The 72,089-nt window shown below is 34.7% G+C and overlaps 1 protein-coding gene across 1 annotated transcript; it reads right to left on the reverse strand.

Annotated features, from left to right (window-relative positions):
- Window positions 1–24,422: 24,422 nt before the first annotated feature.
- Window positions 24,423–55,245, reverse strand: LOC134854409 (troponin C-like). Its single transcript, XM_063870646.1, has 5 exons — window positions 54,984–55,245; window positions 54,255–54,318; window positions 32,365–32,512; window positions 25,549–25,640; window positions 24,423–24,796 (listed from the first exon to the last, which is right to left on the reverse strand). Exons 1-5 carry the CDS (start codon window positions 55,089–55,091, stop codon window positions 24,576–24,578), a joined length of 633 nt encoding a protein of 210 aa, XP_063726716.1. The 5' UTR covers window positions 55,092–55,245; the 3' UTR covers window positions 24,423–24,575.
- Between the last annotated feature and the right edge of the window lie 16,844 nt (window positions 55,246–72,089).

Below are 72,089 nucleotides of genomic sequence, written 5' to 3' on the forward strand. Positions count from 1 at the left end.
TTTAATAAATGATTTCTAGATTCAGAAACTACTGATAACAACTCTAACTTGTTTTCACACATTTCAAACCTTCCTTTGACCCGGTTGGAAGAAATTATAAGAAAGCTTAAATTAACAAGCGCAGCTCATTAATGCCACAAAAGCAACCGCATATATTAGAAATTCACACGGTACCCAAACGAGATTAAACCCAGATTAAAACTGGATATGTGATTATTTTTGAAACCCACTTTCAAGTTTTATTAAAATCACTGGAAACACGAAAAACTCAAAAGAAAACCCTAAACACAACAATCTATTTTCGGTTAAAGGACACAACCAAAAAAAAACAAAAATAGAAAAACACCTGATAAAACAGATCAAAACATTGAAAACGAAAAGAGACTCTGCTCAAAGAGACCGTAAAATTACACTCCCTCAACTGGCCTCGTCCACCAGTAAGGCGACTTGAGCTTGCTCTATAGCCGGCGTAACCCACGCTTGTGACATGCGCTCCTATTTTTGACCGGAGTTTTTCTAGAATGAGCGAATCTTAAGAATAGCCAAAACTAAGTACAAACGTTTTTGCAAAAAAAACAAATAAATATCATAACTAACACTGATCTCACTAACAAGAATTAGATATAAATATGCAATGTAAAAAAATTTTTTAGAGCAAAAACAAACATTCATCAAAGGGAGATGAAAACTCGACGACATTCCGACTATGGAATGGCAAGTCTGTTGGTTTGTTGCCGTAGTCACAACCCTCACAGGAATTATATCATGGACCAAACATAGTAACAATGATACCCAAGGAAGAAGAACAATGGTCAACACGATGTTGACTTCACATACGCATCCTAGTCAATTGTCGCTTCACACAAAAGAAGTCAAATTCCATCTTGCACGTAGTCTCGCTCTAGCTTAACGAAATCAACACATCACAAATCTAAAATCTTGACATGATCACTCAAGACGATCTAGGACATACGAGGCCTACTTCTGGAAAACGAACAAATCTCCCCCTTCTCTCTAGGAAGACAATTACTCCGAAACACGAACAACTGTCTCTTCCTCTTCTCTCACGCAGTCACTGCTTCAAAAGAAAACTACTCAAAGATTAAAAAAAATCTCTACATCCATCCTTCACTACAATAAACATTAAAATTGAAAACTCTCAAAACCCTGGATGGGTGGAACTAGTTTAAAACTAGGAATTATATCCAATTATTGATTAAAAAAATCTCTTAAATAATTCTAACTAACCAATCTAACAAACAAGGATCCATAACTAACACTTACAAATATTTGTAACACTGAAACTGTTCATAGTTTCAGCAACAGAACAAAATAATTATAACTTAGAAGTTGTTCTCCTTCGAGATAGTTCCTGATATCTAACTCGCAAATACCAGTTTACACTAGATCTATTGAGACAATGAGTTATAACAGTAAGATTAAGATTGGTATTAGACTAAGAAAATGCACGAAGCTATCCGGCCGAAAAGAACGAACAGACGGTGTACCTTATCTGAAATTACTCTATGAGTGAGCCACCCCGGACTTAAAAGTAAAGATTATAAATGAAGTTTACCTTTAATACCTTTTTTTCAGAAAAAATAAGCAGTCGAAATTAAGCAAATTCAAGCAAAAATAATGTCAGTTTGAATCAGTAATGCTGCAAATGCAATGCTCGAATTTCCTAGCTTGTTTTAGTAAATAATAATCTATTCTAATCTATAAAAATTTTATTAAATTGATTATAAATTTCATATTTTCATACAGAAAAACGAAAAATTATAATAGATTAGCAGAATTAAAATTTTCAGATAATCGGTTAAAATGTTCGAAGATAACGACAGCTTATAATATTTTTCATTCAAGAATAATGGATGTTTTAGTTATTTAATATACACGGAAACTGTGCTCGAAAACCAATTTTGAAAGGCCAGTTTGTAAAAACTTGAACTAAAAGTGACAAAAAAGCTTTTAAGAAAATGGTTTGAAAGCATAATCGTTTTCTAAAGTTGCAACTCAAATCGGACAAAAGTAATTGCTTTTAAAAAGGTCAGTTTTAAAAATATTGGCAAGAAAATAGCGAATTCGACCGAAAAACTACAAAAATTTTTGACAGAAATTCTATTTTGAGAATCACACAATGCTTAAAAACTGTATCAAATTACCTTTTGAAAACTTACTGGAAATTTCATTTATATTCTCTTGACTAAAAACTTCACGGATAATAAATCCAAGTTAAAATAGCTGATTCAATTGGCGAGAGAAAAAATATGGATTGTAAATTCGGATGTTATCATGGCTTTTAATCCTCTTTGCAAAAGGATCTTAAGGATAAGTAGAAAAACCGTCCCCGTTTTATAATAATGAAGTGCATAAAATTTTGAGAGTATAGATATAAAAAAGCACTTGAAATAAGTAGATTTGAACAAAAGGGTTAAAAGTGGGGAAAATACAGAATTTTAATTTCATAAAAAGGGCAAAGCGTTATATAAATTTTCAGGCGACACATCTTGCAAAACTCAAGCTGGAAGATTTTTATCTGGTTTTAACTAAAATCAATTAAAGACTGCAGCTTTTTTAACGGTATTTCTAATTAGGGGCGGATATAAAAATTTCTCGAGGGAGGGGGGGAGTGTGGACGGATTTTCGAAAAAAAAATTGAAAAATTTGTCGACCTTTTATTAGGTCGACCTTTTACTTACGACCAAATTGATTTCCGGGTTCTTTGAGACTCAAAAAAAAAACAGACCAAAAAAGGCGGTTTTAGGCACTCATATTATTTTTTGACGCCAAAAGACTCAAAAAAATTAAGGGTCCGTCAGCCAAAAATGGATACCTCAAAGTAGTACGACGAGAGGACCCTTTGGGTCGGCAGGGGGTCGAATCCCTGAAGAGGAGGGGAGCGTTCCCCCGCAAGCTCCATATATCCGCCCCTTTCTCTAATAAATTCAATTTCAAAAAATTTTCTGTTTTTTCAAAAGAACTGTTAGAGTTCAAAAAGTTCTTAATAAATAAACACGACATCACAAACACAACGCGATTCAAATAACGTGATTTTTTCAAAAATTTGTCTGTGGCGCACAAAGTTGTGTCAAATTTGGATTGTTATCGCGTTTTTGAGAGCTCGCAAAATCAATTTGGTTGAACTACAAAATTTTTGAAATTTTTTCTTAAAAAGTGTTCTTTGAGAAAATCCTAGATCCACCCCTGGAATAGGTCTTGTTCCACCGCTTGTTCAAGATAATATTCGTATGTATCCAATTAGAACTGAAATAAAGTTACGTTCATAATTTTTATGCTAACTATGATGTTTCCGACCCTGTCACAAGGTCAGAGCTTTTTTCCAGCCAACTTATGCAACCTCATTGAAAACTCGTAAAAATCAGATGAAGTATCATTTCATTTCCTATTATTTGAGATTGAGATTCAAAATAAAATGCTTAAAGTTATTTCAGTGTCGACTGATCTTTTTTTTCTGACTGAGTTAGACAAAACTTGATAAGAAGCAGGCCTCACAAGTTTATTTTTGTACTATTTCAACATGATTTTAACTGCAGTCATCACTCATTTTTGCAATTTTCATCGAGTTCAATTGAGAAAACAAAAGCGTATTTTATTCTAATGTAATTTTTTTAATTTTTTTTTACGATCCATTTCTATGCTTATGTACTCATTGTTCTGACTTTCGATACGAAGGTAACGGAATATTTTTGCTCGGGGTTAGTTTTTTTTCTTCAGACAGAATTCGACTTTTTAACTAGCCATTTTTGACGGACACTTTTTATATCATTCGAAAGGTATTGTTGTCCTAAGCTCAAATTTGAAAAGATATTTTACCTGTGATCAATTTTCGTAAAGTTATGGGGGTTTGAAGATTGCCATTTTGGCCAATTTGGGACAATTAACGCGCGATATATTTCGCGCTATTAACGCGTGAGCGGAGAGTTAATCCGTCTTAAAGTCGTTCTAATTTTGTTGAAAGAAGCTTATTTGCTATAATTGAAGTTACTAGGAGCAAAATCCATCACTCTGTGCCCTATATGCCGTGTGGGGAGAGGATTTTCACAAAAAACCTCAAACTTTAAAAAAAATCATATTATTTATTTACATTTAATTTTTTAATGTTACTACTGCTCCATAAAACCTTAAAAGGCAGTCGGAACATTCAGGGCTTTGCCCTGATACGAGTAGTCTTGTTATTTTTTGGTCTTGTCGTCCTAAGTATAACCAGTGACAGAAGTTGGAACAAATAGAAACAACTTTCAAATTGATCCGACAACTTCAAGCTAATTTTGCATACAATTTTGAAGTTCTAGGTGAATTTGAGCATTTCAGTTTGTCTGAACAATTTTGTTTTGCATGCGAAAATTTTCTGAAGATGATCAACCTTCTTGTTTTTCCGACTTTCGATACGAAAGTAACGGAATATTTATGCTCGGGGTGGGTTTTTTTCTTCAGACAATTTTCGAGTTTTTAACTAGCCATTTCTGACGGAATTTTTTTAATCATTCGAAAGGTATTGTTGTCCTGAGCTCAAATTTGAAAAGATATTTCACCCGTGATCATGTTTCGTAGAGTTACGGGGGTTTAAAGATTGCTATTTTGGCCAATTCGGGACAATTAACGCGCGATATATTTCGCGCTATTAACGCGTAAGCGGAGAGTTAATCCGTCGTAGAAATCATTCCAAATCGGTTGAAAGAAGCTGATTTGCCATAATTGATTCATTACAAGGAGCGAAATCTATCCTTTTGTACTTTATATGGCGTGTGGGGGAATTATTTTCATGAAAAAATTCAAATTTTTGAAATTTTTTTTTCATTTCGTTTCATTTCATTTAATGTTTTAATGTTATTACTGCTCCATAAACCTTAAAAGGCAGTCGGAACATTCAGGGCTTCGCCCTGATACGAGCAGTTTTGTTATATATAATTTGTCTATTCCAATTTTTTGCTCTATACCAGTCGATTCGTTTAGTCTGAGAGATTTTCTAGAGATTCTGAGAGATTCAGTTGTCTGAGAGATTCTGAGAGATTCGTATAGTCTGAGAGATTCAGTTGTGGCTCAAGTAAACATTACGAGGCCAAACTGTGCTTTTTGGGAAATGTAAGCGGATTGCACAATAAGGACGCTCCCTTTGTTCTTTTTTTGTTCTTTCATTTTCTTTGATCGTTCCGATTAAACATGTTTAAAGACTTGTTTCTGGAATCCAGGAACATACAGACACAAAATTGTGTGCCTATCCAGTGCACAGTTTGGCTTCGTAATGAACGTTCAAGGTTATCTCTAATGACCTTGGAGGCAAATGAAGCCAGTCAGATTGCAACGCATAGCTTTACTTGTAGAAACTAGCTCCAGGCGGATTTTTTTTTTGGTTCCAAAATAGTATTCTAATGTACATAAAATTATTGACAGTGCTGGTTTGAATAATCCCAACAAAATCATTTCGAAAAAAATTCGAATCTTAAAACGCGCGTTATTCTCATTATTATTTAAGTTGAGACGGAAAGTGACGCGAGCGTAAAATGCTTAGAACTCGTTTTTTTTAGTTCGCTTAAAATTTTTAAACCCTTGGTTCTCGAACTTTTTAATGGGTTTTTAAGCTTTTTTCTTAGAGTGTGAAATAGGAAACAAGGTGAATCGGTTCATGCTAAATTTTAGACAATCTCTTTTTTTGCGGGGATTACTTTTCAGTTCAGACGGTCGTAACTCGTCTTGCCCATGGGTGGTTGATATGGGATCAAATGATTCGAATATTAGTGAGTCATCCCACAAAATTCACAAAACTCAGTTACAATTAGAAGCAAATAAACGATTAGACACTTCTTTAGTTCCTTCTATTTGTTAAGATGTTATATAGCCTTGATCAAAAATGGAGGTAAAATAATCGTCTCCGAATAGTTGTTAATAATGTTTGATTTAATTAAGAATGATTAGTTATAAGAATCGAGGATGAAATTAGAGGATGAGTTTATATATTTAGTATATCATTTTAGTGATTGAGGCCTAGATCATCTCGTAGAAAAAAGTTAAAAGGGAATTCTGATTATAATTTTTAGAAAATATGTCAATTATAATTGATCAAAAACCTCTTTAGACCAAATTTTGATAATTACCATCATGGATAGAGTCCAACAATCTTAATAAAACCCTGTATAATCAATTTCTTAAGCCTGTACCTGCCTGGTTGCGGGCATGTTTTCGAAAATTACCAAAACAGTCCCTCAGATAGCTCGAAGAACAAGTTTCTCGTCAAGAAACAAAAAAAAAGATTTTTAAATAATACAAAATTGGCATCCTTCAAGCTTTTCTTGATGTATAGTGTAAAAATTGTCTGAAAAATTCCAAGTTCAAGGTTTTTTTCCACTTTTCGAGTGACTGGAACAAAAACAAACTATCATGTTTCAGAAAAATTCTTATCCGTTGTCCTTCCCGCATTGTAGTTCCATGAATAAAATCGATTATAATTGAGTTTCCTCGTCAGTGTCCACGAAAGTGAAAACAAATCGATTAAAATCAATTAAAAATGGATCATAATATTACTGTTTTTCGAGGCAACAAAATCCTTTTTTCATCCATTATAATCAATTTATTTTCACTTTTGTGGACACTGACAAGGAAACTCAATTATAGTCGATTTTTTCCACTTTACTGAGATTCGAATTTCAACGTGCATAAAGTCTTTTTTACGTTTTAAATTAAACTTGGTTACGTTGGTTACGTTGGTTCCCGCACTGACAAAAATGGATTTCGATCGATTTTAGCATGAAAAAAATATGCAGAAAAGATTGAAATCGATTTAAGTTGTAAAAAATTAAATTAATCAAAACAAAAAATTCAAATCGGTTTGGATCGATTTTAAATCGATTTAAATCGATTTATTTTCAACGCTAAAAAAAATCGATTCAAGTCGATTTTAAATTGATTTGAATGGATCTTAAATCTGACCTAAAAATAAATCGATCCAAATCGATTTTAAATCGATTTAAATCGATTTTTTTTACTTCTTTTTTTTTTCGTCAAATTTTCGAATGGCGGAAAAAAAATGAAAAGTTTTGTTACGTGTCGTTACATATGCCAAAATTGACTAAAACGCCAAATAAAAGTAATAATAACTAAACAAAGGTGTTAAATAACCGAAATTTTCCCTTTTTATCTTGTTTTTTTTTGTGAAGTCTGTGAATTCTATTTTGTTGACTACGTTTACAGTGAGTCCCTCAGTTAATTTAATAGCATTTCATAAACTAAACAAATCTACAAATGACACACTGGGTAGTAGGAGCGGGCGAATCTTTTTTTATTCTTTGTGAAGTTTTAATTATTCTGAACATATTCATAGCTTACATCGTCAAATCACACAAACAATTACTATAATGGCTTGTAAACGTTCTAGATATAAGAAAAAATTGCATTGACAATAAAAAAACGTAGCTTGAACAGAAAACTGCAAAAGTGATTGATGCAGAAAAAATTTAGTCGCAAAATTATCTGTAAAATATTTATTGAAAAAATCATTTTCAGGAAATCATGGGCTCAATTTCTATGATTTCATTGCATAATTTTGAGCTCAAAATCTGGTTTATTTTGGACAATTTTCTTGATTTGTTACATATGTTAATGCACAAAATTTGATTTACAATGATGATTTTCTATGATTTCATTGCATATTTTTGAGCTCAAAATCTGGTTTATTTTGACAGTTTCTTGATTTGTTACATATGTTAATGCACAAAATCTGATTTACAATGATGATTTTCTATAATTTCATTGCATAATTTTGAGCTCAAAATCTGGTTTATTTTGACAATTTTCTTGATTTTTTACATATATTAGGCACAAAATCTGATTTATATCAACTTTTTTTATTTATTTCTTGAATTCTGAAATATCTGGCACGTGTGTTTTTATTTAAAAAATCAAGAATAAAGTTTTTCAATTAGTTTTCTAAATTGCATGTTTTTTTGCCTTGTTAGCAAAAAAATCGATTTTAGTGTGTCGTAAAATCCATCGAAATCGATTTATATCGATTTTTTAGACACTTTAATCGATTTCAAATTTTCAAAAAGATCGATTTAAATCGATTTAAAATGTATTTAAGTGAGATTCTGATGGATTTAAGTGAGTCGGAAAATCCATCGAAATCGATTTAAATCGATTTTTTAGACACTTAAATCGATTTAAAATTTTCAAAAAGATCGATTTAAATCGATTTAAAATCCATTTAAGTTCGTAAAATGTACATGGTTAATCGATTTAAATCGATTTAAAATCGATTTAAAATCAATTTAAATCGACCGGAAACCATTTCTGTCAGTGGGGGTTACTTGTTCTTCAATTGAATTTTTTCTTCCTAACTTTGATATTTTGTTCCTTTTTTATTTTACTCAACATTAACCCCCCTAGCGTTTGCCCATTAACAACAACCTTCTTGACTTTTCATGCAAGAAAGTTGTTTTTATTTAAAAAAAATTCTTATAACCAGTTTCAAAATTCTCCGCTCTAGCAAAACAAAAGTAACGGGAACTCGTCAGACAAAAACTTGATTTGCTTTATGAGTTTGCCAGTGAACCGCCTTAATTTGCATTGATTTTTCATTGTCCAAAAAAGTTTTTTGAATTGCCGTACAACTAAAAGATTTATGAAAAAAATTTATGGAAAACCACTATCTGAAAATTTTTACATGCATAAATTTGAAAAAAAACTCTAAAGCTGAATTTCATCTGTTTTTACGGCATGGCAACTCTTTTAGAGTGTTTTTTTTTGCGATTTTTTGAGTTCGGGGAAGTTTTTCTTAAAGGAAAGTTGTCAGATAGATTGTAAGTCTTTTTCGAACCTCGCTATTTACACGAAAATTATCCGATAATTTAAACCGTTTGTTAGTCTCGGCCAGATAGATTCATTCATTCAACTGCTTAGTCTAACAACGATCTAAAAGTTACTTTTTACTTTTTTTGTATTATAAAAAAAGTGTTTTTAATAGAAATATATATTAGGGCGGGCTTAAGATTTTTTAAGACTTGACTGACCAAATTAAGTTCCCGAGCGGTTCCAGAACACTATAAAGACCCTTTTTGGACTGAAAATTTTTGCGCCACAAACAGATTTAAAAAAAAAAAACCGGTCAAAATGCCGTTTTTGAGCCTTTTTCTGAAACTTTAGTTTGAAAAATTGCGTTTTTTGGTGCGCTCTCTCCTCAAATTTGGTATATATCTATTGGTGCCGAAAAATTTATGTCGGCAGGCGGTCGAATTCCTTTAAAAAAGGGTGGGGTTGCGTCTGCCCCCACACTCCTAAATCAGTCTCTGTATCTACAAATATATCTTTAGACCTCTAATGATTATATATATTGGCGTAATTACGAAGACTTCAAGGGAAGAATGCGTGCCAGACAAATATGGTTTTTGGTCGAACTCTGTAAAAATCAAATGATGGCATTTTGTGTATCTTTCCTATCAAGTTTACTCGCAGTGCCACTTCCTCAGGGATTCGACCCCCTTCCGACCCAAAGGGTCCCCCCTTTGGACTTTTTCAAGAAATCGATTTTGGGCCGACCGACCCTAAAGTTTTTCAACACGCTTTTTTGGACTGTTTTTTCAAAATTTTGCCTACGGCGCAGAAAATTTGGCCAAAACAGGGTCTTTTTAGTGCTTTGGAGAGCTCAAAGTTTCACTTTGCTCAACTTAAAAAAAATGTCGACAAAATTTTCAAAAGTTTTTTGAAAATCCCCCCCCTCGAGAAAATCCTAGATCCGCCCCTGATCCACCTTTAACAAGATTTTAAAATTCTGATCTGCTCAGACTTGCTCAAAAGTTAGTTATCAGATCTGCTGCAGGCATGAATCAGCTCTGCACAGGGTTCTTTTAGACATGCTACAGATCTGATGCAGACTTGGAAAAGATGTGATTTAACGGTGATCAGATCTGATTTTCAATAATATGTTTGGTACGGTTAAACCCTGTTTAGGGAGAGCTAAAAAAATGAATTCGGTCGATCTAAAAAAGTCGACAAAATTTTCGAAAAATTACTGAAAATCCGCCCCCCCCCCCCCCCTCGAGAGAATCCTAGATCCGCCCCTGAATATAAGAAATTTTTTTAACGGATTTTTGGCATCCTAATTGACCAATTACCAAAATTAGGTCTAAAGAGATTTTATGAGCGATTATAATTGCCATGTTTTCCAAAATTATAATCGGAATTCATCTTTAAATTTTTTTTGATCTAAAGATGATCTTGGCTTCTCTTGGAGTTAAATGACTAATTTGCCACAAAAAAAATAGGTTTATCTATTAGAAACCATCTTATCATCTTTTCCCCAAATTTTCAATTTGGATTTAAGTTGTTTAATTCTGAGTATCATGTTTTTGATTGGCTTTATTCTTCACCTGGGAACATTGTCAACATCCACCCAGTAAATCACTTTGTGTGTGTGTGTGGGGGGGGGGGGGGCAAACTGGAAGTTTAGAAGTGCAAGTTTGGAAATATTACCTCAAGTAAAACGACAACTGGCTGCTGAAATAGACAATGCACAATAGTGGAATAACAAAAACAACTTCATGCAGGGGCGCATTTTCGAGAAAGTTTTGTACCCTTTTTTAGGTCGAACAATATGATTTTCCTCCTTCCAAATCAAGAAGTTCTTCCAAATCATTAAAAAGAACCTTATCTGGCAATATTTTTGAAAAACAGCAGCATTTTTGAAACCAGGCCAAGAAGGCGTTTTAAGGCACGTTTTAGGGTCAGTAAGCCAAAAATGGAGGTCTTAGTCAGGGGGTCGAATCCCTGAGAAACAATAGCGTCCGCCCACACCCTAAATCCGCTCCTGACCTTATATATCAATAACAAAATGTCAACTAAAAACATCAGTATTCACTCTACAAAGAATTTAAAGACGAGGCTTGCATTTTTGATTTTGGTTCTTTTTTGTTTAATTTTAATAACCTAAGAAACAGTACCTGTAATGGCTTTTCTTTTGATTCTAAGGCTGAGTAATTTCACAAGGTATTTTAATGTTGAAAAGTAGTCTCAGGGGGATTAATTTGCTTACGCAAAGACAGGATAAATTATGTAGTTCAAAAGACTTTTTAAAAGGACCAACGGGAAAATTATAGGTTTCAGAGGGATGAAATTTCCAGGACAGATGAAACTGCGGTACTATTTACAAAAAAAGATCACACGGCATCAAAAATGAGCAGAATGGATAATTAGTGAACTTTTATGCTGAAAAAGTTGTATGATGCATCGAGGCGTCTGAAAAAATCAAGAAAAACGAAAAAAAAAAGGAAACAAAAATGTTCAAGCGCCATTTTGAAAATTTGAAAAAATAATCTTTCTTATGCCTCCCGACACTTAATGAATTGCTTTTTCTAATTTCTAGTAAAAACTAAATCAACGTTGCATGATGAACAAATAAACTATTCTGAATACATATTTATTCTTCTTTGTTATACATCTTAATCTCACGCATTTAATTTTCTGCCAAAATTTAATCTTAATCTCACTGCCAAAATTTTCTGTCGACACGTGGGGGGGGGGGGGGGGTTGAGAAGAGAAAGAGCGCAATCAAGTTAACGAAACCCCAGTTAATTTTGTTTCTAAGGATCGGGGCGAAAAAAAAGCTAATTCTTATTATATTCTAACAGCCAAGCAAAGCTCGTTCCGCTTGCAAAAAATTTGAAACTAGATCTAAAATTGGGCATTTTCATCCATCTGCAGAAGTTAGGGTCGTCTTTAAATTGCATTGGTTATTTATCGTTTTTCTTAAAAACATGACCGTTCTTAAAAACATTTTTATATTCATATATGAAGATTGAAGTTGTCTCGAAAATGGAATTATTAGTATTTTAAGGCTTTTAATAAACCAATCATGAATATACTGCCCTTCATCTAAGACCGTTTTTGACGCTAAACCTTTTTTTGTTTAAGGACAGCGCAAGCCAAAAAAGTTTGCAGCATGGAAAATCTCGCCCTAAATAAACATTTCAAATTTCGGGAAATTATTTGGTCGGTCTAAAAAAAAGGTTGAATACGTGTTCTTGCTGGGAAATCACATTCATAGGGGAGCGGTGGTGAAGTGGTTACGTCTCCGCCTCTCAATCGAAAGGTCGGATGTTCGAGGCCCACCATGATCCGTGCTCGTTGCTTGCGGGTGAAGCAACATTACCCAGCCCAGAAAAATAACCAAAAAAAAATAATAATTGCATGTAGTTCTTAAACAGGGGCACAACAGCGGTTCGCCGTGATGAGCTGTACAGCTCTTGTATTGGTCCTTTCCCCCGTGGATAAATGATCTTAATTCTTAATTTATACATCTCAAAAAATCAATTTTTCATTAAAAGGATTTAAAAATCAAAAGCCTGATTGGTACTCAGGATTTCTGTAATAATTTTTTTTCCAGCAAAATTAAACTTCCAACATGGCTTGGTGTCTGAGGCAGAATAGTTATCATCATATATATACATACATACTTAGATGACGGGACCATAAACACATGCAAGAAGACATCGTAAATCTTGCGGAGGAGTTCCGCAGTTGCACTAGATATGGCGAGAATTCCAAGTACATAATTCCAAAAAATTCTACTAAGCATCACGCAGCCGGGCCAAGAATTCCAATTAAATTAAGCGTGAGCGATAGAAGATAATAAAGGACAAAAAATACTCTTTTCGAAATTTCTCTCGGTGAGGTTAGAAATCAACCATCGGTAGGGCTACGGTTAAGTTTTTAACAACTTGCATCGAAACGAATGAATTTTCAGATTTAACAAGAACCTTTCAAAACTCGGAGCTAAGGGGCAAAACCTGAGAAACTTTTTTTTACTGAATACATTATTGAGAAAAAAACTGTCCTGTGCGGATCAGTCAAATGAACATTCCAAAGCACAAGAAGAAAATTGTTTTTTTTTCTTATATTCAAAGAGAAAATAAATACATAAAGCTCAGTCTCAAGGCTATAATTAGGAACCTAAGATAGAATAAACAGAAAAAATTACAAGTGTCCTAATTCGGAGCACGCTTTGGAAGGTTACAGAAAAAAGGAATTCAAAATTATCAGAGATAATTTTTAAGCTCTGGTCATTTAGACAAATCACATCAGACCGTCGCTGATCGTAACTCAACTGGAACAAAAAATTGATAAGTCTTGCGAGGACTTAAAAATTGTGCAAAAAGGAATGTCGAGCAGAGAGACTAGCCAGATGTTCAAACAACCACTGCCAACAGCAAGAGAGAAAAAGATGACTAATTAACTGGAAAATTTACTCGAGGCAAAAGTGAAATTGAACAAGAAGCGACGAGATGCAGTCAAAACAAAATCAGGCGGACAATAATTTAACAGGACCGAAAACCCTGAAGGTAAGAAAGGATCCACTATATTCATGAAGGAAATGTTTAAATGAGGACAGAGAAAACGACTCCAACAAAACAACAAAAAATCTTGATAAGGAGAGACGAGGGCAGAAAAGCTGAAAGCCCCTCGAGCAACCCTGCTGAAAGAAAAACTGGCGTCGGATACAGATTCGGCAAAAGAACGACTGGGCGCAATTTATCGTGAAAACTATATTGCAGAGGCAAAAACAAACTTGACAACGGGAGCGATCCAAGAATCAAGTAAAAGCTCACCGCAGAGCCGAGAAAAAAACTACAATAGATGAACAAACCTAGCAAATTAGAAGAGCGCGACTCAGATGGCAATCATCTACTGCGCGAGTAGGAAAAAGAGCAAGATAACACCTGCATAAGAAATGAGAAAAGAAAAAGCAATCAGCGCAAGAAGCAAGAATTGATAAAACTGCACAAGCAGCAAAATGACAAAAGGGAGACAACAAGGACAAGAGCTTGCTGAAATGCCAACGCAATCAGAAGGGCAAACAAATACAGCGCTATTGAAAGCAGTCGCTAAGACAAAAACTTTAAAAGTGGTCGATATGTCAACTAATTGCTTTCCAGCACTAGGATCCGAGAGAATGAGAGGAGTTGGTGGACCAAGTCCTGACAAGGGGTCCAGAAAGGGGCGCCTGAAGTTACCAGGAATAACCATTCTTGTGAAAAAGAGAGAAAACTGATACCCCCATCAGGGTGCTCAAAAGGATCGAGCCAGGAAGACAGGGGCGTGAGACAGAGCTCAAGACAAACAAAAAAAGCCAGAACGCTTTCGGGACCCAATAAAACACTTAGAGATGAAAATAACAGCTGACGAAGAATCTCTAGGAGGCCTAGCGAAGGTTGCATTGGCAGCTTATCGAGAGAACTTAGCAAACTTCAAAAACAGGACCGACAGACCACTGGAGACGCAATAAGGACTACTGGAGCGACATCCCTTCCGACAAAAAATTGGATACTTATCATTAGGCCCTGAACTGCCATGAAAACCAAGTTGCCGAGTTCAGCTGGAGGGGTTAAAAATGAGGGTAAAAACTTTTATTGTTATTAAAGAAAAAAAAATTTTGTTAAAGATATTTTAAAAAAAAATTCTACTAAGAATAAATGAATTATTTTTGAGCAACGTCGTTTCACAGCTAGTAGAGTTCCTTAGATTTTCGAAATATGACATGGGGGAAGGGGGGGGGGGGGGGGGTAATCAATGGCAAAAAAGACCGAGTGGTAGTGAATGCCATAGTTAGTGTTCGTAGCTCTGCTTGATTTGATGTTTGTCTGTTCTTGGCTGAAGGACGCTGAGTGCTGCGTCTTGAGTTTGAAATCATAATTGACAAACGTTATGTATGTTACAGTGTTGAGAACCACAGCAAAAACTTGTTTCCGCGAGGAAAATCGCTGATTCCGTAGGGAGATTGCAGACAAAATTTTCAAATTAAGGTGAATGCGAAAAATTTTTAAACAAGAAACATTGTTCCGAATTTCGAAGAAAGTAACGGAGTTCTTCTGCTCCTTTTTTTTTCTCCAAATAAGTTTAACTTTTTAACTAGCCCTTTTGAACGAGTTTTTTCATATCATCTCAGATCAATATTAAAACGATACTTTACCTCTGATCTTTTTTAGCAAAGTTATAGGGGTTTGAAAATGGCCGCCAAAATATACTAATTTTGGTGCGCGGGGGGAGCGCGCACCAAAAAAAAGTTTTTTTTTGTCAAAGTTTTCCAAAAAGCGCGTAAAAAGCGTAAAAATGCCTTTTTTGGCCCGTGAGGTGCAGAAAATTAGATATAAAGTGGGCTTTATAGTGATTTGCGAGAGCTCAGAAAATAATTTTGATCGACCTAAAAAAAAAGGTCGACAAAATTTTCAGCATGTTTTGAAAATCCGCCCTTCCCCTCAAGAAAATCCTAGATCCGGCCCTCCCTGCTCAGAAGGGGTCTTGCAAGCAGGTGACGAAGTTTAAGCTTAGCGAGCTATGAGTCTCTCCAAAATTCAAATCCATCGCCCGCTTGCAAGGATATCTCTGACCAAAAAACCACTCGTTTTTTGTGAATTTTGGGTCGACAAGAAATACCTATTATACAATTTCATACTAACAAAAAAAATGCTTACTATACTTTTTTGTACTCTTTCATAGACTACAAAAATAGTACGAAAATATATTGAAAAGCAATTCTTCCATACTATGAAATTTTATAATAAGTATTTTTTGCCACATTTTGGAATTAAATAACAAGTTTTTACCATACTTTTATTCACAATGTTTTTATGAAAAAAGCACAAACTATTTTTAGTACAATGAAATTGAATGATAGGTATTTTTTCCTTATTTTGAAAAAACAAAAAATTTTGTTTTAAAATTTTGTGTTTCATCCGAGGATTTTCAGTCATAAAAAAGCCAAGAGTGTCACTGGCAGTTGCCACGCAGAAAAACTGCATTTGCTGATATCAGACATGTATAAAAAATGATAACATTTTCACACAGAATTATAGACCAAAAACGTCACTTTTTGTAAATGGCTAAAAACTTTTATTTCGAATGTTTCGGTGGTTGAGAAAAGAAGCTTATTCGTTTTATAAAACTTATTATTTATTTAAGCAAATGAACATAAAAAACAATAATTGTGTATAAAAAACACTGGCTAGTCATTTTTGGATTTTTTGGGTGAAAAACTCGACCTGGACTATGTTATAGACACATTAAATCAAATTTTGCATGCAATTTTTTTTCGTTTTATATGGATTCGAGCAGTGAAGCAAGTTCGCAAGCAGATAATCGCTTTACCACTTTTTACCTCAAAATTGTGATTTTTATATGGAAAAATGGATATCATAAAATTTTCGTATACGAAATGGAATGATAATCATTAATTGTTCAAAAAAAAAAGATTTTTTTGATGCCAAAGCAACCAAAACTGCCTCCAATTTGTTCTGCTTGAGTTTGAAATCAATTTAAGACAATTTTCGAAAAAAAAATTGAATGAAAAAAAATTGTTCATAAGATTTTCTTCTATGAAAATCAATGATGAGTATTTTTTCCACAGACTCCGTATATGAAATTGTATGAAAAGCATTTTTCTTGAATGGACGTCAACCCGGGGGGACGGCGCAGTTGAAATTCTGTGATTGCAAAGCTAAAGAGTGTTAGGTGCGACGCGATATTCTCTTTTCTAATGAAAAGTATGGTGTTATACAGAGGGTGTTTTTCAGGTAGTCGTTAGTTTCAGGTTAAATTTTGAAAATTGGAGTTTTAAAGATAAAATTGAAAATTTTCTATATTTCAGTTTGGGTTTTCAGTCCTCATTTTTGATTTTGTAATTTAATAAGACTATGTTTCGTCATTTCTCAAACCTGACAGTTAAGTAACAAAAGTATTCTGAGTGCTTTCTAAGCGCCAAGATGAAATTTGTTAATGGTCTACTTTTCAGAGCCTTAAACATTTTGCTGAGCCGTGTTTTTGTGGATACCTTTAGTGCAACATAAAAATTTTTTCCAAAAAAAACCGGGTTTTCCAAATGATGCAAAGAAATAGATAAGCAACCAGAATCGGTTTCTCTTCTCGCTCTTTTTTCCTTTCATAGCTTAGTACATTTAAAAATTCCAGAAAAGTCGGGTCTTGGTTTTTTAATACGATAAGGTCAAACAGAAAAAAAAACCATAAATGTTTTTCTGCTATTTTTTCTCCACATATTTTAGTACTTTTAGAAAATCGGAGGGAGAGAAAAAAGAGAAAGAGACAGAGCAAGAGACAGGGAGAGGGAGAGAGAGAGAGAGAAGGAGAAAAGAAGAAGAGAGAGAGAGGGCGAGAAAAAAGAGAAAAAAAAGAGAAATGAGAGAGAGAGAGAGAGGAAGAGAGAAAGAAGAGAACTGAGTTTAAGTCGGGGATGGCTTTCCCATAGAAAAGTTTCGGATAAGGTACAATGTCTGTTCGACACGCTATCTGATTAATTGCCTGATAGGTTCTTGCAATTTCTTAGTAAAATATCAATCCTAATCTTACTTTTATATCATCTAGTCTGAATACATCTAGTGTGTACTGGTGTTGTTGCGAGGTTTACAATCAAGAAGTAGGAAGAGCAACTGAATGCTAAGTTAAATTTATTCTTCTCTGGCTTAACCTATAAATAGTTTCAGCCTTACAATTTTTTGTAAGTTTTAGTCATGGATCATGATTGGTTAGTTCTAAGTAATTTACAGCAACAAATTATCAAGATTATACTTGGATATGATAAATACTTGTCTTGAACTGGTTACTAGTTACTATCCGTGGTTTAGAGAATCCTAATTTTTTTTCAATTTTTCTTGTGAAGGAAGCATGGAGAAATTTCTTTATTTCTTCTTCGAGTAGATCCTCAAGAGGAGTGACGAAAGAAAAGAAACATTTGCGTGTATTGTACGTGAGTAGGCTAATCGTGTCAAGATTGTAGATTGATATAGTGACGAATCGATTTCGTTAAAAAGAGGGAGATAAGGTTCGACTTCTCTGAGTGGAGCGTCAAGTGACTGGAATTCGTATTTCTGAGTTCAATATCGAGTTGACCATTGTTCGTTTCCAATGGGTACCTTTGCTGCAATACTGGCTCCTTACTTTATATCCAGTGAGAGTTGTGACTGCGGTGTTTCAGTTTTACTTATGATCTTTGTTAACTGTTTTCGCAAAAGTGGTTTTCTTACTTCGGTTATTATAAAATATTGCTCACCCTAAAGCTACTCTTGTCAAAAATTTACGGTCGGGTTCTTAGCACATGTACTCCGAGCGACGTTGTTCTGGTGGGAGAGGGCAGAGGAGTGTGTACTTTTATCTTCTCTTTGGGCAGAGTCTCATTTTGTGTTTACACTTTTTGTTTTTTTATCAGGTATTTTCTCTTTTGTCTTTTGGTTGTGTCCCTTTTCATAAACGTATTGTATCATGTGGTCCTAAAATACTTTAATTCAGGGTTCCTTAGAATAATTTATCCCGTTTTATTGTGGATTTAATCTGGTTTGAGTACCGTGAAATTTTTCTATAGATGCTGTTGCTTTTGTGCTATTAGTAAACTGCGTTGGTTAGTTTAAGCCTACCTTTAATTCAATTCATCGGGGATAAGCGAAAGTTCCAAAACGCGTGAAAAAAAGATAGAGTTGTTATCAGTGAGATGTCAAACTAGACATTCAATTCTAAAACAAATTTTACAGTAGCGAGTTTTTTTGAGTTGTGTGAAAAGAGTGCGTGAAGGTGGGAGATTAAACCATTGAATCAAAAATTACAAAATTGAGCACACATAAAAAGGTTAGCTTATTTCTTTTATTGCTCCTTCTTTTCAATGTAATATTTCCTAATATCAATTACAGTACTATTATTAACACATTGCTACTTATCAATTTTATTGCACCTTTAGAAGTTTCAGCAAATGGTTAGAACTTTCGTGAATTAAAGGTTGCTTAAAGTTTTTTTGCTTGGTTTTGTTTTATTCTTTCAGAGAAATTACTGGTAAAATCCAAAAAGAAACGGTGAAACACACGCATACAAATGGTGATTAATATAATGATTATTCATAAGTAAGATGTAAAGATTCATATTTACTGATGGTCGGGTTCCAAAAAAAATCCACTGGGGAACTTAGTCTTTATTGTGGGTGAATGTATTAAAAGCTTAGCTGGCATTCGTATTACGCTTTTAGTGCGTAAAAGTGGCCGAACAATTTCAAGTGCGCGAATGAAGTTAACTTCTTCAGACGTGGCGGAATTAGATTATATAAATTGTGATTGAACCTAAATTTGTGGATGTTTTCTAAAAGGGGATTTTCATCTGATTGGATATATTCATGCGGGATAATAAAGGAGAAGGAGTCTTCAAATGGGAAATTATTAGTGAAGGGTTATAAGATATACAATTTTCTAACGTGATTATAGTTGCGGAGGATGCTGTGATGGTTAGTTGTTTTTATGCAGTGAGGTTAAGAAAGTGATTTAATATGGTGATGTGTATGTGAAAGTACGGTGATGTGTACGATTTGACAAAAAAATAGTGATGATGGGGATTTCGAGATGATTAACTGCAAGCGAAATGGTATTGAATGAATCTATAAAAGATATGAGTGTGTTTGAGTAAAGTTTCAAGCATGTTTTCGTGAGAACAATTAATATCACGATCTTTAGGGTCAAGGAAAATAAAAATTAGTTGAAAGTGGTCAAACTTATTAAAATACGATTCATAAGCCTTTGTGTTTCGAAATGCATGGTCGATAACATGATCAAATTTTTTGTTATTGCTGTCGAGGTCGAAGATTTGGATAGCTTTGATGAAAAGATTTTAGGTTAGTTGGGAATTCACTGCGGGGTCAGTATCATACGGCGAGTCTTCCTTGTATAGGATGACTGTGTGATCATAGTGCGTTATTGAGAATTGATTTGGCTTTCGTGCAATGAAGCGGTTAAGTGTTTGTGATAAAGCAAAGTTAGTGAACTGATTTAAGTGTAGTGCAGTGGTGAGTTGATTTATTGATGATGGCGTCGCAAAGTTTGTCATCGACGGCTGTTTTCTTTGAATTAATTTTGAGTGGGTTAAAAAATTTATAGATTGAGATCCAAGAAAGGGTGAGGAGAAAAGGAAATTTATTGAAGAATTGGGCTCGTTGGGCTTGGTTTTCTTCGTTTTTACACGTGTACTGAGGTTTTCAACTAAAAATGATGATGTATTAGTGTAACGGGGTTGATTACTTTGAAGGGATCGGGATGATTTTGGGCGATTGATTAAGCAGAGTGTTGTTGGGGTGTTTTTCGCTCCATAGGGAATCGTTGTACTTCAGTGGTCGCACCAGATGAGCTTAAGTCCGGGTTGGCTTTCTCATAGAGTATTTTGGGATAAAGTACAACATCTGTTTGTCACAATCTTATTTTCGGCCGGATAGGTTCGTGCAACTTCTTAGTCTAATATCAATGCTAATCCTACTGTTATATCTCCTAGTCTCAATAGATCTATAGTAAACTGGTTTTATTGCGATGTTTACAATCAACTAGTAGAAGAGCAACTGTTTGCTAAGTTAACTAAGTCTTTTCTGGCTAAAACTATAAATAATTTCAGCCTTACAATTTATTGTGAGTCTTAGTCATGGATTATAATTGGTTAGTTCTGATATTTTACAGAGATAGTTTATCAAGAATACAATTGGATATAATATATCCTTGTTTTGAACTGGTTTCCAGTACACCAAACCTTTCGTGTATTCAATGCTTTAATTGTGCTTTTTCTACGAAAGAAGGTTCTTTGTTTTCTGCAATGCTCTCAGCTTCGATTGAGCGACATCATCCTATTGTGAATTATTTTCATCCTCGTCTGCACGATACGAATCTCGGCAATGGAAAATTTAATGCTATTCTCGCTTAATTGCCCTCACTAACGATTCTGCGATAACTTGTAATATTGAGACACTGTCAAAATCAGATCAAGTTTGCCCAACTTTAATTAGTATCGTTTATAAACTTGCTTTATTTTTTGTAAACTCTTGATTCTTCAATTCTGCAACTCGAAACCAAAAACAGCAAAATTTTCAAACCTAAGAAAGATATCGTGTTATTGGAGAACGAAAACTAACACAAGCTACGCGACGACAATAACGGTAACGATTGTAATTTTGTCTTATTCTGCGACGACAGTAACCGACACAAATTTGCAACCGCGAATCAAAATGGCATTTTGAGTATACTTTAAGACTAATTTAAAAGTCGTCTCATCTCATCGTTTTCTAGGTGTCCCACTCTTTAACCCTACGATATTTAACCCCGTAACATGATAACCCCCAAAAATTTAACCCCCTTTTAATGACGATAATTTATAAGTACAGGAGAAGTCCAATTAAGCTTACTAATTGAGGCCTGAAAAGATAGTCTTAATTCACTTGCCTCTAGCATCTCAAAAGTAATTGCATTTCGATTAGTTAGAGAAATAATCCCTCACTCACGCGCTTAAAAAAGAGATAACCTACATGGTGCTAATTGAAGGCAACAAAAGACGTTTGTGAGTTTTATAAAAAATCATACTGCCTATTTCTTTAACCATTGTTATACCACTCTATCAGATCAGATATAATGTTTGAAGCGTCATTCCATTTTAGTTTATCTTCGAAAGACAAACAAATGCTAGTGGTATCAGGCCACGAGTATTACCTTAAACGAAAAAACAAGACAAAAACAAATTGGAACTGCTCAAAGTACCAAACCCATAAATGCCGCGCAACAGCAATTACGGATGGAGAAAACTTTATTGAAACGAGGGGTCAACATAATCACGATATTTCCACGGGCAAACCTGATGCTCGACTAGTTTTGAAAAACGTCAAGGAGCTAATCGATAGTAACACCCTAACCATCGCAGTCGCAACCGCCATTCAGCCAATTACAGACAACATTGCCACTCAACTAGCCCTACCATCCAAAGAAAATTTAGTTCGCACCGCACAACGAGCGCGCAAGCAACGAGAAGAAGTCTTACAAGTCTCCCCAGCAACCAGAAGTTTCGAAATACAAGAACTTTTCAAAAATTTTATAAGATTTGACAGTGGGCAAAATGATCACGAGAGGATTATTTTATTCGGCGACCCTGAAATGCTACGTGTGCTTGAAACATCCAACTTTTGGTTGGCTGATGGAACTTTTAAAGTCACCCCGAAAATGTTTTATCAACTTTACTCCATTAACGTTAGTCTTTCAGGAATAGCTCCTGCTTGCATATATGCGTTCCTGCCAAATAAAACAGAAAAAACTTACCACCGTTTCTTAGAAGCCCTAAAAATACTAGTCCCTGATAGTAGACCTGAAAAAATTTTACTGGATTTTGAGCAGGCCGCTATTCAAGCGTTTCAGAAAATTTTTCCCGATTTTGCTGTAGAGGGCTGGCATTATGGCATACAGTCATGCTTCAGTGGATCGCATCCCAGTATATGGAAAACGATTGCAAATTTGCAAAAAGACGCTTCCGTCCAAAAACTTAATTTCTATAACGCCTCGAGTGGGCACCAATTTACAAAAAAGAACAAATACCGGGTGCTCAACGAAAAAGTGCAGAATATTATGCATGTTTACGAAGAAAAAACTGATTTGCATTTCTTTCGCGCTATGGCGAACTTGAGTTAAATATTTGCTATTTAATCTATATTGACAAGCAATAAAATTTTTTCTATTTTTAATTATTTTCCTTGATTTTTCTAAATTGAGCTAGAGTCGATTTGAAACCGGCAAAAGAATAAATACATACAAGGTGTTGACTTTTCTTTTCCCTCCGCCCAACCCTGTAAGGTTAACCCATTTATTGTACCCTTGATATACCCGTTATCATATTTACCCGAAATTCAACTTTTTTGGGAAAATTGGAAAAATTTTTGTACGCCAGGGATTAGATCCTTTGATCTCTAGATTTTGAGACTAACGCTTTAACCACTATACCATGAGGCCTTTGGTTGTCATCCGAGTTTTTCTTCTAACTTTGGCTCTTTGATCTTTAATTGAGCCCATGTTTGAGTTTTCAAAGTGTAGATCAATTCTGTCGGCGCCAAAAGATCAAGGTCAAGAAATTCAAATGGTTTTGGACTGTTTTGTATATGCACCAATTTGAATCATGTCGGTCGGATTCGTTTTCAAGTTCATATCAAAATCTAGACTATCGGCAAGGTCATTTCTCTTCAAATCTAAAACGAATTTAGCAGCGTGCATGTTAACTCATTTTGGTTCGCAAAATTTTTCGCAATTAAAGCTTTGATGTTTACCGACGATATGGTTACGAATTCTTTTCAAGTAACTTTCACTTTGATTCTAACAATTGGTTTTAAAAAGTGGTTAAATTGTAGTGGGGTTATCTGATTTTGGGGTTATATGAGAGGGGGTTAAGAAAAAGGGGGTTACAAAACACGGGGTGATAAGCTTGGGAACCGTTTTCTAGACCTCTTAGTTCCGCTAAAAAACATATAAATTTTTATTTTCGAATTAAGTACCGCCCCATGCCTGTTTTAGTTAATACACAATTACTTAATAAATAAAACATAGCCAGCACACAGTTGGAAAAGAGTCAATTAAAACATGAAAACAGAAAAATGATTTAGTTTTTGAAAACATGCCAGCTTTCAAAATTTCATGAAAATTGACTTGAAATTTTTTGATTTTCAAGAAGGTTTTCTTAGTGAAAACTTTTTGATAAATTGAACTAAATTTTAGAAAATTGGATCAGTGGATTAAATTATCATTCCGCTTGGAAATCTGAAAATCAAATTTAATTTTCGAAATTTGAAGTCGATCACCTTTTTGATCACCATTGCGCTTTTCCTGTCCAATAGTTTTGATTACTTTTCTTTCAACAAAAAATGAACAGAACTTTAAAAGGAATATGAAATCAAACGGCAAAAAATCTAAAATTGGCATTCATAAATTTTAAGGTTTTTCCCTGAATAAAAACATATAAGAGAATGATCAAGACCTTTATAAGAGTCTTCATTAAAAATTTTCTTGCTTATTTAATTTTTCATAAGCTTGAATTGAATATAAAACCAGATATTTGGAACAGACAACTAAGTTTTTCAAAAACTGTGAATATATTTCCGCTTTTATGCTATGATAAGCGACATTAAGGAAGTTTAATTTATTCTGAAAAATAACCTTTCGAAAATTTTGTAATCAATTTGAATTAAATTCAACATTTTTCGTTTTATATTTCAACAAATTAAATGTCGCGGAGTTTAAAAATATCATCTCAAAGGTATTGTTGTATTGAGCTCAATCAAATTTAAAAAGCTGTGACAATTGTTTCCTTATTGTTTTCTTTGTTTCCTTATAAAATTGAAGCTTGCCCTCTCGTCTATTAAATACTTGGCAATGTCCTTAAAATATAACTTTGTATTTTGCACAACGTGTGGAGGGATGCTTTTCAAAACCAAATTTAACAAAAAAAAATCATTTCAAAATTTTTTTCTAATTTTTTTGAACACTTTTTTTATAGATCTTGAATTGCAGTCCGAACATTCAAGGCTTTGTGCTGATACGAGCAGTCATGTAGCCTTTCTGTTTGAGTCTGCTGTCTACTTAATGAAAAAAATGGGTTGAAACGTTCCAATACCTAACTCGAGACATCTTGAAATTCAAACGCAGCAGTTGAAATTAAACTTAAGGAATAATTAAATGCAAAGTGCTATTGTGGCAATTTTGTATTTGAGTCAAAGTCACGATGAGCTCCCGATAATGTTGCTAATCTTCGGGTGCAGGTGGGGGTGGTGGAGTTCCAGACATAGGGGGTGCTTCTTCCGTCACCTCAATTGGATCCTCTTCGTGTACAAATGCCCCCGGCCTCCGTTCTTCGTCTCCCTCCTCGTCCTCCGGGACTGGGGGTGGGGGAGGGGGTGGTTGTTTGCGGTAGATGTCTTCCTGGTTGCAAATCAACTGAATGAACTCGGACATTTCGATTGTGCCTGAAAACCATTTCGACACGTCGACCATCACCTCAGATCTTCTCATTAGTATCATCAGGAGTTTATTATGTTTATCTTTATTTTTTTTTTGGTTTCATCAAAACTCCCAGGTCCAGTTATCTTGAAAATCTTGTCAAGATCTTGAAGATTCTCGAACATTTGTCGAAGATAGCATAGAAACTTTAAACTACTTCCGGCTTTTTTCTAGGTACCTGTGCGTCCTTACTACATGAAAATATCCTCAGAAAAAAGTACGATGGCTCCGAAAGATCAACAGAAAAATTTTGGTGCAACAGAGTTTTTGGTGCAATCTTGAACCGATAAAGAGGATCGTCACTTATTAGTTTACGTAGATTACATAGTAGCGATAACATGTTAGTTTCGAAAAAAGTTTTATATCAAAAATGTTTCTTGCTTCCCTAAAAGCTCATGGTAAAAAAAAACAAGAACAACCGAAATACTAATTCGAACTATCGAATCCATACGCGAGTTTTGAAAATATCAGTTAAGAATGCTATATAATAAATCTGAGAAAGTTGCAATTAAGAAAATTAGTGCAAATATTTGAGTCTTCTCTGTTATACAGCCCAAAACTGAGATTTTTGTTATTTTAAAAATTGAATCACAATACTCAAATATGTTTGGTTGATATAAATCCCGCAAAATAAAGTCAGGATTTTTGTGATTAAAACAGGCACAATTAACAATTTTGATATCTTGAGCCGTATAAGGGAAAAGACGCGTCGGCTCACCCGAGTTGTCGTTGTCGATTGCCTGAAGATCTGCTAAGAAGTCCTCCTTTTCCGCTTCACTCAGGGGCTCGCCGAGTGACTGAACAATCTCACTGCAAATCACAGAAATAAACTGTTCAGCTTTTTATTATGAGAACCTGTCGTGAGCTTCGTTGAAAGCTTTTCTGTAATACTTTTTGCCTCAACCTCGAACCACTGAACTTTAAACTTAAGTTAATTCAAAACTGCTCTCCCATAAGAAAGTTGGACAAAGTTTGAATTTTTCAGTGAAACAGAGATAAAGCAACAGTGTTTAACTCGCAAGCATCCCGCACGAGCCCAATTGCTCATCAAGGCAAGATCCAGAAAAACTAAAAAAAACTTCAAAAACTTATAAAAGAGCGTAATAATACTTCGTGCATAATGGAACAATCAATGAGTAAACTGTTTTTTATGTGATATCAGTTTGTAATAATTTACTTTTTGTTCGACAATAACAAATATATTGAACTTTTTATCATATGACTGAAACAAATGAGCTCTGCCATCCAATTTTGTTATAAAGCAAACCAGTTCGAATTTATGGTTTTTGAGATTTCGTAATAAGTTTTGGAAATTAATAAATTTTTGTTAGAAGTACCCACAGGTAAGTCTTCAACCATTGACTCGAAATCTATCAAAATAATTGCCTCTGAGAAAAAAAAACTGCTTATAAGCTATGTTCATGTACAATTGACATCGCTTGTTCAACTTTTTATTTTGGAATTTTTGGTTTATCATCCCTTTTTACATTGCAGCAATTCTTCACGGCCGCAACTCTTCCCGGGAGCAACCATTGTCAATAGGAAATTAGCGATAAAAAAGTTAAAAAACAGCGGTCGCCATCGATGAATTATCGATGTTCATTGCCACAATAGCAAAATTTATTGATAAATAATTGCTAATTTGGCTAATTTTCAGTAATCAAACAGCGATAAAACCTGTAAATAGAGCAAAAATAGTGACCTACCGGGATTCGATCTTTCAACTAACAGTTTTAAAGATAAATATATTACCTCTGCGATATCATAACTTTATTATCACCAAGTTAAGGGGCTTATCAATTAAGACTGTCATTTGAAAGCTACTAGATTGAGTTGAAATTTCTTTTGTTTTGAGTTGAAAGCTACTAGATTGAGTTGAAGTTTTAGCGATGATTTTCAACGGAATCATTACTGAATTAGCCCTGTCATATCGCAAGTTAGCTATGCAAAAAACTCTGAACTGTTCACGAATCAGCGCTGGAAGATCGCGATCACTGGTATAATACAGAAAACGCGACAGTTAACGGTGGAACTTCAACCCGGGTTTGCATTACAGTTTTTGGCATAAATGCTAATAATCATGATATATAATGGAATTGGCATAAGCCTAATAAAAATTAGGAGTGAACTCAAAAAAAAATTTTCCCCCGCTTGATAATTTGAGACAACCAAACGCGGTTACTTTTTGCATATCAAAATCAACTCGTAGTTGCATACTCCAATTGATATCTATTGGAACCACAAAGCTCTTTACACACTTTATCCAGTGCTTTATTTTTGTTATCGAAAAATAGTGCTCGTAGAGTAAAAATAAAGTTTTTGTTTTGGATAATCACAAGAACAAGCAAGACGAGAAATCTCAACAATTATTTTTCTCTTAGTTTTTTAGAACCTATCACTAGATCGGTTCAAAAGTTGCTATGGCTTGATCGCATTACCTTTACTAAAAACTTCAGGGACAACCAGACTGAGAGGGGGTCAGCTTTTTTCTTTTTTCCTTTCGACTCGTTGACAAAAACGCCATTCTAATTTTTTTTTTCTACAAAATTGCTCGTATATGGCCAAAGCCTTGAATTTTGTAACAGCTTTTTCATGTCTCTAGAGTAGTTTCACATTAAAAAAAAACGATCAACATTTTAAAAAAATTAAGAAATTTTGAAAAATTTTTTTGACTGCATTTAAATAATTTTTGGCAGCCCGGTCGGCTCAAAACGAGTAAGCTTTGTATTTTATCATAATATCAGAGAAATGAATCAAATTGCTATTAAACTACCTTATTAGAAAAAACGTATATTTTCGGAACTATTGATACAATTTTTGAAACAACAAAATTTGAATTCGGTGCAACTCCTGAAGGGCAAAATTCTAAGAAAAATCTAAAAATCATGATCTCAAGATTTTATTAGCATACTCCGTCCCTCACGACGAAAGAACGGAAGTGAGTTTCACGGCCGTGTTGGTTCGTTTGTTTTTAAGGTTTTACAGCAAATCGAGAGCACTCATCTTTGCGTATTTACAAAAACAGCGCGAAGACACTATATATGCTTTCAATTTTGCTCTGGCGTAATGCTTCTTATGGTTGAAACCTTCAATGAGCGAAGTAAAACTATTTGCAGGTTGATCAAAAATGAATTTAAATCCGAGTAAAAACAATCAGCTGCTTTTAAAAGTTGAACTACGCAGCAAAGAAAAAACAAATCTGCTCTTATCAGGGCAAAGCCCTGAATGTTCCGACTGCCTTTTAAGGTGTATGGAGCAGTAATAACATTAAAAAATTAAATGTAATAAAACAAAACGAAAACTTCTTTTCTCTAAAATTTGAAATTGTCTATGAAAATAATCCCCCCGCACGCCATATAAAATACAAAAGGATAAATTTCGCTCCTTGTCACAAATAATTATGGCAAATAAGCTTCTTTCAACCAATTTGGAAAGATTTCTAAGACGGATTAAATCTCCGCTTACGCGTTAATAGCGCGAAATATATCGCGTGTTAATTGTCCCAAATTGGCCAAAATGGCAATCTTTAAACCTCGATCTCGTTACGAAAAATGATCACAGGTGAAATATCTTTTCAAATTTAAGCTCAGGACAACAATACTTTTCGAATAATATAAAAAATTCCACCGAAAATGGCTAGTTAAAAAGTCAAATTTTGTCTGTAGAAAAAAAAAACCCACCCCGAGCACAAATATTCCGTTACTTTCCTATCGAAAGTCGGAACAATAACGAACCAAAATTCAGAGTTAGAAAAGGCTCTATCGTGTCGCTTTTTAAGGTGAAATGATTAAGTTGCAAAGGTTTTTTATTTTCAGTCGGGACTATATTTGTCTGCAAAAAACAAGGAAGTTGGTCTTAACAAAAGTTTGTGGACCACCTATCTCTGAATTTGCTTAATCATAGTATCCCTATAGTGGTCCAATCGAAGATATCTTTTCTACTAGTCCTGAGAGTCGAAAAGAAACAAAAAAAAACACGTCAAGGCATGTATAAAAAAATTCCCAAAAGTTTTGTTCATTTTGAAATTATTCAATGGTACTATGATGCTGCTTTCAAATGAGATTCAATAGGCCGCCATTCAAAAAACTAATCGGTCTAATTAGGAAGGACTGCAGCAACTCAATATATTTTAATTGCTAATTATCAAAAGTTTATTAGCCATTTTTTTGCGAAAAAGGAGAAAGTTCATTTTGACATAATTAATTTTTACTCTAATGCTGTTTTCAAATGCGATCCAATGAGCTGCCATTCACAAAGCTGATAGGTCTAATTAGGGGGGACTGCTGTAACAATATATCTTAATTGCTAATTATCAAACGTTCTGTAGCCGTTTTTGCCAAAAGGTAGACAGGTCAGTTTTACATTATTCAATAGTATTATAAAGATAGTTTCAAATGCGATTCAATAAGCTGCTATCCAGAAAATTAATCGGTCTAATTAAGAGGGGGTCAAATAAAGACATATATCTAAATTGCCACATAAGGAATTTTGCGTCATCAGTTCAATTATGGTAACAACACAAAAGGAACGCCAGAATCTTCAAGCTATCAAATTTTTAATTGCGTTTTTTTAGTTTTTTAATTGGAAACAGTAGCAGATTTGGGAGCTCCTCTGTCATATGACCCCTTGGCCAACCAAAGGGTCCCTTTTGGAACATTTCTACATAACCCGTTTCTGTCTAACCAAATCTAGGTGTGATGAGCAGGAACCGACTTCATTTTTTAAAGTTCTTTTTTGTCAATTTATGTTTTGCTTTAATTTATTGGCAATTTTTTTGTTAGCAAATGCAATTTTAGATGACCAAAGGTTCTGTGGAAAAAGGTGACTTGAGTTACCGAGCTGTTTGTTTATCAAGGCGAAGCCCTGAATGTTTCAACAGAACTTTGAAACTTTAAGTTCAATATCAAAAACTTTTGGCTGCAAAAATGACTAAGTTATCAAAAAATAGAATGCTTTTGTTCCGACTATCGATACCGAAGTAACGGAATATTTGTGCTCGGGGTGGGTTTTTTTCCAGACAAATTTCGACTTTTTAACTAGCCATTTTTGATGGAATTTTTTTATATCATTCGAAAGCTATTGTTGTCCTGAGCTTAAATTTGAAAAGATATTTCACCTGTGATCATTTTTCGTAAAGTTATGAGGGTTTATAGGTTGTCATTTTGGCCATTTTGACCAATTTGGGACAATTAACGCGCGATATATTGCTCCCTTTAACGCGTAAGCGGAGATTTAATCCGTTCTAGAAATCGTTCCAAGTTGGTTCAAATAAGCTTATTTGCCATAATTGATTGTTACTAGCAGCGAAATCTATTCTTTTGTGCTTTATATGGCGTGTAGGGGAATGATTTTTATTTTAAAAAAGTTCAATTTTCAGAAAAAAAACTCATTTTGTTTTATTACATTCATTTTTAATGTTATTACTGCTCCATAAACCTTAAAAGACTGTCGGAACATTCAGGGTTTCGCCCTGATACGAGCAGTCTTGTTTTTATTTCAATATATATCACCATACGCTAATATAAACTACAACTGAATGTATTCATCTTTTGTCTCAATTCGATTGGGATCGCATTAATCCGCCGCTTACGCGTGGTGAAAGAAAGCAATATATCGAGCGTATTTTATCCTAAACTGTTCAAATTAGCCTTTTTCGAACCCCAAAGTTCTAAAATATATATCTTTTATCTTTTATATCATTTTATCATTATTTATATATATAATATATATATATATATATATATATATATATATATATATATATATATATATTATATATCTGAGAAAAGATTAACTTTGCAAATTTAATCAATTTTTTCTATGAATTAAAACAAAGTCATCAAAATTTCAATTTTTTTTTCATTTAATTGTCCTATAGTAGCCTTGGTTTCATTCAATGAAACAAACCGGCCAGTTGAAAGCATTTTAATTGTATGGTGTGAATTATCTGGATTCACTTTTCTGGATTCCGAGCCAATTTCAGCATCTCAAGGTCATTTGAGACGCTGATATATGTTTCGTGCTATTAACGCCTAGACAAAGATTTAATCCTTCTTAAAATCAAGAATTGAGGCGTGCTTTTTGTTCTATTCAAAATTTTGCTATGAGCAAAACATCGCGCTTTGCACTTTACATAGCGTACGATGGATGGATTTTTAGAAAAAACTCAAAAATTTTTTTTTTAAAATGAACACTAGACTAAATTTCTGAAAAAGAACTTATTTTTGCACTCTATTTTTGCTCCCAAAAAAGCTGACAGATTAAACCGTGAGTATCATAATAAAGCCCATTTGGTCTCTATTTGCATTGCAAAAATTTTTTAAAGATTTTTCTTGTTTCTCTCATCACTTTTTCAACTAAACTTACTAGAGTGGATGATTTAAAAAAAATGTTTGTGTTTCAATGTATTTCTCGGTACCTAGTAAATGTTCTAATTCAGATCTGAAATAATCTTTAGGAATAGGTTAGTTTAGATCTGCAGTTTTGTTTTTCTTGGTTTATTCAGATCTGAAATACTATTTTCAATATTGAATTTCAGATCTGAAATGGTTTGTAAAATGTTTAAAAAAACGCTTGGATACTTTAGGAATAGGTTAGTTTAGATCTGAAAATTTGTTTTTCTTGGTTAATTCAGATCTGAAAAAATCTATTTCAGATCTAATTTCAGATCTGAAATTTAGTTTTCCTTAGTTATTTCAGACCTAGAAAAATCAATGATTCTCAAACAATTTTGCTATTTTTGATACTTGAGTATTTGATAGCTTCTGCTAGCTAAAAAGCAAAGCCTCAAGCATGAGATAAACATTGGAAGCGCATAAGTAGCGCATGAAAACCAAAAAATTGATAGGTCTACCAACAAGTTTTGAAAACATTTTAACACAGTTGAACACCGTTAGTTAATCTAAACATAATTTTATATTGCAGAAACATCAAAAAAACTCAATGGTTTGCTCAGAATGCATAAATAATAGTTCATTAAAAGGTTTCTCAGATCCAAACTTCAGATCTGAAATTTTCAAATTCTAATCAAGATCTGAAATAAAAAATTTCAGATCTGAGAACCAATTTATCTGAGAAAAAAAGAACTTCAGATCTTGTACAGATATTTCCTTGAGTACGGGTTGTTTCCAAAAAATATGTTACTTCAAAGATAAAGCGTAAACACTTGTTTTATTCCACTTACATCACATTATTCGTTACGTGAAATAAAAAATAAAAAAAAGTATTTACACCATATTTTTGAACTTATAACTGTTGAAAAAGGGGACGCGTAGCGACATGAATGCGTGCACTTAGCATGCGCAATAAAACTAATTGCTCCCTTTGATGCTAAACGCATGCCTTGAGTTTCAGTTGCAAATGGGAGAAAACAAACTCAATTCTACTTGTGCTAACAGCCGCAAGCTAAGCGGCACGCATGCTAGTAAACTGGTCTCCCAATTCCCCCTCCCCCCCCCCCCCCCAAAAAAAAATAAAAGTCGCAACATTCTGCCCAAAGTTCCATAGATTGAAATACATAAAGACAAAGACTGACAGCATGCGGTCAATAGGAATGCGTTGAGTGCCTTCCTCGTCGAAGAACTGGAAGCTCTCCTCCAATTGTTGATAGGGATCCGGGTGTCCTTGCTCCAGGAAGTAGTGCATCAGCTGCACGAACTCATCCTCGCCCAGTGTACCAGACTCTGAAAATATTTGAACTCGTCAATTTAAATCAACTTATACTTTTTCAGTGGCAAACCAAAAATTTTTTTGACGCTACTATATTTTGTAAGCCATTTGTCACTTCCTAATGTGTTTTTTTTTTCAAAAGTCTGTTCGAGCATTTTGATGAGACCTTGATTATAACAATTGTGTTTATTAAGCCGTGCTCGGCCATTAAATCGGAGGCTTCAACTTTATGCTTTGTCAGCAAAATTGATATCAGAAACAAGGATAGTCGGAGGCAAGTAGCACAGAATGTTCCGAACATATTCATAAAAACTAAAAATAAAACTAAGTTTCCAGGTTCATTATTAAGTTATATTTACATTAAAAGTACACATTAAAAATTGTGCCATTTTTGTACGTGGTGTGATGATATGATGATAAAACTCGACAAGCGCGAAAAAAGTTCGTAAATAAGACATAATCGACAACACTCGATGGAAAAAAACGCAAAAAAAATTGAACAACAATATTTCCTGCGAGCGAAGTGAGTGCTTTTCAAAAAAAATTTTTGTTTGGAAAAATCAAGATTTTGTAGCCTAAGTGATCAATTAAACAAGTTATTGTCACTTTATTTAGTCGAAATTACAGAAAAAAGAAATTTCGAACCGGTTATTCTCAATACTACCGGAAAATTTTGAAACCGGTTTTTTAAGTTTGTTTTTAATGTCGCTGGAATCAAAACTGAAAGGGTTTTTAATATGATATATCACTCAATCCAGCCAGTCCGATGATTTTTTGTGGTACCTGATTTTGCGTGGAAAACCAAAAAAATAAAAACTCAAACACACCCGAAAACAAAGTTATTCCCTATTTTCAATGAGTTGGAAAACCTTGACAACCATGAATATAGCTGACAGACATTTAGAAAATAATTAATGAACAAAAATGTAAACTTTCGAATTTCAAAATAAAAATTAAATGGCCTTAAAGTTTTTTTGAAATTTTCACAGAAATTAATGATAAGGTTATATTTTTTAAATTAACCTAATCTGAGAAAACTGGATGATAAAGTAAAAATTTTTTCCGTTGGTAAATCTGAAAATTAAATTCAAGTTTCAATAATAGAAGTCGATAGCGTTTTCGTGACCTCCACAATTTTGCTGTTCGATAGGAGGTTGCCTTTCTTTTCACAAAAGAAATGAACTTAATTTAAAAGGAAGCAATTACCAAACATTGAAAAATCAAATTTGAGCTTGAGCAAAATTCAAGATTTTTTTTTAAATAAAAAGAAAAAAAATGATTAAGACCAAAATAAGGGTCTGAACTACTCATTGACTCTTAAAATTGACTCATTGACTCATTGACGCTCAATGAACAGTTTGGCTGACTTTGATTGAACTTAAAAGCTTTAGTTTTAAAGCAATACTCAAACACTAAAGAACCGTATTTTTTGCAGTGTTAGATCTCATGTTCGATAAGAAGATCCGGTAAATTGTGAGTTTTTTTTGTAGTAGATAAGCAACAGCTATCTATTCCATCAAGAAAATTTGTGTGCAACTCGAGACACGCAGTGTCGAGATGTGAACAAACTTCAAGATGCAATGTAATATTTGGTATGAAACACAGGTGAAAAATTTGAACAAAACTCACATTTGAAGTTTTTATTCTACCACGTGATTTTTACTTTCTGGTTTTATTTTTTTGTTTGATTGTTCTAGGAATGGCGGTAGCTGTTATGACGAAAATTATTTTGGCAGTTTAAGACAATGCTACACGCAGTTCCCCAATTGTGTTTCTGAAAAAAGTACACTACTTAAAATGGAACAGTTCTTTTTAAATGTATTAATGCTAATTTGTCTTCTTAATGTCGTGTCTTAATGTCTTGTCGCCCTATTTGTCTAGCGTCATTCGCTTATCAAATCAGCTAACTTCTGTGTAACGGGCAAATCAAAATCTTGTGAGCATTATTACTAAAACAGAATTAGTGACTATGTCAATGAGCAGAATGGTTCAAGAGCAGCAACGGTCTAAAAGCAGAAAAAACAGACAGTTATTGAATTACATGTGCTTATTGATAAAAATAAGTCTTGGAATAGCCAATGTTACCAATGAAATGATTATATTATCCATAAAGTTTTTAACAAAAAAGTAACAAAATCATGCAATTTATGTCTCTTCATTAATTTCTTCACTGCTTTACTTCATTAATTGACTGTTCTCACACCTGTTTTACTGATTAGCTAACAAAAATTTATAATTTTCTGTTTCTGCTTTTTTTCAGTTTTTTTGCTTACCGTTTCTGGTCTTAAACCATTTTGTTTATTACTCTTCCCCCTCAAATTGTATTGGGCCGTACAACGATGGAAAAAATAGCCTTTGTTAATATTTTTTTGTAGAAAGAAACTGTCCGTAAAGTGCTTCGGTCAAATCATTGCAACCCAGGCCAAGAAATCATAGAGGAAGACACGGGGCTTTACTAACTAGTATAATCGCCAATTTCTTCATCAAAAGTTAGTTGACTTGTTTAAAATTGGTCTGTCGTTAAACAGCCAAATATAAATCAAGCTGGTGCCGTGAAGGTCACCTGAATACTGGAACCTGATCTAAACTACATTTTATGATTGGATAAATTAGATATTTTACCAATGTAAAGTATTTAATATTAACCAATCATGATCCATCTAACTAACAACCCACTTATTTGTAAGTGCTGAAGTTACTTGTAATTTCAGCACCAGAGAGATTTGAATTTAACTTAGAAATTAGTTGGACTCTCCCGAGCACTTCAGCAGCCGCAATAAACCAGTATACCCTAGATCTATTGAGCCTAGCAGAGACTAGTTAAACAACCTGAGACTAGATAGTATAAGAGTAAGATTAGGATCGGTATTAGACTAAGAAGTTGCACGAATCTATCCGGCCGAAAATAAGATAGCGTGACGAGCAGACGGTGTACCCTATCCGAAATTACTCTATGAGTTATACACTCCAGTCCTAACTCATCTGGTGCGACCATAAGTCTCGAACAAGACCTTAATAGCTTAGAATTAACCAAAATAGATTAGAAATTAGACAAAAACATCTACAAAATGTTATACGACAATAATTTAATCGAAATGTCTCTACGACTCAATAGATCAGAGCCAATATTCCGAACCATAACAGAACTACCCGGAATTGGAAGAAGACCTCGAACCAGAGACGACATACGACAAAGTAGAAACTTACCATATAGCTATATGATAGTTAGGCAAAAACCAGAACAAACTTTTATATTTAGAATACTACTGGCAATGAATTTAGATTTTCATTTGCAAACATAAAACCTTGAAGTTAATCTTCAAAATCATTTCAGGCGCTAAACAAAATTATTAATATACAATAACGATTGATAAAAAGATCTAAGATCGTTTTCCTAAAACTCTGCAGTAATATACAAAACATGTTTGAAAAATATTTATTGAAAAATAAAAAATAAAAATTAGTAGCATGACAATAAATGGTTAGTAATCATAAATCATCCTGTTGTTCCAGCTCCATCACCTAAAACATAACAGCAATCATAAACCCACTAATATCATCAAAACACTAAATCTTTCCTTTACACACATTTAAAATTTTATTAAAACTTAAATTCACTTAATTTTAAAACCAGATCATCAAGGCTTATCCTTGGATCTTAAATCATTTTCTACTTAATTAAATTTCAAATTTGATCATCAAGGCTTATCCTTGGATCAAACAGAACAACTTTGTTCTCCCCCACCCACTTAATTAGTGTCTAACGACCTCAAACGTCGATTCACTACCCAACCCTTTCTAAAGACCTAAGACTAATAGAAATTTTTAAACAAAACTAATCATTCAAATTAGGATAAACAGTGAAGAACTTCGGTTATTCATCCTTCACTTGACCCCCCCCTCTTAACAGACCCAGGATAAATCTTAGACTTAGTAAGTTTAAAATAGTATCTAACGAACTACTCGCGTTCTAATTATACCTGAACCTTGTGGATCGATTTACTATTCTCCAACCCTTGAACACAATCACTACCCCTAAGTAAGATTAAGTAAGTTAACACCTTAACTTATACTAGCCACGAGAAAGTAAAAAATCATTCTTCGGAATCGATATACTTTTCTCTCCAACCCTGAACAAATAGACCCAGGTTAAGCTAACCAAAAAATCGTAAGAACTAACAGTTTAGGAAAATAGAAACCATTTAACAACCTTTTGCATCCGTCATCCTAAACCTTATGTCATTTAAAAACCTAGGAAATAAACAAACAATCGTTTTACACAATTGTGAAATAGATAACAAAAAATACGACCTTGTAATCACACCTCATACACAAACAGTTGGATACATTCGAACAAAACGACAAACACTAAAAAGAAAAATAATAACGAAACAAAGACAAATAACACGAAAAAGATTTTCAAAAAATCGAAACGCATTTTCAGAATCAGAAACCAACAGTTTAGACGAACTTTACAAACTAAAAGAATCAATAGATAAAAATTGCCCACTTCACGATCAATTATATTTTTCTGACTCAGAAACAACTTCAAATTCATCAAAAAGAGGAAAAAGAAGAATAAAAAAACAGTATAAACACAAACCAGTACATTTATACAATTGGAATCAACCAATTCGACACATTAATAATTACATATTAACAGTCATCGAACGAAAAAATGAGCTCAACGCACACCCCAGGTGACGAAACCCCAGATGATGATGAAATCTTTCCTTTTATAGTAGATGCAACCACTGATAGAGGACAGCATATATTTTGCAAAAATTTACTATTAAATTTATTTGAACCCGGAATCAGTCCATGTAAAACAGAGTTCCCAGATGTAAAAATCAAAAGACAAATCATAGACCACTACTTAAAAGATATATGCAACATAACACAACAGTATGGAATCTACTCCATAGAATTCACCTCACCAAACCATAATAATAGAAAATATACAATCCAAACAGACGATCTTGATTTAGAATTTTCAAAAGTTTTTTCAGAATATATAAAAAGCATCCAATATCATAACTCACAAAGAGCAAACTCCATATTCACCAATGAAGTTTTCGCAATAATATATAGTTATATATCGATATTAGAAAACTAAATCCAGATACCAAATGTCTCACCGACAGAAACATCTAAACATATAAGAGTACGACATGAAATCACACTACTCTCTAGTTATTTAAACATCATTAAAGAAAATTTCACGAAAGACGACGTTTCACAACATACAAAACACGATCTACAAAAAATTTTGGCATGGTTCATAATAGATTATTTCACACACGATATTGATTTAATTGCACAAGCAAGAAAAAATTTTAGACCCCAAAACTCGAACGATGATACCGCTATCACAGAACAATCAGATTATGTTTGGGACCCCGAATGGTCTCATCCCGCATTTATAAGCTTCCCACAATCAATCTCAAGTCAAGCAATAAGTACGATATCTTACATAAGAGATTATGTAAGAGTAATACCATTCACCATTGATGCAACACCATTAAACTATAATACATTTTTGCCCGATACACAAAATAATAGTTTAAACTCTACAGTCATACACAATGAAAACCTCAATGGAACTAGGAATCTTACTCAACAAGATATCCAGACACCATCACACTTCATAAATGAAGAAATTGTACACACAACAACTACACAACAAAGTATTTCACCAATACGCCCAAATTTAACAACACCAAGAAATACAAATCCTTCACAAACACAGGTAACCTTACAATCAACCGTTAAACCTTCGGTTGCCCCTAAATATTCACATATGGATTACCAAACATACAGACCCATGACATTACCATCAAAAACACGCAAAACATTCACTAGAAACAACTTTACAGACCATAATTATAATTATACACATCCATCAAAAACATATAATCAACCACAAAGAAATTTTAACCAATATACAAGATCTCGAAATTGGGATAACCCAATGACCCAACCTAATTCAATAAATTTCCAAACAAATCCTCCACAGGATCACAGTGAAAATTACCCATTTTTTCAACAAAATAAAAATAAAAAACAGACATCTTATCAAATGGATTATTTATCCTCAGATGATGATTTCTTACAACCAGATATATTTGCACCAAATACTCAAGAATATCGTAGACAAGGAATACAGAAAACACGTACAAATCATAGAAATTTTTCTCCACAACCAATAGATGCACAACATCAACAACCAATTCAACAACAAAATCTAATTAATACACAATCTTTTCAACCAATTCAACAACAAAATCCAATGACTGCACACTCGTATCAACCATCACAAATGCAAAATGAAATACCACTCCCATATTATCTCCAACAACATGAAATAACAAGAAACCAACTTTCAAATTTTTCTCAAATGCCAAATGCAGCAGAATCATTACAAATGACAATGAATCCATACCTTATGGGTGGATCATCAATAACATCAAACAAACCTTTAATGGTTTTCACAGGAACAGACCCTGAATACTCTGTAGAAGATTATTTAAATGCAGTAACAGCAAACCTGATTTTAAATATTGGACCTGAACCAATTAATACGCCACTACATCAAAACTGGATACATCGACGCACAGCGTTAATACAAACAACCTTAGATGGCGCAGCCCAAAAATGGTTTTCAGTACTACCTCTAGAAATAAAATCAAACTGGAAAAGGTTTACACAGGAATTTTCAAAAATGTTTGACTCCGAAAGAAACAAACAACAACAAAGAGTTTTATGTAATGAAATTCGCAGATTACCAAACGAAACCATCAAGCAAATAGCAGTACGAATCGAAACACTAGTTCGAAAAGCATATTCATTAAATACACACGACTATAAAAACACAAAGATGACAGAAATCTTAATGATGACCTTAACACCACAATTAAGGAAAATAGCAATAAAAAAGAGAGCATCCCATCCTTCTTCAATTCGAGAACCCGATTTAGATTTTCGAAAACTAGTAGACAAATTAGAACAAGCAGAAATCACGATGAAACTAGAAGAAAGGGAAAATCTGAAATTACAATACGTTAACAGAATTGAAACGACTCCCACTAATATTAATAATATACAGGAATCAGAGACAGACCTCGTTGAAAAAATCACTGAAATACTCAATATTTACGAAAAGAACCCAAACTTTAAAGGCAAACCATCTTTCAAAAAATGGTGTAATTATTGCCGACGATACGGACATAGTATTTCCGAATGTAGACAAAAACAGCAAGACAATCAAAATAAACCTCAAAAATATAAAGAACCAAATAAATCATTCCATCAATACATGAAAAAAGATCAAAACCTACCGAACAAAACAGTCTACAGCAACAACAGTTCAGGAAAACCACTCCCGAACAATACAAATTATACAAGAAATCAATCACCATATAACTCAAGTTATAGAGGAAGATCACCAGAACGAAGAAACACGCATAATTCATCACAAAATCACTACAATAGACCAAATAGTCGAAATAACTACTCCAGATCACATTCAAATACACAACGATTTGTTTCTAGATCTAATTCCCAATCAAGAAATAACTACTATCCAAGCAACCAATCACGAAATTCATCATACAATAGGAATAGAAACTACTCCTATAATCGAAATAGAAGTTATTCAAACAACCGAAACCAGAATTACCCGAACAATCAATCAAGGAATAACTCATATAATAGATCGAACTATAACAGACCAAACAATAATTACCAAAACAGATCGCGAAATAATTCACAAAATCGACACTCAAGTTATAATAATCGTTATAGAAATTATTCCCAATCACCACACCGGAATAATAATAACTATAATAATTCTAATAATCGCCACAGAAGTACTACACCTAAACATCAAAGACATATTAATCAAGTACAATCTAATCCAGAAACAACATCAGACCCTCCAGGTATTGATGACACAGTAACTGATACGTTACAACTCAATCAAATAAACTGTACATCATCAGATTCAGAAAGCGATACAGAAAACACTCTTTCTATCAATATGATAAAAGTCGAAAATGACTATGAATCTGTCATATATGAACAACCTTTTTCATCACACATATATGAAAATCAATCAGAATTTCTTCAAAATTATTACACTACACCCATAAATTCCACACCAACGACGCAAGAAACAAATGAGATTAACACTACAAATCAAACCAATAAAAATATCAAAACAAAATGCTTGAATACAAACCACATTTATCAAAATATACAAAAAGAACAACCCAAGGAAAAAATTTGGACAATACCATTTCTCTTAGAAAGCCCAAGAAATAAAGAATTTCAACCACCAGACCTTGAAATAGATTTTTTAATTGATTCAGGAGCAGAATCAAACATAATAAACATCCCCACATGGAATGAAATAAAAACTTTACACCCAAAGCTAACACCTCTTGAAACCTCCAGTAAGTTAGCAACAGCACAAGGATCAACATTGATAAACTACGGAAAAATCCAATTATTTCTCCTCCCCACCAGAACAATGGAGCAAAGCAAAATTTTAAATAAGCCATTTAAACAAATATTCCATATCACTGATATTAAATATAATATCATTGGAATACCATTTATTTCGAAGTATATACCAACAATTAACATCCTAAATAGTAAAATATTAATCAAAGATAAATATACAAAAACAAAAGAAACATCCTTAACATTTTTTCAAAGATTAAATAAACAACCACCATTCTTTTCAAAATTCTACCCGATATTTAACCAACAAAGAAAACACCTAAAACCACTATCAGGAAATATCTATAATTTTTCAATCAAACAAGTTCACCAATATGATAAAGAACAAAACAAACAAAAATTTTATATGTCAGATTTTGAATTCAAACCTATTCACAAATTTTTCAAAATCACAATCTCATCCATAAAATATTTGAAAAATTCGAATTCAGATATCATTTCCTTACATGTCTATAACAACACACCTTACCAAGTAACATTACCTTTAGGACTTTTAGGATATTGTGAAACCAACGCTACAATATCACCAATACACGAAAAAGCCTATCGCGTAAATAATATACTCCAATTACTAGATATTTGCCAATCTACAATTCTTAATGAAGAATTATCTATAAATAATATAATAAGTAACGAAAACAGAAATACGGATTATTTCACAAAAACTCCATATTTCAAACCTACATTCAACATAAGTAACTACACAGAGGACCAACAGAAATTTTTAACAATGTTTAATTTCCAACATTCACAAATAACACAAGACGAATTCGAAAAGTTAGCCAAACAGCTAATTAAATATTCATCAGTCTATGCAACATCAAAATTCGATGTTGGAAAAATCAGTTCATCACTACATCTCCCGTTAAAACCAGACGCAGTTTTCAAAAAACAGAGAGCAAGTAAAGTACCAATTCACTTACATGATAAAGTGAACAGATTACTCGATATTTTAGAACAATACAACATTATATCACCAGTTAATAAAGAAGAACAACCAAAAGGGAACACATTTATCAACCCCGTTATCATTCTAGCTAAAGGAGAATCATTAAAAATCGTTCTCGATGCTAGATACCTCAATTCACTTATAGATGAATCAAAATGTAATTGGCCCATTGAACCAATACAAGTTATTTTAACAAAAATAAACGGCAAATACTTTACAACCGCCGATATGAATAGTGCATACAATCAAATGCCACTAGATGAACAATCACGACGTTTAACACAATTTGTTATCGGAAACCAACAATATGAATTCAACCGCTTATTCTATGGAATATCCATAGGACCAGCAGCATTTTCAGCTTTTATGAGCAAAATTTTTAGACCACTAATACTCAAGAAAAACGCAATCACCTATTTAGACGATGTTTTTATGCAATCACAAACAAAAGACGAGATGTTCAATGTTTTAGAAAAATATCACCAAATACTTCAGAACGAAAATCTGAAGGCCGCCCCCGATAAATCACACTTCTTTTTGACAAGAGTTAAATTCTTAGGACATAATATAGAAAGAAAAACAATCACTCCATTGAAATCACGCATTGACGCTATTCAAAAACTTCAACCACCAACAAATAAAAAGAAAATCCAAGAATTTCTTGGAATGTTAAACTTTTTAAGTAAATATGTTTATAAAATGCAATTATATCTACGACCATTTTATAACATCCTTAGACAACAAAATAATTTTGAATGGAACACAGAACATCAAACACGATTTGAAGAAATAAAGAAACTTTTAACTGAACAAATTTCAAACACAATTCCAGATTCAAATCAACCATTTTATGCAATGTGCGATGCTTCGAACTTTGGCATCGGTGCAGCACTATTACAATCACATAATGGTACAAATAAAATGAACCTCATATCAGCAAATTCTCGATTATTCACTCAAGCAGAGCTACGACTCTCAACTCTAATGAGAGAATGTACAGCCATAATATATACACTGACAGAATATGAATTTCTGATACTTGGATCAAAACATCCAACAGTTCTATTCACAGACCATAAACCAATCATCTTTCTCTTTACACAAAAATCTAACCCAAACCACCGAGTTTACAGATTTCAACTAATTCTAATGAAATTTCCAAACTTACATATAGTTTGGACTGCAGGAAAAAATCTTGCATTACCAGACACCTTAAGTCGAAATACACCACCTGAATTACTTACACGAAAAACAACAGTTGAAATACCCAAAAACATAAAATTCTACCTTGCAGAAAACGAAACATCACCCCGATTGGAATGCAAATATGCAGTAAAAACTGATATTGAACAATCACAAATAAATAGTTTACAACATTTCCCACTTTATTTAGATTGTCAAAATAATCATTATGAAGTTGATCTACTTGGAACATCAACTTTCAAACCAATCCCATATTCTCAATGGATAAAAAATAACACCCAACAAAAACGAACAAAACAACACCCGCCTAAGAAAGACCATTTTCCACTAATTGAAAAAGAAGATTTAACTGATAAAATAAATTTATCAGGACCACAAACAAATGATTCAAAATACACAATAAATCAAGTTTTTGACCTTCACGACCCACTTGATACAATACCCTTATCTAAATTCGAAATTGAAAACATTTTTCTCCCTCCAACAGAAACAATTACAATTTCAACACTGAAACAATATCAAAATCTTGACCCGATAATTAGACAACTAAAATCATGGCACAAATATAAAACTAAACCTGTCAAGGCAGATTCAACCATTCTAGGAAACAAAACACTCCTCCGATACTTTCGCAAATTTAACAACACAACAATTAACGAAAATACAGACCTTTTAGAGTATAACCTGAATGAATCTACAGTTCCCTGTCTCCCTTTAAGTATGATTCTTATAGCTTTTAATATTTCACATACACAAAATATTAAAGGACACTCTGGATCAGAAAAAACATATTCAAATTTTATACAAAATTTTTACTTCCCAAATGCACCAATTTGGATAAAAGTACTATGCAATGATTGTATAGTATGTCAACTAAATAAACCTTACCCAAATCAAAAACAAATAGCACAAAAACAAGATTTTAAAGGACAAAGCTTGTACTTTAACCATCGTATCTCATTTCATACTAAAGGACCAATTTCACCCTCATCCGTAGGAAACTCCTACATTATGGTAATTGTTGACGCATTTACACATTATGTAGCACTTAACCCAGTACCACATTGTAACGCTTATTACGCTTACACAACACTCTATGAACACTGGATAGCAAAATTCGGACTACCAGAAATTTTAGTTACAGACAACGGTACAGAATTCATAAATAATGAAATCATCACACTATGTCATTTATATAACATTAAACACAAACCACGTACATCTCATGCACCTTGGACAAACGGCTTAGTCGAAGGTATGAACCGTTCATTACAAGAATATCTTAGATGTATCATCAACGGAAATGATACAAAATATACCGAATGGTCAGCAGATGTAAAATTATTTCCCTTAGCATATAATTCACAAATTACGACAACTTTAGGAATGTCACCATACGAAATGGTTTTTAACCAAAAGCCACGCAAACCAATAATGTTTACAGCAAATTCTCATAAAAACGCACAAGGTTATTGTCAACCAAATAAAGATTCAATTTGTTATAACCTACCTTTACATACACACGATGAAGATCATTTTCATCACCCACAAATTCTTAAACTAGCCTCCGGTACACACACCGAATGGATTCTAAATAGAGATAAAAAACACAATGAAATTTATCAAAAAATAACAAAAAAGTTATTACAAAGACAAAACATTAATGAACAAATCAATTCACGTTTTACACCAGCCTCCGAATTAAAAATTGGAACATTTGTTTTTAATACCTAATTTTAATACTCAAAAAGGAATTTCTAAAAAATTACAACCCCTTCGAAAAGGACCATACCAAATAATTGCAAAACCCACTGATGTCACATATAAAATTACCGACTCAAACAAAAAAGAAATCGTTCAACATCGAAACAACCTATTACCTTATTACCCAAAAGAATACGCACTCCGCGAATTAACTCAATTATATTCTTTCACAGGATTAAAAATCATTCAAAATGAACCACATCTGAAAAACACAGAACAAAACGATAACCCCACCGAAAATCAAAACACAAAACCAACCGCCACCAAAAACAATACACAAAACCATAAAGAATCCCCAAAACAAAGAAAAAATAAAAAAATGACCGAACAAATAATACCCCAAGAACAAATCGACAAATCAGAAAATAGAAAAACAACAAGACTCCGAAATCAACCATGTAAAAACTATAAAATATTCATCCCCCAATCTAAAATTTTAAAGAAAGTGGAATTTCAAAAGTAATTTTAACATTATACTTCACAATCTTGAAACCTCCGAAACATTTTTCATTTACATTTTTCAAAATAACATGCTGACAAGTACGCAATAATTCTAGTTCAAAATAGACCAATAGGATTCATCCAATCCGTCACTTTCTCTAACTCAAACTAAGACCAATTAGACGAATCATATAGAACTCCAGGCACATCTATAACTATAACTTTACGACCTCCAGGTCAAAAATAAGCAAACCACTCCAACTTGACAACTAAAATAAATATCACCATAATACCATACCCCTCCCTTATCTAATAACCCAAAGATCAACAATATTTCCCCAACTCAGACCACGAATACCCCCAAAACAAATTTGTTAACTTAGCCTAAAGTAACAAAATGAACATTTTAATTAGCCTAAAGTATAAAAATCTCACCATACCCCGGATCATTTGACAAACAAAAATAAAGAAAAAGACGACCTCCCGATCACCATGAAAATTGCCCCCAACAATTTTTTACAAAACTCAACCCACTTGTCAAAAAACTAATAAATAATCCGACCACACTTGAAAATTGCCCCAAACAACAAAAAATATTCGATCACGAAGTCATTTCTTAAATGCTCTTCTATCAAACAGTCACTAAAATTATCACAAACCTCAAACAATTTTTTACGATACTTGAAACTTTCATAATATTTCTTTTTGATATCCTTGAATCTTTTCTAATAATCTTAATCATTTTTTGTAATATTTTTTTAATTTTCTACACTATATTCGAACTATTTCTCCAACTTTTAAAAACCCTTGATTATATCCACAGGTACGATTTATACAACTTGTCTAAATGATACGAACAATTTTCAGTAGAACTGATATTTTTTTATTGTTTGTAATTTTCATAACATTTTTATCATCCCTCATTTTGACAATATGCAAATGTATAAAGAAAGCAATCATCACATTTGCCCTAGCAACAATTTTTCTAATTATTTTTTTGGAAGAATATTATAATAAACATAGACCTTCCCACTAAAGTAACAATTCAAAAATCCATCAAAAATTGCTACCCAACAGTCACAGAATCAGTCTTCACCGACATCATCCCAAGATAACCCAACACCACCTTCAACTACTCAAAATCCTCAAACATCTACACGAATTTCTTTTCAAGACAATCCATACACTTTTGAAGAACGACATGCTCGTTTATCAGAACCACTAGAACCAGTTCAACGACAAGCACCTCTAAGCGAACCAACATATAACCTATACCCAACACTACCACAAGAACTAAGTAGAATAAGAAATCCTAGTCAAAACCAAAATACAGTCGAAATAAATAGACAAATTATACATCCTCGACGAAACAGAAATTTTCAAACTCCCCGAGTTCATTTTGATATACCTCAATCCCCATCACAAAACACTCCAGAAAACCCCATTGGTAAATTACCAGAAACCCCTACGCTTCTTTCACAACGTAGCACCTCAAGCCTACCATCAGATTACTTAGGTTCAACACCAACATCTGAACAAATACGTGAAAATCCCTTTAACCCCCCAAACCAGGCATCACGACTACCATATTGGACAACACATTCATTTACACAAGGTGAACTAAATTTAGTCAATGATCCAATAGATATTTCTACGGATACAACAACATCCTCATCACTACCAGAAACATTATCACTACCATCAACACCATCAATAAGCCAGATTTCACCACCACCTTTTAACTTAAATTTTCCAAATAATCTCGACGCCAGATATCGAGAACAATCATCAATAAATATTCCTTTAAGATTAGATTGGAATACATTTACAGCACCTCCACCATTATTTGGACAACATCAAGAAAGTAACCGCCTTCATAACTGGGCACTTAATAGATTACAATATCGCCAAGATATTCACAACGATATCCGTGATCACAATATTCAAATACTCCAACAAAACAGTTTACAATTAAAGTTTGAAATCACAGTTAAGTTAAACAATATTACCCAACATCCCTACCCATTAAACCCACCTAACATAACAGCTCAATCACTACCACCACCGTTTATAACTACTGAAGTAATATACAAATACGACAGATATACCAAAAACACAATTGGCTACATTACATTTTATAATCCATACTCAGGATTATCATACACATGTATATTCTAAAATTATTAATTTTTCTCCAACTCCTTTTTCTAGTAATCTCAAATCAAAACATAAACCCTTCCCCTCGTACAGGACCACAAGATTTATTAGTAACACATTACGATTGTGAAGAAAATGAACAAAAAACACTACATAAATATGCAATAAATCAAGTATCACAATGTGAAACAGAACCACAAGCTATAGAAACCACAAATGTAATAGCAACACTCTATTCAAAAGCCCGAGCAACAACAGTTACAGGTTATAAATTCACAGCAACATTTTCCGAAAAGAAAGTACATTGTTCACAAGTCTCGAACGGAAACAAAAACCGACTTGACCATGAATCATTCTATCAGAGTAATATAGAACGTCTTTTACATCTCAATCCCGACGATTGTAAAAATGAATTACTTAGACTAAACATTACACAAAATAAAAACTCCGAAAGAAAGTTAGTTAACTTTCAAGTTTTTTCAGACTCTGTACATCAATCACAACTTGAAAGACACCAAGGACATATAAAACTAGACGAAAAATACCCATATAACGGCGCACACGGACGATTAACCTATGACCTACACGATAAACATTGGATACCACACATTGGTATAAATAACCCATCCAACTGCAAAGCAGACACAAAAAATAAAGGATACCAAGAAATAATGTTTTTCGATTGGAAAATACAACTCGAAAAAATACAACTAACACGAGATTTATCAGATAATACAATGATCTATCAAGGAATCCGATTACCTTGTAAAAATGATCAAGGTTATTGCGACCCTACAACGAGAACACAAGCAACAATTGTTTGGTTCCCCGAAGATACATGTACAACATTTCAAGTAGCAAGAATACACGCTCGTATGATAAAATTTCACGAAAAATACTTTATACAATCAATTCCATATGAACAAGTACATCCATCACGAAAACAAAGTACTAATTTTAGAAACATACACAATATAGAAAATAAATTGACACGTTTTCAAATATATCAAGAAACAGAACTTGCATGTAAATACAGGAATCCACTTCACAGAACACAATACTCTGAAATATTAGTTGAATACGAAAAAGGATTCGACATGACCACTGGAAAAATAAAACTTGACCCATATGCCACAGGTCATCCTCCAAACGAAGGAACATCCTATATACCAGTTAATTGTGAAAAAAGCAACGGACAACCTGGTGGACATCTAAAACCCCATGACACCAGAAGCACACGCTTACAAGAATTATCACTAATGAATACTACATATTTCGGTAATATCCACTATGATATTCATTTAGATATGAAACTAGATTATACAATTAGCCGAATTTTTCAAGAAATGTCACTCTCCGAATTAGAAACACTACACCAACTATGCGAATTAGAACGAACACAAATATTACAATCACTTGCACTAGCAGTATTAAAAATACCCTATGCAGGATACTTATTATCTGGAAATAGATCAAATTTTTTAGACTATGAAGGAAACATCTTATGGTTTTATACTTGTACTAAAAAAGTATCACCACTATACGTTTTTGAAGATAAACGATGTTATAAAAGAATCCCTATCTTTTATAAGAATAAAGTACATTTCGTGGATACACTTTCACGAAGAACCTATTTCTGGGATACCGCAGTCCCATGTGGATCAGAAAACAGCCACAATGTAGTACAACTAAACCCTGATGAAAATAAATATTATCTTCTCACTCCATATCCAACATTAATGCAATCACTCAAAAAATTTTCACCAGAAAGCATTCGCGCTATTGCTCGAAACCCAAATATAGACTTACAATCAATAGGAATCTATTCAAAATCAGATATTCAACATCACATTAGAACACAACAATTCCAAGAATTATTAACACAAATGGACACTATACAAAGACAATCAATAGACCAAAATTTACGCAAACTTGCAGAAACCGCAGGATTTGCCGATATCTACACGCAAGACTATAGCGGATATTTTAAAGACATTAAAGATTATATATATCTAAACGGTGAAAAATACCGTCCCCAAGATATATCACCAATTAACATTTTTAGCTTTGTTACACTCAAAAATGAGATCCTCGATTTTCTAGGATGGCCCTACTACATCTTAGAAAAATTGACTATTTTATACGCAATGTTTAACTTTATTGGATTTCTTTTCTCACTTTTAAAAGGAATCTACAACACATGTGCTATACACACACAAGTAAACAGACAAGCAAGCGTAGCACGCATACTCTTTGCAGGATTTTTTGGAATCTTTTCTACATCTATAAACAAAATTCTTTTAGACGCACAAATAAAAGAATATAACACAAAAATAGCAACACGACAAAATACATACGACGAAGAACATAACAATGTAGACATAACGCCAACGGCACCACAATTACCACCCCTACCAAATAACCATCCACTATCCCTAGTCCCACGAAATTTTCGAAATTTAGCCATCACACATAATCCAAATTTTCGACTCACCACATCACAAAGTCCCATCCAACATATAATGACACACCAGTCACAAGATGATAATACTTATGAACAAATTATTGAACAACCCCATACCACCGCTTTTCAGTCTCAAAATAATCATTTTTTAGCCCACGATGAGCCGCCAACTTGGATCACTACACCGATCAAATTCCCACCCAACCAATCTTACCTCTCCAATCCCAATAATACCACTTTTTGCTTTTCCGCCACCCGATTTTCCATCTAGTAATGTAACATCAGGCATGAATTCCGACACTAATTCACACATCTCAGTTTTATATTCCATCTCACAACTCAATAACCCGAATATTGAAACCCCCGATGAATTTGCCGACTCAGAACCATCCCCATCCAATAATTTTCATAACTCTTCTAATTTTTCTCAACCCCCTTTTCAACCCATATTATCCAATAACCCTGACCCAATCACTTCCACACCCTCTGATGCTTCCCAAGTTACCCCAACCTACTCCTCATTTCATTCTGACCAATCATCTCATTCTCCAGACACCCCCCGAACCTCCCCAGAGCTAGATAATTTTATTACCCTTCAACAACAACCCTACCACCTCCATACCCCAACAATAAACCAAATCTCCTCCACAATAAATTCATCCAACCCCCCTACCCCTACACCCTCTTCAAATTATACTGAATCATTAGCACCATCATCCACATCAACTGAATCTTCACTCAACACTAATAGAGCTTACCGCACTTTTAAAAGAAAGTTCCCCAACCAATCTTTCCCAGCAAAACCAGGAACAGCCCGTGAATACATCAACCATCCCAAGCATACTAACACAAAAGAATTTTTAGCCATCACCTTACCCTCATTCCCACAATACACCTTAAACACCCCCCACGACACTAACGAAACACGCAACTTTGTAGATGAATACGTTTTAATGCCCACTCTCTCTTGGACCTCATATTATCATTTTACTAACCCTCTTTGCTTACCTTTATCTAACACTCACACCGATATAGAGCGAAATACGGACATGCTATATCGACTCACTACACCACTAACCGCTAGACAATTTACTTACGTTGGATATAAAAAATCACTAAAAACACACACTGCACCTAGAGCTAACGAATATACACTCGAATACTATGATCACAACATCATCAGAGCTAACCAAGATCAATTCTTAGACGACGATCGCTTCGCTAATCCACAAATTACTGAGAAATTTTTCATCAAGACACCATATATATTTACACTAAACATCTTCGACCGAAAGTTTGATCACATTATTTCAGAAGCACTAACAGACACACAAGCATACGAAAGTTTTAAAGAACGCTTCCAAATATTTTCACTAACCTTTCATTTCCTTGCACCACACGAAAGAGATTTACACTGCTCACACGATATTATGTTGCGCACTAAACAAACCCACACATATAGTTATTATCGCTTCATCCAAAATCACTTTGACCTACACACACCCTCTAGACAACCACACCATCGTTTTCAATTCATTAATTCCAAATACACTTCACCATTTTTCCTAAATTTCACATATTGCATTAAAGATACTAACCTTCATGGTATTCTTCGCAATTATGATCCCATAACCCAAATGTACATCTTCTGTCCCATCACCAAGACCTTCAACGCCGATGAATCCCGACCCTTCCTTATCCCGCACGAGTTTGTACAACCTATAGAAATCCCAATTTTAGAATTCATCCACAACACTAAATTCAATCACAAATTATATAATCTAATCCAAAACACACCTTATGAGTTTGCAGTTGGCACTGAAGAACTAACCACTATTAAGGCACTTCAATTGCTTTGGCCACTGCTTCAGACTAAAAATATCATCCGCATCTTAGCTAAACTACTAACAAATTCCGATCTCATCCACGACATCTTCCCCCACGGTTTTTTCCCCGACGACTAACAGGTAAGTATGAATTAAATGAATATTACTAACTAATTAAAATATTAAAAAACTCACCATACTTTATCCATGTTTTCTTTAGATTTTTAGCCTTCATCCGACAATCACCTACAAAAACCACAAAAGACAAATAAAAATCGCAAATTTCATCAAACAGATTTCAAAAATTCTATTAATCTCTTACACTTATAAATTTATAAATTTAATACCAATGCAATAAATTCATTTCTAAAATTTTCCCCACAAGCAGTAAATCTAATTATGATGAAAATTTGTAACTTAAAATTCCCCCATAACTAGCAGTAAATTTCCAAATTCTATGCAGTAAATTAATAAAATGCAAATGCAGTACTAACCTTTTGATATTCTCATTCATTCGCACAGAAATTCTATCCACACTCGCACAGCTCGCCCACGAAGAATTGTTTAAAATAATGAATTTCAGTTTCAAGTTTTCACACTCAACAACTCTAACATATAATAACATGTTTCAAACCTTCCTTTAACCCGGTTGGAAAGGAATCATATACTAAACAAAACTAACCAACGCAGCTTACTAAATACCACAAATCATAGAATAACAGCATGACTAAGAAAAGGAAACCAACGGTACCCAAACCGGATTAACCCAGTTTAAAACTGGATAATTTATTCTTTTGAAGACTATTATAAAGTCTAAGAAAGAAATAATAAAACACAAAAAAGTCGAAAGACAAACCCATACCACGAACAATTTGCTTTTTGGAAAAAGGACATAACCAACAAGACATAAGAAAAACCACAACAAACCCAACATAAAACGTTGTCACATAACAGGACCCCTCATAAAAACCGCATGAAATCATACTCCCACTCCTGGCCTAACCCACCAGGAAGGACGTCCTGAGCATGCTCTATAGCCGGCCTAACCCACCGCGCTACATCCACGCTTTGTGACCACACCTCTATTTTTAATAAGAGCTACTCAAGGGTGAGTAACTCTTCAAAATAACCGAACTAAAACAAAAAGCTTTTGTGAAAACAACTAACTAAAATCATAATTAAAAAATATTAAACTAATAAATGTTTTATAAAATGTAAATTACATTATGCAATACATAGATCAGAATACAACACCAAGGACGAACATCTAAAGACAAAACGACCCCACTACACTCGAGAGAGAATGATCAACCACAATCGATATGCCACTCACAATCACAACTCAAAGGATTTAGAGTACGACTTGACTTCGCAGAAAAGGACTTCATTGAACTAGACCAATGACCACCTCGATGTTCAAGTATACGTACAGATCCGAGTAACCAGGCATCCCCTCCACGCACAATCTCCACGCCATTCCCAAACTAGATCAGACACAAAAGAAGTTCTCCACGCAGAACAGAAAAACCTGACATAGCCAACCATTCTGAAATCAGATTTGAGTTTGTTGCAAAGACTTAGTCGTTGTCACTAGACGACACAACGTCTTATGTCTCTAACTCCAGCTTCCTGGAACTTCTTTAACAAAGAGGAAACGGAAGAAAATGATGTTCGCCAAAAACCAACGTCCATCATCCATCCTTCAAATTGCAGAAGAACTATTCTAAAAAACTCTGTAAAACCCGGATGGGTGGAACCTGATCTAAACTACATTTTATGATTGGATAAATTAGATATTTTACCAATGTAAAGTATTTAATATTAACCAATCATGATCCATCTAACTAACAACCCACTTATTTGTAAGTGCTGAAGTTACTTGTAATTTCAGCACCAGAGAGATTTGAATTTAACTTAGAAATTAGTTGGACTCTCCCGAGCACTTCAGCAGCCGCAATAAACCAGTATACCCTAGATCTATTGAGCCTAGCAGAGACTAGTTAAACAACCTGAGACTAGATAGTATAAGAGTAAGATTAGGATCGGTATTAGACTAAGAAGTTGCACGAATCTATCCGGCCGAAAATAAGATAGCGTGACGAGCAGACGGTGTACCCTATCCGAAATTACTCTATGAGTTATACACTCCAGTCCTAACTCAATACTTTGGCCTTCCAGGCCGAACATAAATATGTATATAATCTATATAAATAATCGGAGTTCTATATCTGGACGGATATCCGTGGTTTTGTTATAAGACAGTGGTCATGTTAACACCGATTGGTTCTTGATAGAAAAAGCATTGTGTTTCACTTATTCATTGAACTCCCCGGCTTGAGAAAGATTTCTTGAATTAAAATCCTGTCGAAAAAGCGTAGACATTAAAGACTTATTTGGAATTCGGAAAAATTTGTTAAATTTGATCTTACCATTTTCGTCGAATTTCTCCATGAGCTCGTCCACATCTGATTGGCTGGGGTTAAGTTGACATACCTGTGAAAACAAATGAGTTCAAACTGACGTGAAAAAAACAATTCAACAGATCCATTTGATCATAAACTACCTCAACAAAACCTCTGGTATGGTGAATGTACAAAATATGTCACAAATGTTATATTGATTTTCTTTTTAGTTTTTTTAGGTGATTTTTGATCCGATCAACGTTCTTGTTGAATAGGGTTATGGTTCCAATAAGATACATCCATTACTGGAGCTACTGGAATGACATTTCTTGCCGGTGACCTGAACTTGTGAAAGAAAATTCCATCTACAACGTCTTTGAGCGGATCGAAAATAACCTTTAATCCTCCGTGGTTCGAGCTGCAATTGATAATTCCGATTTTTTTCCGAGTCACCGATTAAAAATATTTGCAAAAATTTTTCCGACTATTTTAGTTTTTATGCTTGTTTTTTAGCCGCTGATTTTGAAAACAGAGTGAAACGGGGAAAGGCTGGAGAGAGTTGGCAGTGTTGGTGGGGGGGCTGGATATTTGGTTATGCTTAAATTAAAACTCAATCCGAAACCTTCCTTAAGATTTGAGCCTTTGGTTTTTTGTTTTGAAAATTACAACTTTGGGCGGAATAAGTAAAGAGACCCACAAAACCTTCAAACCCCACCCCTGCTATCCATCTAAGTACACTCAGACACAGACACACACCTGCATCAGTTTTTTCAGCTCCTCACTGTCAATGCAGCCACTCTTGTTCACGTCGAATGTCTCGAAACTCCGCCTCCACCGGTCTGCAAACTCATCCGATGATCCCATTTGTCCCGCCGGCGCCAATACTTATGTATTAACTAAAAAACAGCTAATAGTAAGCAAATTTGAGTAAAACTTGTTTTCTCTTCAAGCTGAATTGCTTTGTGATATTATTAGTAATAGTTTGCACGTTTTAATCAAAGAACGAAGACTTCATAGAGCATACATACACCACAACGAAAACAGTTTTTGTCACTAATTTGAGCATATTTAAGATTTGAAAAAGTTCTATCAAAGCTTTGCAGCAGTTGCTTTTTTAAAATTTGATTTTTTTGCCCTTGAATGTTACACGAAAATTTTCTCAAACATTAGCTCATCGATATTTTAACAAAGAATAGCCGCTTCTTAAAGAAAATCAGACTCAAAAACATCCCAGATTCAAGAAATGTTCATTACGAGGCCAAACTGTGCACTGGATTAGGGCAGCGTTTGGTGGGTGTTTGTTCATTGGAATCCAAATACAAGTCTTTAAACATGTTCCAAAATGTAAAGGAATTCCACATACAAAATTTTGTTGGATTCCGCGCAAAAACAACTTGTAAGGTACATTTTGTTGGCAATTTTTAAGCAGATATAGCAAATATAAAAATATTCCGCTCATTTTAACGTATGAAGGAAGGATTTAAGTCAACTCAGCAAACTGTAAGCGGATTCCACAAATTTTAGTCTATAAATCAATGAACACATATTTTCACGACTATAATTTTCTTGATGCATGAAAGAGTAGGACTAGCTTTTTTATCAAAACTATGAAACTAAACGACTAGTGTTTTTTCTTTGAGTGAAAATTAAATTAATTTACTTTGGCTCTATGATTTTTTGTGCAATGTTTTAAGAAAAAAAATGAAACTATATTACTATCTTTTTTTGATCAGGAACTAGATTTGAACAAAATTTTTTAATTTTGTGAAGATATCAACTCCTCGGGCTTACTGCACAAAAACAATGCTACTCATTCATTTTCATAAATGGAAAAGAATGAGTGGCATTGTTTTTGTGCAGTAAGACCAAAGAGTTGATATCTTCACAAAGTTATAAGAATTTTTTACAAATCTAGTTTTTGATCAACAAAATTGATCTGAACCAAAAACCAACCGAAGTATAAGATTTATCTACCTTCAGTAAAAATCGAAACATTCAGACAATTAGTTTGCTTTGTTGTTTCTTTTTAAACTAAACCTATTCGTAATACCGATTTTTCCAGACCAAAAAAGCACAATTGAAATTTGTAAAACAATTTAGTTAACAAATTGTAAATGCATCTATGAAAAAAAAAAACTGAAATAGTTTGCCAAAGAAAGTAACGCCGAGAAGCGTGGACTAAATATTTGGTCGTTTTTTAAAGTTTTTTTAAAAAAAATTCTTTGAATCATTTTTTACAACAAGACTGCTTGTATCAAGGTGAAGTCCTGAAAGTTCCGACTGCATTTTAAAATATATGGAGTAGTGTTCTTTTTTTTAGAAAAGAGGTGAAATTAACCCATGTTGTTTTTCGAAATGTTGTGTATTTTTCCACACAAAGTATGAAAAGTACAAAATGATATTTTTTGCTTACGGCGAAGCAAAAAATAGACCAAATGGGGACCATAGTTTTAGCATGCAGATAAAAATAACTTAAAAAAACTTTCAAAATGATGTTCAATTACATAATTTCCCATCAATTTTCTTGATAATAATACTATCCACAACGTTTTGGCTCTTGATCTCATTATTGTTTATCAGAATTTTGAATGTCAATGAGCACAATAAAAGAATTGACTTAACTTTTATCGTTCCGACTTACAAAAAAGTGACGGATTGTTTGTGCTCTTTATTTGTGGTGGTTTCCTAATGTGGTTTCTTTTCTCCAGACAAATTCGGCTTTATAACTAGCCATTTTTGACCAAATTTTTTCTGTATAACTCAATGAGTATTAATGTTTTAAGAGCAAGTTCAGAAAGTTTTTTTTTTACCTGTGATCATTTTTTGGGAGGTTATGGGGGTTTACAGATTGCTAAATAGGCCAATTTGGGATAAATTTTGCGCAATGATTTTCGTAGTTTTATCTCATACGCCGTTTTTATCCGTTCTAGAAATTGTTAATATTGAACTGAGGCATGTTTTTTAGTCTACTTAATACTTAGCTACGTGTGAAAGTATCATTTTTTCTTTTCATTGAGTGTTGGAGATGACTTATAAAAAAACTTTAAAAAAACGTTATTTTTAATCAATTTTTCACTATACTTTAGACCTTATCAGACAGTCTCAACATTCAAGATAAGTTCATTCTTGTTCAATTTTTTTGTTTAAAAAAATTGAAAAAGAAAAAGAGTTATACATCTGCTTCTAAGTGTTCATGCCTAAATGTTCATCCAGATCTTCCAGAACCACGCTATGTGAATTTCAAATTTTCCAGAAATTCAAATTTAGATACAAAAAGAACAAAACTGCTCGTACTAGGGCGAGGCGCTGAGTGATCTGACTGCAGATCTTTGGAGCAGTAATAAAATGAAAAAATTTAATGGAAAGTCATCCCCCACGCGCCATGTAAAGTACAAAGTGATAGATTTCGCTCCTAGTAACAAATCAATTATGGCAAATAAGCTTCCTTGAACCAATTTCGAACGATTTCTAAGACGGATTAAATCTCCGCTCACGCGAAAGATCGCGAAATTAACAAGGACCCGGTAAACCAACAGGACAAAATGATAAATGGAGGTTCGGAAACTCACTTTAAAATTCAGGTTTAAAAGTCAAGTCGTTTTTTTGTTCACTCAGCGTTGAAATATATATCAAAGAAGTGTGCTTGAGACAAAAAAAACTGGACAACTGGACATTATAAATTTCATAGCTGTGGTTAGCTCTCAATCGAACCTACTAAGTTCCGCCATTTTTCAAAACAAAAACTGAAAAACTCTCATAAATTACTATCTAGTTTACAAAACATTTCCTACTCTCAAGAAAAAGTTTTCGCAATGCAACTTTGAAGTTTTGGTTAGATTTAATGAGCACATAGTCTGCTTTTGACTTTTTGGGTCGAACAATGTCCGTTTTCGACTCTGCTCATCTGTAGAGAAAACTGTTAGTTTTTTTTGGGTTCTTTCAACTTTATCAGTCTTCGTTAGAACAAGGTTCAAACTTCCCGGAGGTTGCTAGACATTGGTTGATTTAATCCGGGTTTGTTTAAATCATTATCTCTACAATTCCGCTCATGATTCGACCCTGTGTGTTTAATGATTCGATCACAATATATATCCAAGAAATTATTTTACTCAGATAATTTTGCAGATCTATACAATTACTTCAGAGCATTGGAATACAAAACACTTTGCTCTCAGTTAATGGCTTCCAACTTTGAAAATTATAAGGGTAATATAAACATAGAGTGGTGTTACGATAACGAGAATCGATGCTGAGAAACTAAAAAAAACTCGTACCATTGGAGCCAAAAATGCATTGAAACTACCAACGCTTGCCACATTAGTGAATTAGGCATAATCGTCACCAAATGCCTTCAAGCGTTGAATAACAAACAAGATATAGGAAAAAAAGATTTCGAACAAAAAAATTCTTAAATTCTTTTCAATTTTTTTCTTACTAAAATCTAAGTTCATTAGTCTACATGACAATTTTTATAGAATGGACGTTATTCGATTATTTTACTCGCTCGAATACAGAAGAGAAACTTTAAAAAATGTCAGCTGGTTTTTCCCAACACAGAGACATTTTTTTTGAAAAAATTCTAGGAATCGTTTCAATCAAGAACGAAGGGGCTTGAATACTATATATCAAACAATCCATTGCCAGACATAAATTGATCCCTGATAAGTCGTGGGAATAATATCGTAGGTAAATTTCATACTCATTTTCAATAGTCGATACAATTACTTTGATTAAATTCTTAAGAGAGAAGAGAGAATTTTTTTTGATTTGAGAAAGTAAAGGCAGAACATTATTGATTCCACCAAAGCAATTGGGAATCTTACTTGACTAAAAACTTGATTTTGAATAAATTTGGTTTTCAAAGTGTAATCACAATGAGTGGCGTAATTAATTGCACTAAAAAACTGTTTGGATCTTGTTAACTTTTTCCGCTTTTGGACCTTGTTAACTACTCCCCCCATGCATATAATAATTTTGACTACCATTTACGTATAAAATATGCATTTTGTCATACTGCTACTGCAATAGCAGTAATTGATTATGTATGTACTACCAACCTGCGGTGCTTACTTATTAATTTCATGGTATACTCAAGGTCACAGTGTGTTGTGACATTGAGACTTAGTTGAGAGGTCAGAGTTTTTCAGTGTTGATCTATCTCTCAGTAACCAAATAAAAGAAAAGAGAAAACAAAGTTCAATATAACAGAATACATTATTGAATTACAATTAGTTTTCACTCGATACCGCATCGGATATCACATGGCGCAGCCAGCAGGAGTCGCAGCTCAAGACAATAGAACGGATATGGGAATACCCGTATTTTGGGCGTCAGCGAATTTAGATCCTCCGTGGCAATTAAAATCTGGTTTGAACAATTTCTTATGGCAGTAACTGTTAAAGAAAATGTAAACCCAGAGATTATATTGGAAGAACCAAAAGACATATTAGAGGAGCCACCTCCTCGACCAGAAACACCACGAGATGGAGAGAATGAAGATGCGAGGAATGCGAGGATTCTTAGAGACAAGCTAGCATTGGATAGAGTATTGTTGGAGAACGAAGAGAGAAGGACAAGAGGCCCACGAGTTGGACACAATGTTTTCTATAACGAAGTACAAAAAAAACTGGTGTCCAGATTATTTTTGTCTCTGGGTACAGAGGGGAAGAAACGATTCCTACAAAAGAACCCGCATGCAGAAATATCGAAAAGGTCGTTCAGGGAAATTACAGAACTTGCAGAAGTTTCGTTTCAAAAAGTGAAATGTGTAACGTATAAAAGATATAAACTTTTTACGCGAATGCAAAAATCCGGGGAATCTCTCGAGGCATTTCACACAGCGCTAACTGCGCAAGCAGCTCGGTCTGAACTGGGAGCATTGGAAAAAGAGATAGTCGGTGACTTATTCATTTCGAAAATGAAAAACATGACATTGCAGGACACATTGACTTTCGAGACTCTAGATCCGGAAGAGGTTCTGAAAAGAGCGATAAAATTCGAACACAGCAAGTTAACCACAATGGCTTTTCAAAAGACGAATGCTGCGGCTACAGGAGGAACAAGTAACAATTAGACTTCGGGAGTGAGGATAAAACAAGAACCTGTGATGGCCGATAGAAATTTGTCAGGGACGACGAAGAATCAAAACAGAAGGGAATCAAATAAAAGGCAAAATAATAACAAGAACCACAACATGAAAACAAAACCATGTAACAGATGTGGAAGGGCGTTTGAACAGGGACATTTGAAAAACTGTTCAGCGATGGGTAAAACTTGTAAGAACTGTGGTAAACCCAATCACTTTGCAAAAATGTGTAGATCTCAGCAAGTGAGTGAAGTTGCGGAAGAATCGGAAGGATCTGTAGAGGAATGCGATCAGATAAGTGAAAGCTTTGGGTCATGTAGTGAGTTTGAAGTCATGTCGATACAAACCTATCAACCGGAAAATGAAAGAGTTTCCAAGTATGTGAAGGATCGAATCAATGAAATAAGGAACAAATCGAATGGAGAGACAATACAAGTCCAGAAAATCGATTCAATTCGAGACCCAACGTTGAAACGAGTAAAATCACTAAAGGCCATGGTACGAATTGATAATCAAATAATACAATTGACAGTGGACACGGGAAGTCCAGTTTCGTTTCTAAATTGGGCGACGGCGAACGAAAATTATGGAAAAGTCAAGCAAAGTAAGATTCATTCCGTCAGAAAAACTGAATTTGCAGACCAAATTCGTTGATTATAACAAACAACCGATCAATGTATTGGGAGCCTTGAAGACGAACCTTCGGTCGGCGGGCTGGGAGGTGAAAGGCGCTACCTTTCTTGTGACGGAACGTAAGACCAGATGCATCATGGGATTACATTTGCAAGGACAAGTGGGGATATTTACTACACAAAAACCAGCGCCAAAGGAACTTACCAGGTTTGACGTGCTCATGTGCGAGCAGTCAGAAGGTTGGAAAGAAAAGTTTTTCAATAAGTTCAAAAATTTATTTGAAAGACAAGAAATTTCAAAAAATCACATTGCAAGTTCGAAATTTAAATATCCACTATGTCCAATTCAAGAAAAAGGAATAAGAATCCCAATTCACATACAGAATAAAGTTGAAAAAAAAAATCGAGAAGTTGTTGACAGAAGGTCATATAACAAAACTTGATAAATGTACGAGTGATTGCTTTATTGCTCCGATTGTGATAACAGTAAAAAAGGACGACTCAATAAAATTGGCGCTGGACGCGAAACCAATAAATAGACAACTGTTCAAAAATAAATACCAAATGCCTAACGTAGATGAGCTCATCGATGGAGTGAGTCAAATTGTTACTGAAAACAAAAGTGGTACTCTCTATTTCACGGTGTTAGATTTGAAATATGCGTACAATCAATTAAAATTGGCTGCAGATACAGCTAAACAATGTAATTTTAATATTGTTGGCGAGAAAGCAACCGGGACATACAGATTTCTTACAGGGTTCTATGGATTAGCGGACATGCCAGCCGAATTCCAAAAGGCCATGGACAGAATTATCAATCACGCTAAAAACACGTTCTGTTTCCTGGATGACATTCTTATTGTGTCGAAGGCAAATGAAATTGAACATGGAAATCTGGTGGAAGCGGTACTTAAAAAATTGGATGTGGAAAGTTTGGCATTGAAAATATCGAAGTGCGAATTTTTCAAACAAGAATTGAATTGGTTGGGTCATCACCTCTCAGAAGCAGGGGTTAGTGCAAAATTCACTAAAACCGAAGCGATTATAAACCTCAATCCGCCGAAACCGCTTAAACAATTAAGATCATTTCTGGGAAGTATAAATCACTTAGCTAAATTTATACCTAACGCAGCAAGTCTAACTGAGAAATTGAGACCACTTCTTAAAGAAGAGAATCAAAAGAGAAAGTTGAAAAACATGAAACTACCGGTAAAAAAGTTCGAGTGGGGGGATGAGCACACTGTAGTATTTGATGCTATAAAAGAGGCTTTAACAAATATTACAAAATTACATTACTATGATGCTAACCGAGAGACACGAGTTAAGTGTGACGCGAGCCATGATGGCTTAGGCGCTACATTGGAACAACAAAATGACGAAGGTTTGTGGGTTCCAATCTCATTTGCATCTCGGTATCTGAATGTACAAGAGAAAAAATATTAAACAAATGAACTGGAGTTACTGGCAGTTGTTTGGACAGTAGAAAGATACAAACATTACCTTTTAGGAAAATCATTTACCATTGCAACAGATCACAAAGCGCTCACATCAGCGCTAGATGGTAGCAAGTCTAATAAAACCTATCAATCTCGTTTGACCCGGTGGATCGATCGGTTGTTGCCATATCAGTTTAATATAATTTTTATTCCGGAGAGGGACCTGGGTATAGTTGATTACTTATCGCGTGATCCTTTCAATGATCCTTAGCCTGAATCAGAATTAGACGAAAAGTATGTAGTAGCGACAATAAACTCCTTTCATGAAGCATTAGACTGCATGAGCAGTAGGCTGAAAGGCATTGAGTCGCTCGACTGGAACGAAAACATTCTAGAATGTTTAGAAGGAATGCAGAGAAACAGTCATCAAGTAATGGTTGCTCTAGCAACCAAAACGGTCAAAAATGAGCAAAGCTCGACCGGAACGAGAGAAAACAGTTTCCACGACTGCCAAAACAGCTAAACACAACAGTTCAAGATAAACCAATCACTTTTTTGTCAACTCAACTCAGCAAACAGTCGTGCTCAAATAAATTGAAAATCGCAGAGAATTAGTACCAAAAAATCAGAAGAAAAGAAAAACAGACTCAAGGAACGAGATGTCAGAAAATAGATCCTACGATTGCTGGTCGGATACACCACAGGGCTGGCGAAACGATGAACGAGAAGAGAGCCTCTTGGATCCAAAGTGGAATCGCTCAATGACAAATGCAAACGAACTTTCTAAAGAGTAGGAAATCACAGAAACATTACAGCGCACGAGAAAAATCATTCGTGGAGGCCGAAAAAATAGAGATAGCACAGACAGTGAAACACGACATGCATCACGAGTTAAATGGCAGAAGACATTGAAGGTGAAGAAAAAGTGTGTACAATTGAACCACCGAAGACGTCCAGTAAATCGAAACTGCAGAAGCAGCAACAAGAGGAGGCCCTCGACAATTTGTCAAAACTGTTTGACAAAAGTCTGCTAGTTGAATTAACAACCGAAGACACCTGGATGGACCGCCTTAGACAAGTGATCGAAAGGGGAGACAAACTAGGCTTCGAACTAATGGGACCATATACGAATCCATTGTGGTCACAGATGGCAGTGCAGGACGACTGCATTTTGATGAACAATCGCTTAGCGGTTCCAGTTCAGCTGAGACAAGCCGTCCTAAAGAGGATCCACCGAAGACATCAAGGCCAAGAGGCTATGTTAGGAGTGTCACAATACCTGTGGTGGCCGCATTTGAACAAGGACATCGTGAATCTAGCGGAAAAGTGTCGTAGTTGCACCAGATATGGTAAGAATGTAAAATATCTTATTCCAAAAAACACGTCAAAACCACTGCCACTGCTCACGCAGCCGGGACAGGAAGTACAATTAGATTACGCGGGGCCTAAAGAAAATCAAAAAGGAAAAAAAATCTACCTTCTAGTAGCTATAGATAGATTCTCAAAATTTCCATCGGTGAAAGTTACGAAATCTACAAGTGGGAAGTGCACAGTAAAATTCTTGAGACCGTATATCGACACACATGGGATTCCGGAATCGATTCGCTCCGATCAATTTTCAGGTTTCAAGGGGAAAACTCTAAGAAAGATTTGTTCGGAACTTAACATCGAGCAGAAATTCTGTACGGTGGGGGATCATCGAGGCTGTTGCTTGGTAGAACGTACAATACAAACTATAAAGCGAAGATTGGGGGTAAGGTTGCTCGAAGAAAATCGATCAAATTGTGTCTCAGTATCATAATGCGAGATCTACGGTGGAACAAGCAGAAAACTATACAAGTATCCCCATTTCAAGCACATTTTGGCAGACTACCAAAAAACAGAACCTAAAATTGTAAGGGATAGGTTTCTAAACAATTCTGATTATTTAGACAAACAGCATTTGGAACGCTCAGCATTGACGGCATCTCAATTGAAACGCAGAATCGACCAATCAAGAGAGAACCTCAAGATAGTACGAAAAGGACAACTCAGCAGGGACACAAGCCCACTGCATAAGCAGCAATTAATTCGGACAGGGATCGACAAAGGGCTAAAGCCCTAAAAGAACTGCTGGAGGCGAATGCCCGCTGGAATCACGAAAGAAGAGATGCTGCTTAAAATGATATCAGGCGAATGGTGGACGAGACCGGATTATTAAATCCTGATCTACGAAAGGAGATGATACACTCCTGGGAGAAGGGATTTATCGAGGACAAAGAACCAGAGCAAAGTAAATCTCCGCCGAAGACAATTCTAAGAAAGGACCCGTTACGGAAAAGTGGACAGGCACTGACAAAGCAAATGAAAGGTAAAATAGCGTCTGAATCAGACTCAACTATTAAGACGACAACAGGCTCTATTTACCGGAAATCGAACATTGCACAATCGAGAACAGTTCTAACACACGAGAATCAGCGGAGTGAAAGTAAGAGCCCATCGGCAGAACCTACGAAAAAATTTCAAAGGATCAGCTCCCCTGAAGCACTCGAGGATATCGAGTCAGACGAAGAATTACAACGAGATATGGAAATAGCGGATGCGGTGAACCCCATAGACCGATTTCAACAGAGCCAAACAGTTGTGAATTCCAAAGACACAAACGCAGGAGGGGTCTCAACTTAGCTATCAAAAGAGCGAAACCGAAGTTGGCGGGTCCAAGTTCACCGGCAGATGAGAGCGACAAAAAGAGGACTGACAAGAAAGCCAAAGAAAAGAAGACTCAAAGCAATCAACACAATCTTACTGGTCAAACTGCGACAACAGCTGATCCGGGGCAGGATCAATCAACATCAAAGTTGGGGAAGTTGGGCCACAACACTCAGACGAGTTCTACTCCTAAAACAAAACAGCGGAAAAAATTGAAATGTATTGATTTCCAAACATCTCCAGAGGACATATTAGATACATTCCAAAATCGAAATTTGGCACCATCCGAATGAGAAAAGTTTGCAAACCAATTACTGAAACGTGGGGTTCAAAGAGTCGCGGACGATATTAGAGGAAATTCACAACCAATTTCGGAAAGAGACACAGCATTTGAACTGCCACAAGGATTCTCCGACGAGTCAAGTGCGGAGGAGTCGAGTGTCAGGCAAAGCTCCAGGCAAACAAAGAATAAAGAACCGAAACGTTTTGGTGACCCGATCAAGCACTCATTTAAAGAGATTTCAGAGAATCTGATGGGAGGCACTTCTCAAAACGGCACTTCAGGAAAACCGTAGAAGACTGAGAGACTTCAAGGAACGAAGTGATAGGCCTGTAGAATCGAAATTAAAAATGCTCGAACGACACCTATTCAGGTGGAAATTTGGTTATGCAACGCTGGATGAAGGAGTGGACTGGAATCCGAGCTGGAAAATAGAGCTGGAGGAAAACTGAAATAGAAAATCATGAACTAATTCTTCAGTAATCCAAAAACTTTCTTGCGAACTGAGTATATTAAACTCTTTTTAAAATAAATTATCCTACACATGTTGAACAATTTATTTTTACCGAGGGGGTTGTGTCATACTGCTACTGCAATAGCAGTAATTGATTATGTATGTACTACCAACCTGCGGTGCTTACTTATTAATTTCATGGTTTACTCAAGGTCACAGTGTGTTGTGACATTGAGACTTAGTTGAGAGGTCAGAGTTTTTCAGTGTTGATCTATCTCTCAGTAACCAAATGAATGAGAAAAGAAAACAAAGTTCAATATAACAGAATACATTATTGAATTACAAATAGTTTTCACTCGATACCGCATCGGATATCACACATTTAAAAAAATTAACAATTAATAGGGTTTCCATTTTTGCGCGTTCGTATTTGTATTACTCTTTATTTATATTATATCTACCTAAAACTTTTTAATTAATTACCTTTTCTGATATCTGTTTCAAACTATTAAAAAGACAGCGTTAAATTGCTGAAAATTGAAATGGGGGGGGGATAGTTATAACAATTAACAAATTCCTTTTTTCAATTTTTTGTAACACATCCTTTACAGACAGAAACTTTGCATGTTTCATCACATCACACCAGATGGTATGATTGTTAAATAAGTCCTTTTAAAGACCCAAATTGCTTCTTTTTGCAAAATTGATGTCAAGTAATCACTTCATTCAACAAACCGGGGTTGAAAAATTTCGAATTTTTTTGTCTCAATTATTCATCTTTTAGTTATCTTTCCGAATTAACTGCCTCTCAGTAATTTTCATTAATTCATGTTTTTGGTTGATGATAACATAATGAAATATTAATAGATTTACAATTCTTGCGTTTGCAAGTAGATAATTATCAAATGCATAATGAAAATTAAGAGTTAAGAAAACTAGACTGCAAATTGGAAACTAACTGAATTTAAACAATAACTTGAGTGCAAGTTGCGTGAAAATTTTTACGGACTTATAATCTAACGGTTGAATTAGCATTGGTTATTCAACCACTAATCAGGGTATTTATTTCCACAGTAGTAAAGTTTATGCATTTCAAAAATGTACTCTTTTTTTGATTTAAATATACTTAAATCCTTTAAAAAAATAATGTTGATCTTTACTCTGAGAAAATACTCTTCTTGCTTTTTGTAATTTTTTTCTAAGCCGGATTTTTTTCCCACTTTTATTATCTAAATTCACAAAGATTTTTTGTCTAATTTTCAGTTATTTTACGGTCGTCTATTTTGCTTTCCGCACTAAGTAAAAAGAGAAAATAATTGACGCAGAATATTGGACGAAAGCATCTTTAGAAAATTTTTAGCCTCCGTCACCAAATTTGGTTGTCTCAAGATGGTTAAAAGGAGGGACCATTTGGGTCGGCAGAGGCTCGAATCCTTGAGGGGGGCGGAGGGAGCGTCCGCTCCGCTCCGCTCCCTCCCTAAATCCGCCCCTGGCTATAAAAACAAAATTACAGTTTCTTTTAGTTCAGTAACCAACTGAAAAGCACACAAAACAAAACAAAAATGAAACGAAATGAAGCGATGACGTTTGTTGAGCAATAACGGATTATAATCCATTCTAATGGATTATAATTCATTAAAAATTTGAAAAAGAAGTTTGTTTTCAAAAAATAATCGATTATAATAGATTATAATCGATTAATTTGATTTTTATTGTTTCGAAAAAAAGTATCATTATAACACATTTTTAACCGATTATAATCAATTCTTTTTGAAATTTATGAAAACTGACAATGAAAATCCATTATAATCTAATTTATTTTCTCTTTTCACCGAGTACGGGTTGTCATCTAGGTTCCTAGCTCCGAACACTATACTTAGCTGTCAAGTCATCTTCATGCAACAGCCCAGAAGCAGCGCTAAAAATGTTAAAAAATAGTTCTCTTAAAACTTCAGAGTTTCGATAACACATGGTTCTTCGTGTTTCAGTGTATAGCTTTCAACACTTGTGCTCTACTAGTGAAGTAGACCAATCTAATCCCTAAACTTATGTCTGGATCTTGTTAATTTTTCCCCCTATTTCGATTTTTAGAAATCCAAATTTGCTTGCACACATTTTGAATAGTTTCAAACAATTTTCAGAAAAAATGTTTAATTAAAACTTTTTATGTGGGTATTATGTAAATAGTGAGTGATACAAATACGAACGCGCAAAAATGAAAACCAATGAAATGTTTACCTTTTTAAAATGCTTTTTTTACGCTTCAATGTTTGTCAAAATTAGTACATGCAAATTGGGAAAATAGTTAACAGTACTCCTAAAAAACATGGCTTTTCAGTATCCTGTTTAAAAATCTTTTTACGCAACATTTGGAGCATGCACTAAAGAGCGTTGCTAAAAATCAATAGTTCTGCTTTGAGTCTATGACACTGTTACTGCAATAGCAGTAAAATGATGTAGCCTTCCTTGAACTATTCTGTTTGTAATATACCATTGTCCAAGGTCACTTTATCTACAACTTTTGATACGCCGCTGAGCCATCAGACTGACAGGAATCTACGCAGATCTCAGCAGTTCTCAAAAAGAAAACTATTAATTCGATTAACATTTTAATTTTTTTGGAATTTTTTTATTTTGTTTTCCAACAAGATAGCCTCGTAGGATATCAGATGGCGCAGCCAGCAGAATTCTCAGTTTAGGACAATCGCACTGATATAGGAATACCAGTATTTTGGGCTTCAGCGAACCTAGACCCACCGTGGCAATTCAAAATATGGTTAAAGCAATTTCTATGGCAATCACGGTCAACGAAAAGGTAAATCCAGAAATTATGCTTGAAGACCCTAAGAAAATAGTGGAAGAAATACCACTAAGACCAGAAACACCAAGAAATGGGGATTACGCAACTGCGAGAGCAGCCAGAGATATCAAAGACAAATTAGATAGAGACAGACTGACACTTGAGAACGAAGAGAGAAGAGCACGTGGACCAAGGGTTGGCCTCAACATTTATTATAACGCGGTATAAAAGAAGCTTGTACCCAGATTATTTCTCTCTCTCAGAACGGAAGGGTTGAAGAGGTTTTTACAAAAAACCTCGCGTGGAAATATCCAAAATGTCTTTCAAGGAAATCCTTGAACTAGCAACGGGATTGTTGCAGAAAGTGAAATGCGTAATGTATGAATGGTACAAAATCTTCACGAGATTGCAGGAAGAAGGAAGGACTCTAGAGGCATCCCATGCGGCGTCAACTGCGCAAGCAGCAAGATCTGAGCTGGTAACCCTAGAGGACGAAATCGTTTACGATTTGTTTATATCAAATATAAAAAACATGACTCTACAAGATACTCTGACTTTCAAAACACTCACACCAGAGAAAGTAGTCAAAAGAGCCTAAAAATTTGAACACAGCAAACTGACCACGTTGGCGTTTCGAAAAACAAAAGCACCTACACATTCCAACTACATTTTGGGAATTAGAATCAAACGAGAGTCAGTAATGGCAGTAAGAACTTCGAATGGAAGTACTAGAAAACAACCTTTCAAGCAGAAAAACAACAAACAACCAAAATAAAAATAGATCCCCACCCTCTGATATACAAACAAAGCCCTGTAATAGATGAGGACGCGCATTCGACAGGGAAACTTCAAATCTTGCAGGGTTAAGGGGAAAACATGCAAGACTTGCAGTAAACCTAACCATTCCGCAAAAATGTGCCGATCCCAACAAGTAAGTGAAAAAATGAAGGGTTCTGAAAAATCAGAAGCAGAATGTAATCTAATAAGGCAAGATTTTGGGTCGCGTAGCGACTGTGAGATCATGTCAATACAGCCACACATACCAGAGGGAGAAACAAACTCAGGATACGTCAAAGAGAGAATAGAAGAAACAAACCAACCAACCAACGAAGTGGGAGAAAGTGATAAAACCAAAAAAATTATCTTCTCAGAGATTCAACGTCAAACAAGGTAAAGTCACTCAAAGTTATGGTATGAAAAGATAACCAAATAGTCCAACTGACAGTGGACACGGGAAGCCCAGTGCATTTCCTAAACTGGACGACAACAAAAGAAAACATAGACAAATCAAAGAAAGCTTGATTTATGCCGGACAAGTTAAATCTGGTGGTAGAGTTTATGGAATAGAAGAAACAGCCTATATGTATTCTGGGAGCTTTAAAGACCAACCTACGGTCAGTAGGCTGGGAGGTGAAAGGAGCCACGTTCTTATGGACTGAACGCAGAACCAGATGTACAATGGGTCTGGACATCCAAGGACAAGTGGGGATACCAAACACACAGAAACCAGCCCCAAGGGAGTTTCAAGTCTTGACTTGCTACTGTGAGAGGAGTCAGAAGGTTTAAACATTGTCGGGGGTAATGCTACGGGAACCAATAGGTTAACAACAGGGATTATGGTTTGGCAGACATGCTCGCCGAGTTCCGTTGACAATTTCAAAGAACGAATTCTTCAAAAATGAGGTTGACAGCTATCAGACTCGGGGGTTACACCAGAGTTCACAAAAAAACAGAAGCCATTCAAAATCTCAATCCACCTAATTCATTAAAACAATTAGGATCCTTCCCGGGTAGTATAAATTATCTATCGAAGTTTATTCCAAACGCGGCAAGCCTTAGAAATAAACTTGGACCACTGTTAAAGAAAAAAATCAAACGAAAAAATTAAAAAACGTGAAAATGCCAATGAAAAAACTTGGGTGGGGGGAGGGGAACACGCAGCCTTGTTCGGAGTCATAAAAACGGAGTTGCTTATATCTCAAAGGTACTTTATTTTGATGCAAAGAGGGTTAAATGCAACGCCAGCCCTAAAGGACTTGGGGCCAGCATGGAGCAGCAAACTGACAAGGGAGCCGGGGCCCCAATCTGGTTCACATCCAGGTACCTAAACATACAAGAAAAAAAAGAACTGTACAAACGAAACTGATTTACTCGAGAGGTTGTTTGGGCAGTTCACAGACACAAACCTTATTTGCTAGGGAAAAAATTTAATATTAGAACTGACCAAAAAGCCAAAATATCAGCCCTGGATGAGAACAAATCAAACGAAACGTACCAATTCCGGTTGAACCGTTAGATAGATAGATTATTGCCCAATCAATTCAAAATAGTTGACATTCCAGAGAAGGACATCGGGATTATCGAATTTTTATCACGAGATCCGAATCCATGGCACGAATCTGAGTTAGACGAAAAGTTCGTAATACCAACAATTAACTCCTCTCACAAAGCTTTAGACTGTTTGAGCAGTAGGCTAAAAAACAATTGTCCGCTCAACCGGAACGAAAACGTTCTAGACAGTTCTAGAACAAAAGGAGTACATAACTCATCCACTCACGGTTGCAATGGCAACCAAAACCACAACACTCGACCGGAACCAAAAAAATTATTTTTGCGACCGCCACAACAGCTAAAAAGCAGATCTCGAAATTAAATAGTTTTTAGCTTTTTTATTCCAACAAACACTCGAACAGAAATACTGCAAAAACAATCCAAAATTCAGCGAGAGAAACTACCCTAACCGATCGTACGACTGGTGGTCAGACTCACCAGAGGAACATTCGAGAGGGAGAAGACAGGTAAGAGAGCTTAATGGATCCACGGTAGAACCGATCCCTAAACAATACAAACGATATGTCAGAGTAGGAAGAAGTCACAGAGACGCTGCAGAGAGCCCAAAAAATCATTCGAGGGACCCAAAGAAATAGCGACAGCTCAGAGTGTGAGACGCGCCAACAGTCTCGGGTAAGATGGCAATTGTCGGAGGAGCAACAAAATGACGCTGACAGCAGACTTTTCCTTTGGCAACTAATCGGGGGAGAGTCAAGTACACCGCCAAGCAGCATGCGTGAACTAGAAGCGGCGACGGAAGAAAATGCCCCAGTTCCAATCAGCAAACCACTCGCACAGCCCAATGAAACTTCGATGAATGACAAACAGGTGATCGATTATGATCTCACGACCACAGAAGATAACGCAGACGAATAAGAGATTTGTACAATGGAACCAATCCGACGAAGTAGACATAGCGCACGAAAAGAAGACGAGTTTCACAAGAATTCAGGGGAAGATACGCTGGATAACCTTTCGAAACTATTCGACAAGAATCTCCTCGCAGAACTAACGTCGGAATATACCTGGATGGATCGGCTCAGAAAGGTGATCGGGCGAGGGATTCCTATACCAATAATTTGTGGACCCAGAAGGCGGTGCAAGACGACTGCCTACTGGTGGATAGCCGACTGGCTGTGTCCATACAACTGCGACA

The sequence above is a fragment of the Symsagittifera roscoffensis genome, chromosome 9 (assembly GCF_963678635.1).
Source record: "Symsagittifera roscoffensis chromosome 9, txSymRosc1.1, whole genome shotgun sequence".
In the NCBI taxonomy this organism is placed as follows: domain Eukaryota; kingdom Metazoa; phylum Xenacoelomorpha; order Acoela; family Convolutidae; genus Symsagittifera; species Symsagittifera roscoffensis.

Coding starts and splice junctions, on each gene's coding strand:
- LOC134854409 (XM_063870646.1), bottom strand. CDS start 55,091: ATGGGATCATCGGATGAGTTTGCAGACCGGTGGAGGCGGAGTTTCGAG. Junction 54,319..54,983: donor AGCTGAAAAAACTGATGCAG/GTGTGTGTCTGT, acceptor TTGTTTTCACAG/GTATGTCAACTTAACCCCAG. Junction 24,797..25,548: donor AATCGACAACGACAACTCGG/GTGAGCCGACGC, acceptor AATGGTTTTCAG/GCACAATCGAAATGTCCGAG.